General features: G+C 33.0%; 3 protein-coding genes across 4 annotated transcripts; 1 reads left to right on the top strand and 2 right to left on the bottom strand.

Annotated features, from left to right (window-relative positions):
* Positions 1-17,043: 17,043 nt before the first annotated feature.
* LOC112514967 (probable beta-1,4-xylosyltransferase IRX9H) lies at positions 17,044-22,527 on the top strand. Of its 2 annotated transcripts, none has more exons than XM_025121621.1 (5): positions 17,044-17,516; positions 17,598-18,120; positions 19,346-19,595; positions 19,709-19,919; positions 22,358-22,527. In XM_025121621.1, the coding sequence occupies exons 1-4, from the start codon at positions 17,348-17,350 to the stop codon at positions 19,877-19,879; spliced, it is 1,113 nt and encodes a 370-aa protein (XP_024977389.1). In that variant the 5' UTR covers positions 17,044-17,347; the 3' UTR covers positions 19,880-19,919; positions 22,358-22,527. The 2 variants fall into 2 exon arrangements, with proteins under 2 accessions (XP_024977389.1, XP_024977388.1); XM_025121620.1 differs by having other exon boundaries at positions 17,125-17,174; positions 17,292-18,120.
* A 1,244-nt stretch (positions 22,528-23,771) lies between these two features.
* On the bottom strand, positions 23,772-33,054 carry LOC112514399 (trafficking protein particle complex subunit 5). Its single transcript, XM_025120849.1, has 8 exons — positions 32,907-33,054; positions 32,472-32,560; positions 27,713-27,776; positions 26,207-26,284; positions 25,212-25,288; positions 24,837-24,903; positions 24,652-24,759; positions 23,772-24,088 (listed from the first exon to the last, which is right to left on the bottom strand). The coding sequence occupies exons 1-8, from the start codon at positions 32,976-32,978 to the stop codon at positions 24,059-24,061; spliced, it is 585 nt and encodes a 194-aa protein (XP_024976617.1). The 5' UTR covers positions 32,979-33,054; the 3' UTR covers positions 23,772-24,058.
* A 4,607-nt stretch (positions 33,055-37,661) lies between these two features.
* LOC112514407 (phosphoenolpyruvate carboxykinase (ATP)-like) lies at positions 37,662-48,124 on the bottom strand. The gene is made up of 13 exons (XM_025120869.1): positions 48,025-48,124; positions 47,643-47,932; positions 47,354-47,538; positions 47,054-47,207; positions 46,584-46,668; positions 41,565-41,665; positions 41,026-41,324; positions 39,921-40,094; positions 39,770-39,835; positions 39,095-39,273; positions 38,845-39,014; positions 38,343-38,511; positions 37,662-38,134 (listed from the first exon to the last, which is right to left on the bottom strand). The coding sequence occupies exons 2-13, from the start codon at positions 47,915-47,917 to the stop codon at positions 37,991-37,993; spliced, it is 2,001 nt and encodes a 666-aa protein (XP_024976637.1). The 5' UTR covers positions 47,918-47,932; positions 48,025-48,124; the 3' UTR covers positions 37,662-37,990.
* Positions 48,125-57,948: the final 9,824 nt, after the last annotated feature.

Here is a 57,948-nt window from a genome sequence, read left to right as displayed (position 1 = left end):
TTTACGTTAGAAATGGGTTGCCAATTGTTGGGCAAACGCTAGGACTTGTATTTTTAAACGAAATAGAGATATATTGTTGTATGTTTTCTAATGTGTGAAATATTTACTGTATACTTGAATTATTGTTGTATGTTTTCTAACGTTGCTTTGTAGAAAATCGATAATGCCGCATACTCGGATTACCGGTCAAACTAGTGGAGGTACACCTATCCACGGTACGGGTAGAGGCTCTAGTACCGCTTCGGCACATCCGGAGGAGATTGAGTCTGGTCGTGATAGTGCTGCTCCGGAGCCGCTTCCACAACAACGGACAGTTATTGGCATCCGCGCAAAGAGTAAATACATTTACATCTTTTAATTGATAAAAATATATTATTTGTATTGATGTTAATTCAATTCGTAATTATATAGTTTCAATCACCAAAGTGATCCGTCGGATCACCAAGATCAACCGAGAGCTACTTGACGGCCCATGGACCAGTTGGGAAAAAATCCCAAAGGACGTGAGACGCCGAATGTGGGAGCGGTTCCAGGTTTGTGTTATATATTCAACTTATTATATTTTATGTATTTTTTTGAACCTAATCATCGCCTAAACTTTTACGTACAGGGCTATTATACTTGGGATCCGGCTTTGGACGCCCAGATCCTGGAGATATGGGACAGAAAGTCGGCTAAGTTGTATAATGATAACATGAGTGCTACGAAGAATAAAGTTGGGGAAAAAGCAAGGATGAATGGGTATCCTCAGTACGATGAAACGAACCCCAACCGAGATATGAGTGTGTTGAAGAATCCCCCCCCCAAGCTGGATATCTTCAGATGTGTGGGTCCAGATGGTCGATCGTTGGAACAGTGATAATTGGAAGGCTGTTTCCGGTGTGGCGCGTGAGAACCGTGATAGCCAAGTTGCGCTACACACCGGTGGATCGATACCATTTTCGGAGCATGATGCTCGTCTGGTAGAACCTAAAACCAATTAATTTAGTAGTTTGATTTTTAATATGTTATTAACACATGTTTGTATTATTTGACCTTTGTAGACACGAGCAAGAGATGGTGTGCCCCCGACCGTTGTGGAATTATTCGATTACACACACAAGAAGAGGTCGAGTGGAGATGCCGCATCTACAGATTCGGGGGGGTTACATGACCACAAAGTGTAGCCAAGTCATGGTTAGTATATTTATCTATTATAATTGGGTTGCCATTTGTTGGGCAAATATTATAATTTGTTAAGTTAGAAATTACGTATATATATATACGTATATATATATATATATATATCATTATTTAGTTTGGGTTGCTATTTGTTGGGCAAACATTATGATTGTTTAAGTTAGATTTTAAGTATATATCATTATTTAGTTTGTGTTGCCATTTGTTGGGCAAACGTTAGGATTGTTTAAGTTAGAAATTACGTATATATCATTATTTAGTTTGGGTTGCCATTTATTGGGCAAACGTTAGGATTGTTTTGGAAACATCCCATTTACAGCCGTTATGCCGTCAAAATTGACTTGCAATCTTTTTTAAACTATATATAGGATGAGTATTCAACTGGTATCAGCCAAAGATACGGCGATGATCCCTCCACCTATCCCTTAGTTGATAAAGAGTTGTGGGAGCAAGCGGTTGGGGGAAGCAAGAAAGGCCGTTTATTTGGGTTTGGGTACAACCAAGATCTCAATTGTGTCTTGACCGGGAACTACACGGAAGGTGGTTCATCGTCTTCAGATAAGCACGTATGTGTCTCTTTTCTTTTGATAATGTTTATCGACTTAGTTTATAATTCATATTAAATATTATAACGTTTTATTTATTTTATAGGAAATTCAAAGCTTAAAGACCCAACTTAGAGACTTATAGGAACAAAGTCAGCGCCAACGGATGGCGAAGGAGGAGCGATGGCGGGAGGTGGAGGAGCGATGTTTGGCGAAGGAGGAGCGGCAGCGGATGGAGGCAGACTGACGTTTGGCGGAGGAGGAGTGACAGCGGATGGAGGCGGACCGACGACAACAGAGGGAGGAGCAACAGGATAGACAACTTCAAGATATGGCTGCTTTGGTTAGACAGCTCAGTCGACCTCAACATTTCCCCCCGCCACCACCATATTGAATATTGTCTTTTGCTTTGAAACAATTTAGTTTTGTTTATAACAATTTAGTTTTTGTTTGGTTTGAATAATTGTAGTTTCACTTTAATGTATGATATTTAATTCTATTTCGCCTTTTTATTTTCATTTTTAATATTGTACAGATTCACAGGTTTTAAATATTAATTTTAAAATAAATTTAAAATATTAATATTTATATAGGTAATGTTTGTAATATAAAAAAAATTAAAAATATTAATATTTATATATTTTTTCTGGCGGATTTCCGGCGGAAATATCTGCCGGTATTTTTTAAAATTAAAGATATATTCTTTTAGAAAAGATTAATATTTTTTCCAGCGAGAAAGATTTCCGGCGGATTTCCGGCGGAATATTCCGCCGGTAATTTTTTTTTAAAATACTTAACCATTTGTTAATTTAATCAAGATTTTATAAATAAACCGGTGAGGAATTTCCAACGGCCGTGATCCGCCGGAAATGGGGAAAATCCGTCGGTTTTTCCGCCGGAAAAACAATCACCGGCGCCACTTTTTCCGTTGGCCATATCCGCCGGAAATCCGCCGGAAATACCGACGGATTTCCGGCGGATATGGCCGCCGGAAAAAGTGGGCTTTTTGGTAGTGAAAACCCGGAGGGTCTTTGGTTATTATTGAATTCAATTCTCTTTTAAGTTCGAAACCGTTCTTATTTTAAAAGCTTTAGTTAATAACCAAGAGCTCTGGTTAATGGTATTTTTTTATGATTTTGAAATTTGAGATTATAAGCTCTGATCGTTAGGTGTTTTAAGAGCTTTGGGAATTATGTAACAAATGATTATGAGAACCTCAGTGATTGTATTCCCTACGTGGTAAAAAATATTTATAACTCTTATTTCTTGTAATATTTGAGTTATATTTTACAAAAGTTGATTGGATGTTCGTGGAATTTCAATTATGACTTTATAACAGGTTTTGGTAATTTCCACCATGTAATTGCAAAGAAAGGGGATTTCTCACTAGACCTCAAGTTCTATCCCTCATTTTGTGTTCAAAAAATATGCATTATGGCTTAGGATTTATCCAAGGATAAGAGGAAGAGGAAAATATGAGATTTTTCTTGTGTGCTTACTTGATCTATTGAAGAGCTATGTGGTTTCTGTTGAATTTTTGGGAATATTGGTTTCTATACTAGTTCCGTACTTTTGGAAATTTTTTGTTGTAAATTCTGTAATATAGCTTCTTGTACCGTTGGGACCGAAGATATACTATTTGTATTTCCTGATATATGAAATACATGATTATATACAAATGTAAAATGTGGGGTGTTACACAAACCGGTAATAAGGAATTTTTAAAGAAGTTAAATCATTCTAACTTATAATAAATTGATTATAACTTTTATAAAAAAATATAAGTTGTTTCAAATAAGCAATCTCAAACACCCCCTTAAAACATTGATACAAGACCGATTTTAAAAAACCCAAATAATAATATAAATATATAATTAATAAATATTTCATTCAAATAAAAACAAACAAAAAAAAGTAGTGTGTAACCAAAGTTGTGAACCAATGGCATCATTGCATGTGCCCAAAGAGAATGAATAAGAAATTATATAGTGTGCCGCCCCATTTGGAAGTGGAAGTGTTGCACCATACATTTTCAAATAACATTAAATTAGATTTTTTTTTTAAATATTTATTAATTAATTAGCAAAAATAGAAGTTGTTAGATGTTAAGTATGTTGAATTGCTATAAATGGTATAATGTGCATGAATAAAATATGCTTTAAAAAATTTAAAGAAAACTGTCGTATCATATTCTGATTAGTATTCCACAACTTAAAATGGAAGATTCTTTTTTTTTTGTAACTGGTTTTTTCGGTTATGTTTAACAGACAGAGTTTTCATTATTTAGTTATTAATATCGTTCTTTAGTGGACCCACAATTCCATAAGTATAGTTTAAGTTCGGATCCAACTCGAGTTGTTGTTACTTTAAGATTTTTGTTGAACGATTCTCTAATCATCAGTAATCTTAACGATACGAGCTTGTAATTTATTAAAAGTTACTATTTTAGGGGTCTTTTACTAAACACTTACTTGGTAAGTGTTTACCGGATAAATTTCCTTATCAAATGGACATGATAAGGGCCAATAATCTTACCGGGTAAGAGCAATGAGAAGTATGGAGAGTCTTACCCGGTAAGTGAATATGACGACTCTTATCCAGATAAATGCTTAACCGGTAAATTGTTGCATTCGATACGTTTTGATATACTAAAATCTTACGCATTAAAGTAAATTATAGTATTGACTCCTATAGGTAAGCACTTATTAAATAAGCATTTGGATAAACATCCCTTAGTTTATTTTTGTGTTTTTAAATTATGAATCACATGTGCTTAACTGAATAAGTTCAATAAAAATTTAAAAATCAACTACTTTTTTAGTAATATGATTTTTTTATAGAACATTGCCATTTTACTATTAATTTATTCTTTTTGAAGTAAAGTATTAATTTGCTATAATATATTATAATTATTATTATTTTATTATACAAATAAAGAGAATATGTTATTACATTAACTAGAATATTATATATAAAAAAGGGTTTAAATGAAAACCGAGTTTCAGTTGTGAACTAGGGGATAAAGGAGAGTGTGACATGTGTTCTCTACGTCTACGGGTTATCCATTATTAATAATAAATCAATTTAACATAGATCATGATTGTGTTTTATTCATCATGAATGTTGTATTATTTATCATGAATCTTGTATTACTTACCATGAATGTTGTATCATTCATCATGAATATTGTATTATTCATCATGAATCTTGTATTACTTATAATCTACAATCGAATTAAATTTCAAATCTGAACACGAACAATAATGTTTTTTATTGGTTCATATGTGAACATTGAATACTAACATAGGTTCACATGTGAATCTTAGTTATAGCTTGTATGTGAATCAGTTTAAAATTTATAACTAAGATTCTGAATCAGTTTAAGATTCATATGTAAATACGTGAATCATAACATAGATTCATATGTGATCTTAATTAGAATCAGTACATGCGTCACTTTAGAACTTATAAGCGAGATTTTAAATCAATTTAAACTTCATATGTGAATCTTAAAAAATATATACATCATCATAAATCTTAAATTAAAGATAATAAAATTATCGTTTTTTGTTATAATTTGCGTTAATAAATCCTCTATTATATTTTAGATAATTTAATTTAAAAGAAGATGGTAATCTAATTATTATTTAAAAGGAAAGTGGGTATACTTAAAAAAAAGAGTGAATTATTGATTTGATGGTATGTATATATGTATATGTATGTATATATATTATAGGGTTGAGTTCATGTGAGACAGACAAGTTTCAATGAGACCAATAAGACCACAAAATAACATTGAAACATCACAGCAAAACATTGTTAAGATAAGGAAAACATCAAACCTTCATAGTAAAAAGATTGAATAATTATGTTATTCTATTTTGGGTCTCCTAAATACAAAATATTAAAATATAATTTATTTAAAATAATATACAATTTTATTTTTCATATATTATGGTATATATTTGTAAGAAGATTTTATAATGGCAAAGGATGGATGGTATATAAAGCAATGTCTCAATGTCTCATATTTGCACAAGTGTTGGCACTTTCCCTTATGGACAAAACCACACCTTTCAATGGTAGCTTTTGATCAATCCAAAAAGCATAAAAGTGAGTATCCCTTGTTGCTTTTCTCGTTATCAAACCCTATGCATCGATATCACGCTTTAGGGATACGATTAAACCGAACAGATCTGATATCAGTTGATACCATTCAAAAGGACGTGACGAATGCAAGTAGTTTTCCCTCATTATTGGTCAAACGACGCTTCTATAAGGCGTGCAACCATAGTAGAGAGAAAACGAAAGACACCACTCGTATAACAGACAATATAACATTCAAACATCTGATTTTTGTTTTAAAGATTTGACAACGTTAACTTTTATATGAAGCGAACTGTTTTAAAGATGATTGCAAAGTGTGCAAAGTAGACCAAATAAATGCACCATTTGACTTTGTGGCAATGCTAATCTAGGTGTTGAATTGACAAATTAAAGTGATAACCGACCTTTCTTTTCGAATGCCTCTAAATGAAAAAGAACACAAAAGTCCTCAGGCCCCCACTTAGTGAGTTTCTCAATCACACAATATACTAGCAATTAGGGGTGCTCAAAAACCCGACCAACCCGATCAACCCAACCCAACCCAATGCGAAATAACTCAACTCGAAGCAACCCGATGTCTAATCGAGTTGTAAAATTGTCAAACCATAAGTATTGGGTTGATATTGGGTTACTATTATTTAAACCCAACCCGACCCGACGAACCCGATATCCTTTTATTTCTTGGATTCAATATGATTGTTGAATTTCTATTAATATATACATTAGACAATTACACTATCATGTATGTTKTTCATATACACATATTTTCAATCTATTCACATCTTTATATAACTCATTCGTATATATGTTCAGTAACTGTAAACATATATATGTAAATTGAGAAAATTAACTGAGTGTGATTTACGTAAGAAATATGGATAAGTTGTAAGAAATGGTTGATGATGAAAAAGAAATTATGAGTAGAGAAATAACATATTCAAGGTTAGAAGAATATTTTAATATACCAAAGTATCAACCCGACCAACCTGATCAACCCGTACGGGTTGGGTTGGGTTGCACTTTGGTTTGGGTTGGGTTAGGTTAAGATTTTTTCAAACCGCAAGCATTGGGTTGGGTTGTTCAAATGCCTTTAACCCAAATGAGCACCCTTACCAGCAATCATATTCAAAACGTTGAACAGTTTCATATATGGTAATTAAAACCTTGTATTCGGAACTGACTATAGATTTAAATTTTTCCAAACATTACTAGTTTACCAGTCAGCTATTAATTTATTTATCAGTAACCAGTTTATCAATCAAAAACTAAGTTATGAACCTAAAATTAAATATCTTTGAGTTGTAAACTTGTATACTCAACCACCCCATTGTTTAATTAAGTAGGTTATCCTAAAAAAGGGTTTGCATGCTTATACTAAAAGTGGCAAGTGCTTAATTCCATTGCCAAGTGTCAAGAAAGCATTTGGCAACTTAATTACCCTTTTTAGTGGTTTTGACCAAGTGGTTGGTTTTCAATGAAAGCAAAGTATGAACATATATCAATTTATCAAATAACCAACATTTGTAGTATTCATTCTTCTTATCTTTTGTTTTAGTGGGTGGGTATCCCACCATGGTCAACATTGTCAATGCTATTATTCTTTGAGGAATATTGTATTTATGATTGCAAATCATCTACTTGTTTATGTATGTTGATTGTTAACCTAAACACTTACCTGATAAGTATTTACTGGTAAAATTCAACACTATTATTTACTTATTGGATAAGATTTTGTTCACTAAAACGCATCGTATGCAACAATTTATCCCGGTAAGCGCTAACCATGGTAAGAGTCTTTGTCTTCACTTACTGGGTAAGACTCTCGATTCTTGCTTTTGCTCTTACCGGGTAAGATTTTTAGTCCTTGTCATATTCATCTGGTAAAGTAAAGTGACTTGGTAAGCGCTTACCCAGGTAAGCGTTTGGTAAACGGCACCTTAGAATAAAATAAAAACTTCTTGTTTTATATTTTGTGTGATATCATACTGAGACATGAAAGATTGAATGTTTTTGTTTCATTAAAATAAGTGGAACAAAAATCAGAGAGACGCGAAGAACGGTGGTGAATTACTAACCTACTCATGTGAAATTAAAACCCCTAAAACATTCCCCAAGCTAACCTCACTTTTGTCTGTCTAGTCGTGTTCGGTCCAATCATGTTGAGCCATGTCTACATACCAAACCTAAGAACCAAACACCAAGGATGATGAATATTATTACACTACAACAAGATCGGGTTTACAAGATGTCAGGAGTACTAAGTGCTTAATAGACTGATTTATAGGACTTAAGTTTATAGAACCAAACAACTGTGTGTTCTATTTAAAAGCCTTGTAATAAATTTATTGGATGCTTTTGGGTGTCTTAACAAGTTCCTTAATATGAAACGCACAATCGTTTGGTTTTGTAAATTTCAGTCATATATAAATTAGACTATCGGGACACTTATACATTTTTTACGTCCTATAAACATGATTTAATTGTAATGTTATCTATAAGAACACGCGATGTTGTACCATCTTTAACTGTCACGAAACTCCCATCGTTGATCCCTACTTGCACAACTCTGGTATCGAAATCCAATTTAACAAACTCGAAAACGATAACCGAAACAAGTCAATCGGTCAATCACGTAGACTACAACATTATGAACATCGATTTCAATCGGGTCTTAAAGCATTTCAAAAAAAATGACATCTTCTTAAAAGTAAGTTGGTCTTTAGTTTTATGCTTACAAGCTAAGGACATGATCAAGTGGTTAACGTGAAGTATATGATCAACTCACTTTGTGATATATTAACAACAATAAAAAGATCTAGAAACAAATATAAGGGACCATTTACCAAACACTTACCCGGTAAGCACTTATCGGTAAAATTCAATACTATTGTTTACTTACTGGGTAAGATTTTAGTCAACAAAAATGGCTTTTTATGCAACAATTTACCCAGTAAGAGCTGACCATGGTAAGAGTCATTGCCCTTACTTACTGGGTAAGACTCTCAGTCTTTGCCTCGTTCTTACCGGATAATGTTTTTGATTCTTACCATATTCATCCGGTAAGGTAATATAACTTGGTAAGCGCTTACCCAAGTAAACATTTGGTAAACGATCCCAAATAAGTTAATTAAAATAATTATATTCTATTTTAAAAACAACTAATTATAAGTCAATTCTTCTAAGTTACCCAATTGTAATTGGTGGACCAAGATTATTAGGCCCAAAAAGCCAAAGGCCCATAATGCCCCAAATCCAAACAAAAAATTGGCTTTTAAGTTACCCAATTGGTAAATGGTTTGAGCGGTTTAACTTTCAAAACACAAACCAAACTACAATGGCGTATTACGAAAAAAAATTAAATACGGGAAAAGGTAAAAAGGGAATAAATAGACTAATAAATGACTAAGTGTATATAACTGTAGTTTTTTAGCTTACTGATTAAGTCATGGGCGGATCGAATAAGTCACAACCGAATAGATATTTATCGTTGAGCGAATAAGTCATATGGAATATACAACTTATTAAGCCACAACACGAACAACCCCTAAGCTGGACCACAAAAAAATGTTCTCTTCTGACCGGTTTAAAAGGTTTGGACCTGTTGTGGGTTTTAAACTAAATAATATATGACAATTATCTCCGTATGAAATATTCTACCAATATAACATTATTAAAAGAAATACGATATAGATTACAAAACAACGTTTGTTTTCAAAATTAAAAAACATTGAGAAAGTTGGAAAAAAAATTAAACAAGTCGAATGATGAAAATGGAATTTTGGATCAGTACATTTGACGAACTTCAAAATTTTGTTGATTAAAAGAATGTGGGCACTTGATTAATGAAAACTGAAAACTTGATGTCTTAGACAAGCACTTTTTTGATTGCAGCATAAAGGTTAAACTAAATACAATTAATACATGTGTATTTTGGTGGTCGGTTCAGTTCAGACCACTAAAAATCGGTCAAACAGTAGACCAAACCAGACCAACCAAATGGTTTAGCTACTATTCAGACGGGACCAAACTGACAGACTGCTTAAACTGGTAAACAAGATCCAGTTTAATTTGGTTTGACCAGTTTGAATGGTCCAACGGTTTTTTTTAACACGCCTAGAAAAAGGAAATCTATTAAAAACAAAGAGAATGACATATCCTCCAATAGCTTTTTTTTATAATTTCTTTAAAATTGATACTTAACTCAAATTAATTTATATTCCAAAGATTTCAACATTAATTATTTATTAAATTTTCATATTTCAAATAAATTTTGTATGAAATACATTTAATTAAGGATGCTTAAAAACTTAACCAACCTGATCAAAATTATTTATTCATAATGTCCCATAATTATATAAATTTATTATAATAATTATTAGTTAATATAGTTTTAATTTTTTTCAAGTTATTAATTTATAATGTATAAATTTAATTTAAAACTTCTAAAATAATTAATATGTATAAGTCATATAATTTATTTAAGATAAAATTTATTTATTCATAACTTTATAAATTTATTATTTAATATAGTTTTAAACTTCTAACCTTAACAATTTATATTGTAAATATTTTATTTAAGATAATTAATATGTATAAAAATCATATTATTTTTTCAAAATCAAATCTTTTTACTTGTAATGTCCCATACTTATATAAATTTATTATTAAAATTAGAGTAAATTACATGTTTTGTTTTTAGGTTACATGTTTTTAACAGTCCTTGTGTCATTTTTGAATATTCAATGGATCTTATCCCTGTGGTTGCATTTTTACAACAAGTTGGGTCCTCAATGCAACCATGGGGATTCAGGTTGTTGATTTATTTAGAAATTGAACTCATTAAAGTGATTGTCACTCGTTCCACCAAACTTTGCAGTACATTGCAAGACTTTCACATTGAAATGATTGTCCCCTCACATAGAGTCCTCTCTTCTTCCTCGAACAAAACCATTCCCTAAGGTACAAAACATTCTATTTCTCATGGTTTATCATATGATCGCCTTTATTTTAACCATAGAGCTTTCATGATCAAAATTACCATCGAAAGAGAACCATTTGTTTTTCCACAGCTATTCAATCATCACTTCAGGCTAATAAAACATGAATTTTTGTGCCACTTCTTGCTCACAAGAAACCCATCGCTGGTAAATGGTTTACAAGATCAAATACAATCTACAAGGCACCGTTGAGAGGTATATAGGCACGATAGGTGGCTAAAGGCTATAATAAGTTGAAGGAGTCAACTATGGTGAGACTTTTTCTTCAGTAGCTAAGCTAACAACCATCTGTATTCCACTAAGTCTTGCTGCCATCCAAGGTTGGCATCTTCACAATTAGATGTTAACAACGTTTTCCTTAATGGTGACCTTTTTTAAGATGAATATATGGAATTGCCTCTAGGTTTCAGATGAAAGTGTAACACCTTAAGGGGGTGTTTGGTCCGTAGAATGGAATTTGGTGCAATTGGAATCTATCAAAAGAATTTGACTTTGAAGGAACTAGAATGGAATTTGACCATGCCTTTAGTTGGTAGGAATTGGAATGAAATCTCTCAAAAGAATTGGAATCGCCATCTTTGTTTAGGGGTGGTAGCTATGAAGATGCCAGTAGTGGCATGGTGGTATGGGTGGATGGAGGTGGTGTGGGGGGAGGGGCTGACGGTTGGGGGGATGGGGTGGTAGCTATGACAACGACAATAGTTTCATAGTAGTAGGTGGATGGGTAGGGTGGTAACTGTAACGATGAAAATAATGGCATGGTGGTTGGTAGGTGGGTGGTAGCTGTGACGATGACAATAGTGGCATGATGGTTGGTGGGTGACAGGGTTGGGGTGGTAGTTGTAACGATGACAATAGTAGCATGATGGTTAATAGTGGGGGGTTGGGGTGGTGGCAATTGTGAAGGCGACATTAATGGTTTGGTGATGGGGCTGGGGGTGGGGCTGGGGGTGGGGGTGGCAGACCTGAAAGTAAATTAGTGAGGGTAAGGGTGGGTGAGGATGGCTATGACGACAAAAGTAATGGTGTGGTGCCAAGGTGGGGTAAGGTGGTGCAAGCGAGGGGGTAGGTGGTGTTGGTTAGATTGAATGCATGATATTTTGTTCTTTTTAAAATCAAATTATAAGATCTGTTACATTTGACAAAGTGTGAATTTAATTAATTCACTTTTGTCCAGGAATGATGAAATCTTTAATCTAAGAAATTAAATGGAATTCAAATGATTCATAGATTTTCAATATGTGAACCAAACAAAGTAGTTGGAAATTGGTCAAAGGAATTTTATCATTCCAAATCCCTTGAAATACTTTGAATTCTACGAACCAAACAACCCTTAAATCTCATCCCATGCTGTTACATCGTGCAATCATAAAACAACAATATTTCATTCAAACAATCATTATAACATAATCGATAAACTCCAAACCAGAGTAAATCTCACAACCTTTAATATCCAATAGATAATCCATCCTATACAAACTAACACATAAAAATAAAGTATCGACATCAAAGTTAAATAACTTGGAAGATCTTGCCTTTGAGATGCATGAAACTAGTCAATTATAAAGCTCAATGAATTCATGGTTTTTTCCACAAGTAATTGCATAAAAAGCATGCACATAATGATACCATACATAGTTGTGCCCCCAATTAAAACAATTTCTAAACATAGTAAATTGAGATCTTATCTGTATCGTATGATGCGGTCGCTAATCTATCAATGGTTTAGGCAGTAACTACCCGTTTGCTTAAATCCTGGTGTCCCAGTAACACGACCATGCATACCACCAAAACACTTAAAACATGTGCAATTGTCCATAATAAACATGGGTTAAGAAATAGTCATTAAATTATTTAGCAGGCTTATCTCCTTATTCCACATACCTGTATTATATAACGTACACATACCATACGTCATAACATTTCATCACATATACATTCATGCATAAAATACATTTTATACGTAGCATGCATCCTATGGTAAAAGCACATGAAAACTCACCTTGTAGCTATTGGGTAAATCTAAAAATCAGTCTTAGATTATTCACGTTACCTCCATAACCTTCTGCATATCATATCAAAATTACTAGGTCATGTATCAACCATTACATTCATTCATAAACTCCTAATCATGCGCCCTAACATGACCTGATTTTCTTAAGTTAGAACATCATATTCCAATACCAAACATGTTATAAAACCTAATTATTTCTCCTACTTCCCAGAGGTTTCAGGGTTCAGGAAAATAAAACTATAGAAAAACCTTATTGTGATTGTATATATTCAATAATCATCTGAGTCGGATTTATATTTGATTTTATACATTTTTTTGAAAATCAATGTGTTGTTTTCATCTAAAATCCAACTAGTTACAAAATATCCTCAATTTTGACCCATTTAAAACTAAAATAAGAGGATGAAGTCTTGACAATACTTGTAAAACACATCTCAAGCTTTCCATAAACGTATATTTTGATAAACCATAAATTTATGACGAAATTTATAGGGAGACATACTTTTTTGATTCTTTGTTGTTTTTGTTGATCCCAAACGAATCTACAAGAGTTTTAAAGGTAACAATTTGTAGAGGGGGGGTAAAAATAAACACACAATTTTCATTTTTCAAATTCGTTTATGGATAAAAGGAGATTAATATAGAGTTTACAGATTGTTGCGGAAGAAGATAAGGTTAATACCTAATCTAAACAATCTAAGAAACACACAGTTTGCACAAAATGAGATAAGAACAAGAGATAAAAGAGTTGGAAGAAGAAGAAGGTGCTTGCTAAGAAGAGAAGTCTTCTCAGTTATTTATACACATTGCATTTAATGCAAGTCAGAGGGTACAAGTTACGTGGCAAACTTCTAATGGAGAGCTTGTTCTTTGTCTTTAGATATGCAGGCTTTTGACTGCATATGAACAGTTGTCCTTCACAAAGTTGGTAAACACGTTTGTAGACAATAAAGTAACTCTATACATGCATTTTTCTGTGTGAGGTAGAGGGTTGTCCTTTTTGTGCATGAGGACAAAAGCTAATCTTCTAGAGCAAGATTAATTTGATTGCTGACACCAATTCATCTCCAAAGATTCTTCAGTATTCGCTGAGTCTTGGTTAGATTTCACACTTTGATTTAGACATTTTTGTTATCACTGAATCCACTTCAGGTCATGAATTGTTATATCTTTATCTTCAACTACTTCTTCAACATCGCTAAAGGTTCCTTTGATGTGAGTTTTGTCTTTGATGAATACTTGTTCTTTGATAAGTTTACAAATACATGTTCAACAATCACTGAACAAACTTAGAGATGATCATTGAAATTGAATAGAAGTAAGTATAGAGGGTCATCATCAAATCACTACGAGAGTTTGGATCAACAATTTTTCCAAACAACACCCCTATTCGATTTTCTTTTACATACAAATGAAGATTTAATATAAAACCTCCTAAAATACTAGGCTACTGATCCTATATGAAAATAGCAATAACAGAGAGATGATTATACCTCAAGTGGGTAGTATGTATTTTTCTTCACCTTCAAGAACCCCATTGTTTCTCTTTAATCTCTCTTCTCCTTTCTCTCTTTTGTAGTTCTGATTTTACCCAAGAAAGGTGGAGAACCTTTTCTTTTATACTCAACAATTTATGATAAGCGATACCCACCATATTTTCTCATGTCACTTTACTTCACAATCATATCTTTTCCTTGATCATACCTCCCATACTTCTCACTTGACCTTGGTCTTGTTACATGAATGAAGTGATAGAAAAAAGATGGTGTACTTGCCATCTAATTAATATATTATGTTTCTCTTTCCTTGTTAGTTTTCTAATTGAAACATTTACCATCTTAATATTTTGAAATGTTTGGGTATTTAAAAATACCATAATTACAAAAATGCCCCTAAAATATAGTGTTACAGAAAAGGGGGGGGGACTCAATGTGTCAAGCTACATAAATCATTATACAACTTAAAACAAGCATCAAAAGACATGGTTCTTAAAGTTTTTGATGACCCTTAAGGCTACTGGATTCAAGCAATCATATCTGATTATTCTTTATTCGTTCGAAATTCTCAAGGAAAGTTCACTACTTTGCTAGTTTGTGTTGGCAGTGTTATATTGACAGTGTATAGCTTGAATGACACTAAGGACACTAAACAATTCTTATCAAGTAATTAGTTTAAGTTGAAAGACATGACTTCTCGAAATAAAAGTGGCAAGATATAAGCAAGTTATTACTTTATGCCAAAGAAAGTATGTGCTCGAAGTACTAGAAGATGCATGTTTTCTTTGTGCTAAGCAATCTCGATTTCTTGTTGAACACAACTTTTACATTGACGGAAGAATTTGAATCTTTATTACAAGATGGTTCTCCATGTCGAAGATTGGTTGGCAGGCTCATATACCTGACAATCGCATGGCTATACCTAACAATTGTTGTATACATTCTAAGTCAATTTATAGATAAACTTCAAAAAAAACTCATCTAGATGCAACATACAAGGTCTTGAGATACATAATTTGGACACTAGGACAAGGAATCCTCCTACTTGCTATTGGATCAGATGTAAGGATACAAGGAGGTCTACAACTATAACTGGTTGTTACATTTTCCTTAGTAATGCGCCCATATCTGGGAAGACAAAGAAACAAGGAACTTTGTCACAATCACACACGAAAGTAGAGTACATTCCCATGACTAGAATATGTTATGAGATAACATGGCCCTATGAAACATACTGAAGGATTTAAACTTTGAACATATACATGCAGTTAAGTTGTTATGCGATAATTAAGTTGCAATACACATAACATCCGATCTCTGTGTTTGATGAACATTCAAAACATATAAATAAACTGTCATGTGATGCGTGAGAAATTTGAAAAAGCTAGTCAAGACTGTAAATGTTTGTACAAAGGAACAACCAGGAACCGACAGACTTGTTCATAAAGCCTTTGAGTTATAGCAACTTGTTACACTATTAAACAACTTGGGTGCAATCGGCATACACTCCAACAATATACATTCCAACTTAAGGGGGAGTATTAAGGAACGAGGTTTCATGTGATTTAAATTCTACAATATTAGGATTCTGAGGTAATTAGCTAATTGATATATATATATATATATATGTGTGTGTGTGTGTGTGTGTGTGTGTGTGTGTGTGTGTGTTGGGAGGGAAGGTTCAAACGAGAACACTCCTGTTTTACAAAAATGCAAAAACACTTTTGGGCCTCAAAATTAATTAACATATAACAAAAATTAGAATAAATGAAAATTAATTAGTATTTATCGATAATTTTATGTATTCTAAATTTATCTTTATCTCTTAAATTTTGTTATTATCATCAGAGACTTTTTATGTCGATGCGTCCATTGTCGATAATGATGTGATAATTATCTGATTTTACTATAATAATAATAATAATGTGAKAATGATTTGATAAATTGAAGACTTTTTATGATGTGATTTGATAAGTTGAAGACTTTTTATAATGTGATTTAATGTCATAATTATCTAATAATTATGTGATTTTTGTTTTCATAGCAATGTGATAATGTTGTGATGATAATCACGTCTATATTAATCGCTCTGTCTTTTATTATGTGATTTTGTTGTGATAATAATGTGATAATTATTTGATACCGATTAACATGTTATCTTTATGTGATTTTAGAGATAAGGATGACACAAAAGTTACAGATAAATATAAAATGACATAATTATCCTCAAGTAATTAGTTTATTTTCTTTTAATTTCAATCATGAGTTAAATAATTTTTAGACCCATATATAAGGTTAGGTTCCGGTAAGAAGGAAAGTTATACTGAGAAATGTAAGAAAAAATCTTCATCCTTAATCAATCCTAACCGAATGTCAACACCAATGAAACACCAAAATGGTTTAAGGGGGTGTTTGGGATTACTTAATTGAAATAACTTATATTTTTTTACAAAAGCATTGTCACAAGAATTTAACTTCTTCAAAAATTGCTTATTACCGGTTTGACAAGGATATAAATTATTTATCCAAACACTAAAAAATGTTTATTATCAATACCACACCAAAATAGAAACAAATTATTTTTATAAACAATCTTAACATAAATAACATTGTTGAAAATCTCAGCAAAGTAGTAATAATTTTTTTATATGGATACGACGATTCATCCCCAAATGCAATAATACACGCGTTTACAACCTGGTACTGGTTGTTGTTGTTGTTGTTTTCTATCAAATTCAGCATGTTAGTTCTAGTTCCAGTTCCAGATCCATACAAACCCTAGATTCGATTCTACCATCGTCGCCTCAATTTGGCTGTTCAAATCACTCCAAATCAAGTAAGAATTTCATTGCTCTCTGCTTTGTATTCATCATTTAGTTGCTTGAAAGTTGAAGCTGTAAAACGATCGTTTCTTTCATTTTGCTCCATTCCAATCTGATTATTGGAACGAAAGGGATGGGAAGGTGTTGAATATGGTGATTACTGATTAGATTGGATTCCCTATGATCGATGGCTTCGATTCGGAGAACACTTTCGCCTTATCACGATCGCTCACATCAAAACGGAGGGAATACTAGTCCTTTTTCATTGAATTCTCCTTCGCATAAGCTTAATTCCACCACTAGATTCGCCTCGCCTCTGTCTACATTCGGCGTTGGAGTGCGTAGATTTATAGGAGGTGAAAAACACAGCCCTCCGCGGAAAGGTTACCGAACGTGGAGGAGATCGATTTACAGTTGTTTGTTGTTTTTCTTGGTAGGATTTTTGTTAGGCTTGGCACCGTTTGGTGAATTCGAAGATGTTAAGAGTCGCGACTTTTCATTTGAGGTCAATCACCCACCGATCCTAGACGTGAAAGAGGATATCGTGGTCAAGAAGGTGGAATTAGCTGTTGAGAAAAGAGAAAATGTAAAAGAGAGGTTTGATTATGTTGCTAGGAAACAGTTAATAGTTGTGACACCCACTTATAATCGAGCTCTTCAGGCGTTTTATTTAAATAGACTAGGGCAGGTCCTTCGGCTTGTACCTCCGCCAGTTCTTTGGATTGTTGTGGAGATGAATGCGGCTTCTACAGAAACTGCGGATATTCTTAGAGGAATGGGAATTATGTATCAGCATTTGGTATGCACCAAGAATCTTACGAATATGAAGGACAGGGGGGTTCATCAGCGGAATAGAGCACTCGAACACATTGAGCACCATAAGCTTAATGGCATTGTCTATTTTGCAGATGATGATAATATCTATTCGCTCGAATTGTTTGAGACCTTGAGAGAAATCAGGTACTTTGTTTCTTATTGTTACTTGTTAGTACCTCTAATTGTTCTGTTTACTATGTTTAAACCATCATCATGTGTGTGACTGTGACTATGAATCTTGATGTGTTATGAAAAAGATGGTGTATGTTTGCCACAAATTAGTTATGGATTACCTTTGTCTATGACTTGTGTGACTAATAAATCCTTAGTTAGATCTTTAGATTGGCAGCGTAAGAGCTATAACATATTCAACACATCCTTTCAAATATATGTGCTGTTGGTTGTAGCTGAGAAATAAAAAGAAAAACACAATGGAGCATATGTAAATGAATGAGCAGTGTTTACACTAGGGTATTATTTACACACATTAGATTTACAACATGTTTTTCTTAGGTCAACTCAATCCTTTCCTATGTTCCCACCATAAGTTTTAGAGTACATAATGGATAATGTTGCAACATTGATAATAGAAAACTATAAATACAAATTTGAAAATGCCTTAGCTTACAAACTTGTTTGCGGAAACGGGTGTGCAAGGCAGACCTATCTTCTGTACTTATATATCTAATTGGAGCAAGGGTGATTTTTTTGTTTGGTAGGGAGGTGGTGCATGGGTGGGTGGGGAGAGTATAACTTCTACATACTACACCCATACAAGAACGATTGAGATTGCTTAACAAAGCTATTCAAGTTCACAACGTATCTTCTAACACTCTGATTGATGTAGTGGTAGATCTGTCCTCCTCAATGACCTCGAATTGCCAACTCCTGTTTTCTGTTCCTAGAAATGGGTTTCTGTTAAATTGAGATTGTACAAATTACATGCTTATATAGCATTCTTGCTGTATCTATACAATAAATAAATCAATCATGATCCACAGAATCTGCCTGTAGCTAGTGTTCTATTTAAGGTAAAATACAGTCAACATTATTCTCTCAATATCTTGCTATAATGAAGATGCAGTATTGGAAGATCCTGCACATGATTGAGGGGAAGAGGAAATCACTTTTAACACTGTTTTTTCCTGGAAATTTTCCTTCTGAGAAATCCTTTTCACTAGATGATGGCATGTTTTTGAGGAGTTAGATGTTGGGTTTATTACTTTGCCCAATTGTGAACGAATGTTCCTAAATTGCTCAGATAAAGTCTTGTCTGAAATTTATGAAGGATTTTCCGGTGCTTATTTTCATCACTGCATCCTTGTCTAAACTCTAAAGTGTTGCTTTTTGTTTACTTTGCTGACTGCAGTCGTTTTGGCACTTGGCCAGTTGCAATGCTTGCACAAAGCAAAAACAAGGCAGTTTTGGAAGGTCCTGTGTGCAATGGAAGTCATGTAATTGGATGGCACACAAATGAGAAGAGTAAAAGGCTTCGAAGATTTCACGTCGATATGTCAGGATTTGCATTCAACAGCACGATCTTGTGGGATCCAAAGAGATGGAAAAAACCCACCTCAGCTTTGATTCGTCAATTGGACACTGTCAAGGAGGGTTTCCAAGTATGCATTATCTATATTTGCCTTTAACTTTTGGATATTCTTTTCATCCATGGATTTGACATTCACTTTAAAGCTGTATCAAACTTCAATGTTTGTTTTATTTGGCATTTCAGGAGACCACCTTTATAGAACAATTGGTGGAAGATGAGAGCCAAATGGAAGGTACTCCCTTTGGATGTTCTAAAATCATGAACTGGCATCTCCATTTGGAAGCTCATGAACTTGGTTATCCTAGAGGCTGGTCGCTTCAGAAGAACCTTGGTGCTATTCTCCCTATTGAGTAAAAGCAATGCATGTGACCTTGAAAACAAGAGCCAGAAAGAGGTAAAGCTTAAGTTGCTTATTATGATTGGCAAAATAGATAAAAATATTACTGATTGTTCATTACTTCTTGTTGTTCACATACTTGAACAAAAAATATTGTTAATAACATTATTTATACTCATACTCAAGCATATAAATGTCGCCCCGTTTGTCCATTCAATCAAATTACAGCGGGTTAAACATACAAATGCTTGTGTAATCAAACAAAGTTCAAAATTAAATTTTAATTTAATATTTGTAACTCTGATGAAAAGTATGTTATGAACCAGAAAACAAACAGTGAACAGAGAAATGGTAATCAAGGGTTGCTGAATGCTTCCATTAACTGGAAAGAAAAGTAACTAGCAATTAGAGAAGCTAGGGGTCTCCCATGACAGTAATCACTTTCTGCATAAAACCTTCTACACTCCCCCCTTTTAATACTACATAGCAACCAACTTATTCTAGATATTACCCAAAATACCCCCTGCTAGTTAACAGACTAATTTCTAAGTTTTCTATTCCCTTCTAGAATGCCTAAGACATATTTGATGGGCTTGGGCCTAAGTGGGTGCCATACAAAGTAAAGCTAAATATAAATTGTAATGAATATTCTGTTTTAGTTCCCCTTTTATTCCAAAATAGTAGATAGAAAACAATGAAAGCCAAACAAACCAACCTTTTTCAGTTCGAAACTTAAAATTGCTAGAACATCTTTCTAATGGAATGTTTTGACTTTTTATTAAACATGAACTTTCCAAAATATTTTGGTTGTTCATAACAAGTTAGCAACAGTTGCAAGGGTGATGATGGTGTGTATCCATGTGGAGACTTGTAATGTTGTATGTTAAACGTATGCTCCCTCTGTCCCAAAATACCCAAAATAAGTGCCCACTTTTAAAAGTTAGTGGCTACTTTTCAATTCTACCCTTAGTTGTGGGATGGAGAAATTTAGTAATCCCCTCTATTAGTAAGGGTAAAATTGTCATTTAGTTAATTAAAAAAGTGTAATAGTTGCATATTTCTAAAATGACTGTGTGCCTTTTTCATTGTGGACATTTATTTTGGGACAGAGAGAGTTGGTATATGAAAGCAATAAACCATTAATGAGAAGCATTTAAGATTATACATTAATTTCAAATGCTTAGATTTATTTGATTGCTTAACCAACATGTTTTTTGTTTTGACACTGACTTGAATTCTGTTGTGATTACCATCCACCATCTTTCACTAGATAAAATCCTCTTAAGCACCTTAGTTTCACTGCAGCTCTATATTTTGATATAGCCACTTTTTAGCCTTTATGCCCTTCCTTTAGACTAGGCCTGTAAACGAATCGAACGAACACGAATGGAGGCTTGTTCGTGTTCTTCATTTAACTTAACCTAACAAACGAATAAACACGAACAGTAAACGAACAAAATTCTTTGTGTTTGTGTTCGTTCGTTTAAGAAATGGTTGTGTTCGTGTTCGTTTAAGAAATGGTTGTATTCGTGTTCGTTTATGTTCGTTTGTTAAGATGCTAAATGGACATTAACGAACATGCACGAACAGATTTAAACGAACTAGAGCTCAAGCCACATCAGCTCAAGCCACTTGTGAGTGGAAATCACCTGAGTTTGTAAGTGGTGAGGATCAAATATATATATATATATATATCTATATATATATATATATCTATAGCTATTATATAAATTTTAATTTGTTATCATCAGTAGACGAAACGAGACCTTTGTTCATATTCGTTCGTTTAACTAAACGAACAAAAAAACTTGTTCATGTTCGCTCTTTTATTAAATAAACGAACTTTCCGCCGAACGGTTCACTGGACATTCGGTTTGTTTACAGGCCTACTTTAGACCAACCTCTTTCTTGTCTTACTTTTCACACATTCACACCTCATTGGTGTGTTCTCTTTTCCACTCGAACCTTTTGCAGAAAACATCCCTTCCGTCCTGATTTATCGGATATCCAAGTTTGATAAATGTCATTTTTATTGATGTTGAATGCAAAAAATGCACTTCATCTGAATGTTTTGAAATCTAATATATGTTAGTGATAAGATTTTTGCTATTCATTTTTGTACATAAAAATCTTATATGGCTGACTCTTCCTGCCACATCAACCTGCTGTTAATCAATTGGAAGGGAAAATTCATAATGCATGTTGTAAGTATGACAGTACAGAATAGAAACCTGCTGTCCCATGTTTGGTGCATATTAGACTAGGACAAATGGTCCCTATCAAAATAGGTGTTAGGGAGATGAAACAAGATTTATAAATTACTAAAATACCCATGTCAAATTAAAAACCCTGAAACCTTATACATCTGCCTACCTCACGCTCACCGTCTGGTCTTGTCTACATACCAAACGTAATGCTTAACAAACAAGTCTTTAGCATTTCATGATTAAGGAGGTAAGACGCTCACACATTTTCTTGTCCTTGTTTTGTGACAGTGATAATGCCATGTCATTATTTCCGATTGGCTGATCGGGCATTGAGTTTCGACCAAAAGCATCGCTTCCTTTTTTAGAAGCGGAGCAAGGTGATGAAAGAAATGAGTGATTTCTTTCTTTAAATTTTTGTGTTATGTGTATGCTTCTTATTCTTTTACTTGCTATATATATATATATATATATATATATATATATATATATATGAGGTGCCATTGCCTTCTGTGAAATGTTTTTTGAAGGCTATGAAAAATTGTGGTAGAGTTTTAACTTTTTTTTATTGTACTTGAAAAAGAGTAAGAATAGACATGGAGATCTTGTTAATTGATCACAACATTCATGTTTGGAATATAGATTGTTTTATGGTATTTTGGCAAATCCATTGAAAACTAGTTGATGAATTAATCATTATGTTTATCAAACTAGATGAAAAGCCAGGCGTTAGTTGATGGATGAATCATCAAGTAATACTGTGTTTGTTATCAGTTCAATGATTTTGTGCAGAATAATTAAGAGGCTTTTTATGATTTAGCACATAATGGAAAATGATTGTTTAGTAAGTGTTTTGAATGGATAGTTTGATTAATATTTTAAACGTCTATATGATTTAATAATGAATACAGTATGATTGTTTGGCAAGTGTTCTGGATTAATAGAAGAGAGAAGCAGGGTAATTGTGGTAAAACGTCTTTGAATGATATTGATATGGTGTCCAAACATACAAGGGTGGTGCTTGATTGGTTTGAACTTGGCTTCAAAGGTCAAAAGTACCAGGAGGTTTCAGGTTCAAATCCAAGGAAGAATAAAAATTCTTTTGTGGCCATGGAAGTTTAAATGCGGTGACTCCGGGCTATCTGCAAAGCATGTGATCGTCCTAAGATTAATTGGCTCACATATAGAATTTAATATCCAGGTTAATAAAAAAAATTCTCTTAATGCTCTTTACAAAATATACCAAAAATATGCTCAATGTATGAAACGTCATTTGGGTCATTTTGGTATTTTTTTTCCAGATCAAACATCTAATTACTTTTTAAACCTTACAAACAAATCATTGTTGTACACCACATTTATATTCGATCGTTGACATTTCTATAACACCTCTTAAACCGTAGGTATAAATATTCAACTTTAAAAGAACTTATTGTCAACCTCTTTCATATATTCATGTATCTAATTCAGAAAGGAATAACATGTATCAATATCTCAATTTCAATTCAAACATGGTTTTGATTCCCAATCCTTTCTTTTCATTTTAGTACCACCTGAGACTTCTCTTGATCCGGACATTGAAAGTATGCATAAAGTTTCGTTCCCCCTCTTTTTTAACTCTATTTTACACCAACAAACTTCGTTACGAACCTTGAAGACTAGTTCAACAGGTAAATAAAGGCTAGAACTTAAAGACTCAGAGGCATTGAAAATTTTCATGACCTTTATCTTCAGGGTCCCATAAGATTAGTTGAGATAGACACAGACTGGCTTTGACAACAACGGTTAACAAAAAGAAGAAAAAGAAAATCTGCTTATCTTTCTCAAGAACCCATACAATTTAAAATTTACACAAATGGCCTTGCAATATGACACATTAAAATCACCTCAACAATCAAAGTTATTGTGCCAAATTCTATGTCTCAAGTCTTCATGTTTGATTCTTGTATTTCAATCATATATCATATGCAAATATCAAGCCAAAACACCGTATCATCCTAATCTTGCTTCTCTTCGTAGTACCTGTAACGCCAAAATGCCAAATAAGGTTATCTAAAACTTCTTTCGAAGTTAATAATACATCAGTAAAACAAACATTATGCAACTTGAAGAATAAACCAAATTACATACGAGTGAGATTGGACCAGACAGGTCAGAATGTGGAAGAGTTTAAATTTGACATGGGTAGTTTAGTGTAATAATGTAAAATCACATGTGATTTGACCGTTCTTCTGTTCTTTTATTTGGTCACTGTTCTCGTTTAAACCCGACTCTACATATTTATGTGTGCGTGTATAATAATATTTTTTTTAAGAAAGAGATTCACAATGGTTCCACATATCCTCTCAAATATATACTCCCTCCGTCCCAAAGTTGTGTCAAACTACTTTCCAATTATTACCATTAACAATGAGGTGGAGAAATTCGGTACTCCCTCTATTATTAAGAGTAAAATCATCATTTGTTGATTAAAAAGTGAAATAATTACACATTTCTAAAACTATGCCTTTTTCAATATGGACATTTATCTTGGGACGGAGGGATAAATAACTAGGTAATCACACACACAAAAAGGAGTCTTTTACCTCCTCAGCAAACTTTATCAAGATGGTAGTCCGAGGTCGCTGTTGACCTTCCACAGGAACAAAATGCGCCGTAACCACAGCTGGGAAGCCTGCGTTATCTAAGACTCCCTTAAAAAAAACGAAGATATTTCAGTTTCAGCGCTCAGCAAGCAGCTGGTGAAAAACATTCGTGTCTTAATACCTACCCTTACTATTCCAGCTGCAAAAGCACCACAATTGAAGGTTCCCATATCCTTTGGTACAGAAATGAATCTATAATCATCCAAAAAACACAAAATTACAAAAAGAATGTCAGTATAAAATGAAACCAAACAAACCCGGTATATCCCCACCAAAAGTTAGGGTTGGGGGGGGGGGGGGGGGGGGGGTTGGAATATACGCAAACTTCACCTGTCTCAAAAGACAGTGCTGTTTTTGATGAGAACCCAGTTTGCGAAAAAGGCAAGTAAAACAAATAGAAAGCACAATTGAAAACCATGGATTAGGGAAAAATAGGTTGATTTGCATGAATATAATATAAAGAATGTCATGATATGAATCATACAAAATGAGACACTTACCTATTAACTAGGAGCTCCTTTTCACTGATCATATATTCATCTTCATGTTCAGTGCCTTTCTCAAGTGAGTCAGCGACCTAAATGTAAGACGGTTCATTAATCCCAGTGAATACCAAAGCAGGAGTATGCAAAATTCACGATAATAAATGCCCTGAAAGTGAAAAACATTATACAGATGGTGACTAGAGCAAAAATAACCAGTAAGAGAAAGATTCACTTTTTGAACAAGCCATTTTTTGCTTTTCACGGCAAATGAACCATAACGAAACCAAACAACCTCAGTATCTCTCACCAGCAGGTGGGTTGGGGGTGTAAGTAGACCCCAGAGAGTAGAATGACAAACTAACCATCATTCTTGTGAAAATACCAAAACAAGGCACAACATTTTGCTAGAATGAGTGATTTTGAACATATTGTAAAATTTTTAATGCAAAACAAAAAACCATCTTTGATCTATTTATGTCAAACATCATTCATTCTTGCATAAGTATATAATATATATTTGCATTTTTGCAATAATGATGTTTTCTTTGTTAAAAAAGCCTGTATGATGGTTCAAAAACTCGATCACTCATTTAATAAGACACAGAATTCTGGTTTCACTGTAACCATAAGCCAGTGTTTCGATGTATAGAAGGACTAAAAGCAAGTTGGTTTTCCATCATATAATATGATTAGGACCAATCCTTGCTGAGATTTATCATTAGTAACAATTTCCCTATTATTACGTTTCTTAATTCTTGTAAAATTTCTTTATCTAAATAGTAGTTTCTAGGACTATGAAAAACGATTAAACAAAAAAAAATAAGCACTCAAATCCCGAATTTAAAGGTCAAACTATATTAATAGCAATGTTGTTTTGTCCTACATAGTTAATAACATTTGTATATGTTCTTATTTATATATCTTTCTTTGGTTTCATATAACTATTTGCAATGAGTTCCAATAAAACCGTGGAAAGGAGAAGTTGTATAACAATAGAAACTACCACAAACCTTTCCAAATAAAACCTTCCATACTGTACTATGTATGAAAGATAAAATGCCCAACAACCTTGTCTCCCTTCTATTGCCCTGCAGAATCAGAAAACACAAAATAATGATTCTCCATGGGATAGAAAAAGATGTCACCACTTTACTGTAGTTTGATCAACAATCCAAGTCAGATAGAAACCATTACGTAATGCAGCAACATATTTGCAATTGGTCCATAATTGGTAGAAGACAAAAAGATATCAGGAATATATTCAAATATGTAAACAAAAAGGTAAAATGCATCAAAATACAATGAAGTTTGCCTTGATTCCTACTTAGTGTAACAAAAAAAGATCTCAAATCAATGTAAGAGTTCCAAAATTTCCTATTTATTGTAACAAAGTTCAAATTTTCCTTTTTTACTTATTTTGACCGGTAACCTATTGATCTTGTAACATTTCAGCACATGAATGTCAAGTTTATCTTCCACTTTGCTGTAACCCTTTCATAAACGGCTATTCACATCATCAAATGTTACAATATAAGGTTGCCGGTTAAAATGGGTACACAGAAAATTTTAAAACTTTGTTACATTTATTGATAGGAAAACCAAACTTTGTTGCAATTTGCCCTAAACATAACATGCAACTTTTGAATATGAACAATGCACCTTAGCCTCACAATACAATGGCGATGTGATACAAACTTGAGTTGCAAAACTCAAATATTGAAAAAGGGAATGCCAAATGAAACATGGTACACCAGTTTAACAATGCCAATGAGCCTCTTCTTTTCACTTATCCAAATACAGTTATCAAAGTATCATTAAAGGACTGTGTCAAAAAGATGCAAATTAGAGTCAAAAGCCTCAATGCGAGCAACATCTTAGGCTTAGGCATAAAATCTGAATATGATAAATTACTTTGTTTATGAAATCTGGTGACCGTATTCAAAAGTTAACCTTTTACTCCTCCGTTTAAAAAACAATATTGAAATCAGAATGAGCAAACTTGCAGATATAGTACTAGCATACCAGAATGGTACTAAGAAAATAAGAAAATCATGATAAGATAGTTATTTTATTTCCTATAACGTAATGCTTAGACCAAAATCCCAGAGCAATACCAAAAGCAAAATGAGTGTAAAAGACCAGAGTAGATCACCAATGTGTAGAAACTAGAAAGTAAAGCTTTATTCATGTACCACTTTCCCATGGATAACAAAGAGATCATTCACCATCCAAATCAGAGACTGGTACCCAGTTAATTGCATAAAGACATAAAAAAGGGACACCAATGCACCAAGGCTCCTCGGCTTTGCAAGGACTGGGGAGGGAAGTCTTTTGATCAGTCTTCCCCTTGCAGATTAGCAGAAAGGCCATTTCTAGGACTCGAACCCTTGACCTTCCAACAGAGTACCCTTACCAGCTCTCCATGGCTCAGCCCTAGTTGCATATAGACAAAAAAAATATCCAACATGCCACTCAATTCTTCACAAAATCCCAAAAAAGATTTAACACCATTTTACCTTTTCCCTATGGCAAAGTAACTCCAGTACTCGTGCCCCAACAGCATAGCCAGCATCCTCCAATCTGATCACATAACACCATATAGTATCATATGAATGAAAGTTGATATTCAATATCAAACACTCATTAACAAGTGAAAGGCAATATAGAACAACAAAGAGCCAGTTCGGGATTCCTAAAATCATATCCTGATTATTGCGAGATTAAGAACTTTGTATTTGGCAACAAAATATGTCTCTACACTCTTAAGTATTTTTAGTTTTTTACCAGAAAAATTGCTCAAAGCATTTAGATACTTTGATAATGATCAAATTAATATTCTCAAAACATATCACTACAAAGTTATTCTTGCTCAATCATGCTCATAGCCTCGTTCTTATGAGAGTATTGGATATAGTGTTTTCATTGAAAGCACAAAGCATGTAGAGCCTGAGCACATTTGTCATTTCAAACACTCAAGTGATCTTTTTATTATTATGAACAGGTTTCACTCATAAGAAAGGGGACACATCCCCGTAACTTAAAAATAATAGCATCACAATGCCATCACAAACAAACAAGTGTTTGGTTCGTCATTTAATACTTAGTGATTTTAGTTAAAAGGATTAACAACTTGATCTGCTTTCATGACAAAAACTCTTCTATCTTCATCACCCAAATACACAAGCATAGAGGAAAATACATGCTTACAATGATATCACTTCATAGAATAGAATTGTCTGCCACACTATATTTAATCATTTGCATATGGCAAGGGCTGATTGGAGTATGATATAGGCCAGTTCACCATATTAGTCGGCACATAAAGACGCAGTTTTAGTTAGGTTTTACATCATATCCCATTTGCCATCTATGTACTTATATCTTATCATTCTCTCAATGACGGTTTTTTGTTTTAGGTCTCTAGAAATTGTCTCTCAAAGAAACATGAATCAGGAGGATGTTTCTCTTTCTAAGCTACAACCTGATTATCAAATCATATCATGTACAAACATGTAAGTTGACTTGGTTTTGAACCTGCTTTGATTAAAGCGCATCATGATTATGACTTACGCACCTTTTCAAAAATCAAATTTTACATGCATATCAAAAAGATCATAATTTTCTTAGTGAGAATATGGTTGGTACTTCTCAACAGATCCCTATTGAGCCAGCTTGAGAGATCTCATAAAAGTTGGGAACAACAACACATATTTATATTTATATGCATAAACATTGTACTTATGCTGCAGATGTCACCAATGCTGTGGGCTTTGGCTTATGTAGATCAAAAATGATGAATGGGACCATGACACTCCACTCGCCAGACGTGTACTGTGATCCTTTCTTTATGCTTGATGTAGGGCATTCTACTTCATAGTTGAAATGCATCACATGATGATTATATGCTCGACTATAAGTGATCCAAGTGAAATTTGTGGTTCTAGAGAAAAAGAAATTCTGAAGGCGCACTTTCCATTCCAAATGCACAAATACACTTTGTTGAATGTAACTAGTGAAAATCCTAAATTCCACGTTACAATCATCATCCATTCCCAAATTATAATCAATCATATCTGTTGTAAACTAACAAACAAGGGTTCCCTCTTTCTCGGAAAAAAAAAAACAATAGCTTGCAAACTGGGATAGATTTTATAAATACTTACCACCAATATATTTCTAGTAATGGTGCATGCTATACTGATATAGAACAGATCTGAGAGCTAAAGGGCCTTTTGCCGGATCAATTGGAGAAAAGGAAACAAGCTCGAAAGAAGCCCGATTTGTCTTCAAAATCCTGCATCGAAGGCAGAAAACAGAGTCCTTGCAACCCTCCATGTGACATGGGTCGTGTAGAGTCACCTAATTCTCTGGACTCAGTAAAAAGGTCTCACGTGCCCAGGATCGCACAGCCAGTCCCCAGTGCATGGATCTGATGAAGCTCATGCATGATCTTTTCCCTTTTATTAATTATTTAGTTGCTTTATTTTCCTAGTTAATTTAGGATTATTATTTGTTTCTCTTTAATTATTATTTTTATTGCTTTCCTAGTTGGTTTAGGTTTTCTTTTCTATTTAGCCTGTAAATAGGAGCATTGTTTTCCTTTCAAATCAATTTATGAATTAATGGATGATTGAGTTTGAGTTTCTCTCTAATTAGGGTTTATCTCTTTTCTTTTCTTTTAGTTTTACGCTTGTAAATTATTTATCCTTTAGGGTTTCGACGCTTGTCTACCCTCTGCGTTTCCCGCTGCGTCATATACAGTTTAACGTGTGTATCACAATTTTCTAAATAAAACTTTAAGATCAAAAGTGCTAGCCCCACATCAAGTAAGATCAATTAGTATGTAACATATAAGATCCAACGGTGACCCTTCCTATTGGCAATTGGTTTTAAGATGGAAGCTGATAACTCTCAAATTTAGAGTTTTCAGATCCTTTTCTATTTGTGTTTCTCTCTCTTATGTGTTTTATTCGCTTCTTTATATTTCATCTCTCTTTTTATTTTATTATTTTCATTAGATCTTGTAAGTAGCATTTCCTCATGAAAAGTCAAAGAAGTGGAGTCATCCCAGAAAAGTGGCCACAATTGTTCAGTAAGTAGGCATAATTCATCTGAGTTATGATCATCAATTATGAGTTGGGACCGTCAAAGCTGGAATAATTTCGTTGAATTCCAAGATAGGCGGTTGTTGGCTAACAAAGCAAATCATGATTAAAAAAGGTAAACCCTTTTGTAAAGTCAACTTTTCCGTGTTAGCAAAAACCTGCTCAAAGGAAACCTTTATACTGAAGCATGCTTCTGCTTTCATTTAGAAGCTGTCAAAACCGCACAAGTTGGCTGAGCAATAATCAATTGACTTGTTCCTTACTTTTTGGTGACTATAAAAAACGGGTTAATGTGCTGAATTGGAGTCGATGAATCTAGAGAAAAGACTGCATTTAATTTATATTTCTGCATGTAGTCTTTCCTTTACACGTGTACTTCGCTTTAGACATTTAAGAATTTCATTAGCTTGTTTTTATTTACTTTCCTCGTATTGTTATACTCTAGCATTGAATTAAAGGAAGTCTTTGTGCAGTTAATGCATCATTTTCTTAATAGTTTCGTGTTTGCAAATTATGTTCAGTGTTCCTTTCCGGTTATGGTTGTTATTACTATTTCAGTAATGGAGTAAGTTTTCTCTGGATCTAAGTGTAAACAGAGTTCGAAGACATTAGGTAACAGGGTACTGTTACCACATTGTTGCTTTTATTGGACGCATTCATTAATCGTTGAAAAATCCTAAGACGCAAAGTTGATCACTTGTGAAAATGTTAAAAGTGAATAAGAATTAGGAATGGTCCTTGCACTAAGCAACATCAATACTGAATGATGCATGGAAGTCTGTAGGATTTTCTGAATTGCATGTGAATATGAATTCTGGCATAACTAAAGCAAACTAACATTCTTTATCGACAAAACAGTAGCATCACATAGGAATATGGGTGTGTTCACAATACTAAGGTCCAGTTAGGTTTGATGAAATGTTTTTGAGGGATTTGAATTTCATGGAAGGATTGGAATTGGAGGAATTTGGAATCATTGGGGTGTTTGGTTTGTAGGATTTGGAATAGAATTGAATTCCATTCTTTATAAATACTTTATAGAAACAAATTATAAAAAATAATAGAAATAATTAAATTATATTTTTATTAATTGATTATTACAAAATAAGTGTTTTTTAACATATTTTAAAATATTACCACAAACAAATCCTGTAAAATCCAGCGAAATAACAATTACCCACATAGGATTTCTAAATCCATGTTTGTGAGATTTCATTGAAATCCCAGGATTTCAAATCAAAGTATTCCTTCAAACTAAACACAGGATTGAAATGGAATTTAATTCCAAATCCCTCCATATCCTATCAAATCCCACAAACCAAACGACACCTAATTGTTCTCAAGAACTTGAAAGAGTTCCAACTAGGTTCCACTGACAAATCTGAGTTGCAGTGGTGTGGTAATTCTTTGAGAGAAAGTAGACACATTTCTATTCTAGTAACTCTTTGCAGAAGAGTGGACACTTTTATAAGAAAAGTGGCCACTTCTTATGATCACTCTCTGAACTATCATATCTTGTAGTTTATGCTTACACCCATTTTTTAAGAACTTCAAATATGCTACGTATAATCAAATCAACTCAAAATATTTTCTTCTATCTCTCCCTAAATTTGCAAGGATTAGTTCTCATTAATCTCTGTTCTTGGTAGTCAAATCCCTGGGGATTTGATATCAGTTCTTCGCATTATATCACTTGCTAAGCAATAGCTGATATATGTGTATACTTAGACCGGTCTTTGTCCGAACTTTATGCTAAATAATTAAGAATCTGAACTCGTTGTCACAAGCCCTAATAATTACATGGTAGAAGAAACCAATGAGCACACTCGCACCATAACCAATTAGCGCCTGATGCCTCAACAGCTTAAATTATGGACTATGTAAGCACGTGTATGCCTCAACAGATCAGAAGTGGGGCAACACATATGGGGTATCAACAGAAAAGCTAGCCCACCATCGAGTAACCCTCAACTAATTCATGAACAATAAAGGTGATTCCTTTCATGCCGATTAGTTTTGAGATGAAAGGTCAAAGGGTTCTTCACACATCTACTTTAAAAATTAGAAATGGCATTTTGCTGGAATAACTATCAAGAAAGAAGATATAGATTTCAGATTGTAGGCTATTAATACATTATGGTACCATGAAGTTGAAGTTTATTAGCTTTACCTCCTTTCTAGGTCTCCAATGTTGTCAACTTGGGTTTGATTGTACTGAACAAGCTCTGAAAATAAGTAAGCAAATGCACTCAAACTGACCTGCAAAATTGAACACAAAATCTCTTCAGCTTCACATAAATTCAAACCCTCGTACCTCCGTCTTTCTCTCCCCTTCCGAATATAAACCCTAAAACCTTTCTCTCCCCTTCCGAGTATAAACCCTAAAACCTTTCGTCCCAAAACACAATCTTATAATTCACTCCCCAATTACATAAAACGCAACTGCGATCAACATTTTCAAGTACAACACATAATCAAGAACTACTCTGAAGCATACATTTTTGCCTCTGATTATAAACCCAAACAACGATTGATTTGAGATCTGAGAAGATGAGAAATGGGCATTTGGTTTGAAAGAAAAAAAGAAATGAAAGAATATTATAACCTCTTGTCTACCCTTGCTAAGGGGCTTATCGAGCACATTTGCGTACTGCTTCATCTTCCCAGCTCCGATCATCTTCCCAATACTCTCTGTGATTGATTCCAAGTAGTTTTGTGGTTAAATTACGTGTTTTGATCTGATCGCCGGCTGCAGTTTTGTACAAAGTTACATATAGTTTTGAGAGTAAATTACGATATTCGTCCCTGTGGTTTGTTTATAATTGCGACTTTCGTCCTTATACTTTTGATAATACGGTTTTCGTCTCTGCGGTTTGTAACTCATTGCGATTTTTGTCCCTGAATCAATTTATGGGTCCATATGGTTTGCTCAAAATTTGGATATGGTCCATCTCTCAAAATAAGTATAGCGTCCTTGTGGTTTGCAATCATTGCGTTATGGGTCCTTATCCCTGACGGAGTTAACTCCAATTCATTAACTCAAAGGCAATTTCGTCCTTTTATGTTGTCTTATTTTTTTATTGCTAATTTGAATCATAATATATATATATATATATATATATATGGGGGTTGGTTCAAATGTTAACCAAGATTATTGTGTTAACTTTGTTAACCAATTTTAGTCATTGATTCTTACAATAAACGGTTGTGATTAATCATGATAAAAAATTGATTTTTTAAATTTACAATTTCAAAAAACATATGTGAACAAAGGGGAAAAGGGTATTTATGTCATTTTCTTTTTAAAACATGCATGCACACACACATGACACAACATATATACATTTAACCTCCCAAGCTGTAGAAGCATACTTAAAGCATACTCTCGGTGAATCCTTTCTTTGGCGCCTCCCCTTATCTGTCAACCATCATTTCCATCTAAAAACCTTCTCCTATCTATCTCAATTCATCGAGCCATCTGAGCAAATGAGCACCAGGGTGAGCACCGCTCTCTCAGTCATTTACTCCTCCCTCCCCCTTTCTACACCCCCTCCACCCTTTCACTTGTTTTTGAACAAACCTGATGATGGTGTAAATGGGCTACATATTCTAGTAACAAACCCTTGAAGTAATTATTTAATGATTTGAGTCAACGACTTGCAGGTTCCAAACGATAACTATTGTTAGGTTTTCGAATCAGGGAACACATGTTGTAGATTTTACTTCTTAATTCACCAGATACCTACATATAAAAAGGTTTTTTTGTAATTAATAGATAAAATAACCAAGTTACTCTTTAGTTAACGGATTTCTTTTAACGTTGTTAAGGCAAGGGCCCCATAATGCAACGAAACGCAAACCATAAGGACGTTACGTGTACTTATTTTTAAAGAGAGACCATATTGAGCAAACCACAGGGACCTATGGTGCAATTTACTGTTACTACGATTAAGTATTGGAGTACAATTAAGTATTAGAGTAAAGTGCAATTTTGGTCCTTATAGTTTGTTGTTTTTTTTGGTTTGGGTCTCTATAAAATTTTTATTTCAAAAAAACCCTCGTTGTATGCAAAAGTGTTTGGGTTGGGTTCCTATCCACTAACACCATTAAAAAATCTAGTTAGATCAAGGGTGATGTGAATTTTACTTTTTAATTTAATTTTCTAGTAAAAAAATAAAAGAAAACATAATATATATATATATATATATATATATATATATATATATATATATATATATAGACACACATTTACTTACCAGCTTCCAACGCTTCAACTTCTTCATTTATGCCATCAACATCAATTGATGTTTGTCGGATCCAATTTTGGGTACAAATTAATGCTTGTACCGCTTTACAAGTCAAACAACTTCTATATGAATCGATAAAACAGCCACCAGTAGAAAAGCCGACTCTGATACAACGGTCGATATAGTCATAACAAATACATCACATGCAATCATGGAAAGAATCTTAAACCTACTCGCGTTCTTTTTCCACCACTTCAACACATCAAAATCATGCTGTAAAGAGTAATATAAATAAAGTTAAAACAAAAATGCAACACTATTACAAACATATTAGAAACTCAGAATGAAAACAAAAATGCAAACCTGATCCAACTTACAATACTATTTGTACATGGAACCTAAAGCCATTCTAACAGATCTACAATGCTTTGTAGCATCATCTTTGTTACCACATATCAACTCAAAACACACATTATGTGATAATCGGGTTCTGTTATATAATTTGGGGTGGTTTTGAAAGTTTTGGTGAGTAAGTTAATTTAAAATAATTGTGTCTATGTGATTATGTTTATATAATATTTTAATTATTAAACTCAACCATCGTCTTTGATATGGTGATGTAAAAAGCAAGAAGATAAACTTCTTATTTTATCCATGCTATTTTGGGAAAGAAAAGGGAAAGAGGAAACACTGTGTGTGTGTGTCTTGTGTGAAAAAGTTGTGTGAATTTGCTAAGGACATAAATTGATTATGTGTTATTATTTGAAGTTGTTGTTGTGTGATTCATCTTCAAATACGTGCATTTAAGATGAGTTTTACAATGTTTTGATGAATATGTTTATAACACTGCTGGTAGTATACTGGGTTATATGATGTTAGTTGATTGTATTTCAAAGTTAGATCAGATTTGTTATATATATATATAGCAGATCACATTGTATCTTTATAATATATTGTTATTAGGCTTAGTTTATTAGCCCATATAGCATTTGGCCCGTGGCCCATCTGTTGTATATTTAAATGATTGTATTTTGTTTAATCAATCAAGAAAATCGTTCTCACTAATCTCTAATAGATACGACATTTTTATATTGCCTCGTTTTTCAAAATCTACATGTTGAAATATTTTGGCTTTCTATCAAGTAATCATCGACCAGCTATCAAGCATACATCGTGTAACAATAATGAAGCCATAAAATTTTCTTGATAACTCAAATCAAGATAAAATTTTTAAGATGTTTATTCTTTTTCAATCTACATGCCGGAAAATTTGGATTTCTATCAAGTAACCATTGAGCAACTATTGTGTTTAGGCATGGGAACATGACGGGGATGGGGAGAAACCTCAATCTCTATCCCCGTTCTAACCACGGAATACGATCACATCCCCATCCCCGTCCCAACGGAGAACGGGGATCTGCAACGACGGGGAATCACAAAATTTTTCCTTGTTTACGTGAAGTATTTTAAATCAAATGTGTTAAACACCACAATCGATCAATAATGGTCCATGTTTAAATGTCACGTATTTCCAGAATTTTGCTTTTATGGAGTATCAAATATGCAGACATGAACAAAATCACAACATCATACGTAATAGTTTGATCAAACGTTTTCGGCTCTCAACGTTTTTTTATCTAAAAAAAGTAAGACAACTTAGACAAATTGTATATAAGAAGAAAGGTCTAAGTAATATTTCTAAATTTAAAAGATATTAAATCTAGTTCCTTATAACTAATATATTTAATAACATACATGTAACATATTTAAGATACGGGGAGGGGGACCACATTACTCAGCCCCATCCTCATCCCTGGTTTTTAACTTTCAGGGATCCCCTTCCCCATCCCCCGAGTTTGTGGGGAAACCCTGGTCCTGTCGGGGCGGTACACCGGATTCTTCAATGGGACGAGTCTCATTCCCATGTCTAATCAAGTTCTATTGAGCATACATCATGTAATTTTCATGAAGCCATTGTTCGTAACTCGGATCAAGATTTTTTTTTATTTGCTTATTTTTATAAATTTACATGCTCGTAAAATTTGGGTTTTTATCAAGCAGTTATCTAGATTTATCAAGTAATAACTTGTGCAACATTTCATGAAGTCATAATTGTTCACTCTTAACTCAGATCAAAAATGGTTTTTTGTTTGAAGTTGCTCATATACATGCTAGCAAAATTTGGTTTCTATCAAGTTGTTATCGAGTCTATTGAGTATTGATGTGATGATATTTCAAACTTCTACCGCAAGCGTACGGGAAATGGAGCATACGGCTCAATCACAAGGAGATGATGGACTAAAAACACGAATTTGTTCTAAACTATGACCTAGCTATGAGAAATCATCAATTTAGAATGATTTTATTCAAAAGACTAAAAAAATAATGGAAAGACAATAAAAATAAAAGCTAACGAAAATCGGGTAATGAATCAAACTTATGTTCATACTCAAACTAAAGGGAATCAACTGAACAATAGCTTAAACCGGTTAATAAAGAAAATTAGTAGAACAAAGAACGAGTTCTGAGTTTTCTTACGAATTTTTTTAGTCAAAATTTTTTCCCCCAAGTATTTTGAGAAGAAAATTAACTTTGCTCATCTGATATATTAAAACAATAATAAATTATAAACCACTGGAACAAAAACAATAGTAAATTGTAAAGCATATAGACAAAAGAACAATGAAACGTATACCTCGAGGACAAAAACCATAATTTTAAAAGCAAATAACGATTTCCGACAAGCCACTAAGACGAAAAACGTAGTTTACTCTACTTTTTTTATATAAAAATAGGAACTCATATTTCCCTTTAATAACTGGAAAAAGCAAGTTGTAGGAAGGATTTGAAACTATATATAGAAGATTACATCAAAATTCATATAAATACAGTGTTGGATAGAAGTCCACTCATGAAAATACAACTCACTCCTTCCTCTTGGAAGTTATATGAAATCAACTCAACATATTTCTCAAATCCAAAGTAACCTAGAGTTTCTAGTCACCATTACTAGGAATTTGTGGATTACAATATATATATATATATATATATATATATATATATATATATACTCACACACATACATACACATATATAGAGAGAGGGGGAGGTTGAAGGGAAAACCTCAAAAAAAAAAAAATGAAAAACTGAGGAATACCATGGTAACCGTTCATCTGGACGATATGCATACGTGCATACAGGTAATCTGTAAGCCATTTGTGTAGTATGCACGTGTGCATGTTTATGTTAACCAACAAACAATTTCAATTACTTGTATCCACATTTGCATATCATCCAGATGGAAACTTATCAAAGTGTTCCTCAGTTTTTCAATTTTTGGAGTTTTTTCAAGGTGTTCCCCCTCTCTCTCTCTCTCTCTCTCTCTATATATATATATATATATATATGATCTTATTTATATGATGATGATGAAATTGGGATATCAAAAGTTTGGACCAGCAGCCAAGATTTCATCAGCGAGATTGTTGTCTGATCCAATCTTGTAGTTCAAGAACACCTCAAAGTTCTTCTTGAACAATCCTCCCAACTTGGTTAGTGTTTCCAAGTGTGCCTTCTTGTCCGGCCACTACAACAAACATATCCCATAATTATATAAATCTCCATTTCTAACTGTGAAAAGCAGTAATCATGTCATTTGTCAAACAATACATGTAAAAGTACATGTTGTATTTTCACATTCATTGTTTCACAAACACATGATTATTGCTTGTCACACTTCTTACGTTCTCATTTGATTATGCCTCCTATATAGGTATATATAATGTAACGCTTACCGTGTTTGCAGGATCAAGAATCTCCGAAGGAACACCTTCAATCGCAGTTGGGATTTCAAGCCCAAAAATCTCGGTCTTGGTGTACTCTGCTTCCAAAAGGCTCCCAGAATGAATTGCATCAATGATTTTCCGAGTGTATGCCAACTTTATACGCTTACCCGATCCATAACTGTATATATATATGGGAACAGATAGTATTGCATATAAGAATTCAGAAAATACGACCTTATTGTTCCATATGGGTGCGTTTGGTATGCGAACAAGACAAGACTTAACACTTGAGAGTGAGGTAGGCCGATGAAAGAATTTCAGAAGGTTTCTAAGGTTTTTAATTTGAGATGGGTGTTTAATAATTTAATAATCTTGTTCCTATTTCTCTGATTTTTGTTCCATTTGTTTTGGTTCAAATTAAAAAAAAATGCATTTTCGTTCCACTTAGGTCATGTCCTGTGCTGCGTACCAGTCCAACTGTTTATGTGATAACTAAGGAGTACCGATATACCTTCCACCTGACCAACCGGTGTTAACAAGCCATCCGGTTGCACCATGCTTTTTCATCTTTTCAGCCAACATGGCTGCATACTTGGTTGGATGAAGCATTATAAATGCTGCACCAAAACAGGCTGAAAATGTTGCCTGTGGCTCCTTGATTCCGTCTTCTGTTCCAGCCACCTAAAAAAGTCGAGAAACTCGTGAGAATTTATAGAAAAAAATATTGATGAAAACCAGATAACGCACGAAATAGAACATACCAGAGCAGTGTAACCACTTATAAAATGATACATGGTTTGAGCTAAGTTTAGCTTGCTCACAGGCGGGAGCACGCCAAACGCGTCACAAGCTAGCAGGATGACGTTCTTCGGATGAGGCCCGACACACGGTATCTTAGCATTTGGTATGTATTCTATAGGATATGCCGCCCGGGTGTTCTCTACAAATTGACTTCAATAATCAGTATAAAATTTTGAATTTCTAAGAGTTCCTATTGATATGTGATGGGGTTCCAACATCTATTGAAGTGGAAATGCCCAAGTCTAGCTGACGTGTGATTCCAACATCTCCCCTTACTAGATGAATATAGATGCCCTAGAATGTCGAGCCTCAGAGATGTACTGGGCTCTAATACCATCTTAGATATGTGGAACCGTGTCAGATTACTAACTAAAAGAGGGCTTGAGGAAGAAAGGTTCCGACATATGTTAGAAGTAGAAAGGTCCAAGTCTAGCCAATATGGGATTCCAGATGAGCACAAATGTCAAGTGCATTGAGTCCCAGACACAAATGTCCTAGAGGTGGACCTTGGCTCCGATACCATATTATATATTTGTGTGTCAGATTACTCTTTAAAAGAGCTCCTGCGGAGAAAGGGGGTTTTAACATGTATTGAAGTAGAAAGGTCCAAGTCTAGTTGATGTAATTTTGTTTACCTGTTACAGATTTGTCTGAATAATCGACCTCTCGGGTATGCTCATCAAACACTACATTTTCCATCACTGCCATAAACAAGAAGAAGAAGATGTTATTGACATGTAATCAGATTTGGAAAAAGGGACGGGTCATTCGAAATAATCTTTTCACCTGTCCCGAACTTGATGGCATTGAAGATATCAGGTTCCTTCTCCCTTGATAGATCAATACACTTGGCATAGCAACCGCCTTCGATATTTGACACACCGTTTTCACTCCAACAGTGCTCATCGTCTCCAATTAGATATCTGTTGTGATCCGTGGACAGTGTGGTCTTGCCCGTACCTACGTGCAAATGTATTCAAAAGGAAACTATAAGTTCAGAAACCACTAGCAGGTGGAACACCATTAGATTCAGGGACGGATCCACAACCAAACTAGGGGATAAAACGCCCACAGTCGACAACTATAAAAAAAATACCCTAATTTTTTTAACCCAAACTTTAATGTTCCCAAGTCTTGCCAATAACGAGATTACTCTACAAAAAAGCCTTTAGGTGGAGAACGAAGGCACCAACATATATTGAGGATAAATGATCAAAGTCTAGTTGATTTGGGACTCTAACACGCCCCGTCAAATGTAGGCTAGACATGACAGATTGCCCCAGAGTTGAGCCCTTATAGTGATAGACCTTGACTCATACCATATGAGAATATACAGAATGCCATTTTATTACTCACTCCTAGTGTGGGACTTTAACTCACCCTTTCTAATGTACACTAGACATGCACATATTCCCCTAGAGTGTCAAGAGGGAGCTAAACAACTACAAATTTCCCAGAGTGTCAAGTCCCTAAAATGGTAAACATTGGCCCAAATATCATGTGAGAATATGTGAAACGCTATTAGATAACTCTTCAAAAGAGCCCTTCAGAGAGATGTAGAGGTTCCAACATATACCGATGAGAAGTGGTCCAAGTCTAGTTGATATGGGACTCCACGAATACTCAAGAAAAGAAGGGGTTCAAACCCATAACGTCTATGGTACTACCAACAACATATACAATACGATTTAATCTAAGCAAGCCATTAAATATACGTTAGACGTTTGAAGCAAACACTTGACCTATATACAAAATAACCCCAGAATATCCCACACAAAGGTAGGCTCTGCAGATTAGGATGTTTGCAGACCTTAATCTCTATCCAAAGGGTAGAGATATTGTCTCTGTTAAGGCCCCCGACTTGAAAAACAAAAGCAGTTGATGTGTATACCTGATAATCCAAAGAAGAGTGCTACATCACCATCTTTCCCCATATTGCAACCGGAGTGTAGGGAGAGGATTTGGCGTTTAGGCATGAGATAATGCATCACACCGAAAAGACCTTTCTTCATCTCACCCGCATATTGGGTTCCAAGGATGACCATCTCCCTCCTACCAAGATTGAGATCGATACTTGTGGAGGACGTCATATAATGAGTGTAACGGTTACAAGGGAACATCCCAGCATTGTATATTGTAAAATCCGGAGTACCAAATTCTTCCAGCTCTTCAGGAGTCGGTCGGATGCACCTGCCATTTACCATGTTACTCTTATGCTCAAAGCTAGCATTAAAACAGGTCCAACGATCGAATGAACTTCTCACAATTTTCTTTTTAATCTATAACCTTCTGACAATGTTGAGATGTCACTTCCATATGTAAAAAATGCCACTAAAGTTTTCAGAAGGTTATGTTGTTTATAAAATTCTCATTTAAGATTATTGACCAAAATAGTCCCATTAAGAACCTCATTTTTGTGTATATACTTACATGTTATGCATGAACAATGAGTGATAAGCTCTGGCAGATACAATACGGACTTTGATACGATGTACTGGATCCCAGTTGAGAAACTGATCGTTCACGTAAACCTGCGAATCGCGAGACAAACACATAATATCAGTAACTTCTATAGACTCCTTGATAGAATTGTTACTGCAATCTAGGAACAAAGAAACATAGTTGGTAACAACCAAAAGCCAAAGAATCCAATTCCAGTTGCTATAGTTAATCTTGAACTTGAACTGATCGGCTGCAAGAATTAGTACAAAACTGCCATGCTTATGTGGTCAAGTCTGTTAATGATTCTATGTAGGTGCTCAACGAGGTCATTTCGGGATATGACCTTAAATGAGCTTTTAATTAAATTCATGACCTCTAGACCTATCAAAGAAAAAATGGCTTTATACTCATGAGAAGATCATGGATTTAATTAAAATCTCATTTAAGATTATATACCTAAAACTCTCTCATTGATCCATCATCAGGGTCCTTTGGATAAATGATTTCAAATGAGTTTTCAATTAAGAGCATGGCCTTCTAAATTTATTTTTAGCTCAATGACCTTCATCTGACCCAGGACAGTATGCCCCTAGTTCAAAATACCCTGCTCCTCCCATAAAAACTTAGAAATACACTAAAGGGTTAGATTCTTCAATTCAGTTTTTGAGGTCATTCAGTTACATTGTTGTGCTGACCATGATAAAGGAAGCCAGTGACATACCGACATTGCTGATCTTTTGGCTTGTTCATGAGCGTGGAAACGGGTCCATGAAAGCATGCCACTTTTAGGTCTGGGGTTTATATGCTTGATAAACAAACTTAAGGCGCATCACCTAAGTCGATAAATATTAGGAGTTGAACTCTTATGGTTATCCCGAGCTATTTTGAAAGATAGAATAACAGTTTGTCCTCTTTTCGGAACTAAAGCAATGCCTACCAATGTTACCTTTCTAGATTTTAGTCCTAGCTTTGGAAAAGGATCTACCAAAACAATATTTCTTAGGCTAGATTTTAGAAACAAACTACAAGTATGCCCTCAGGAGACATAGAGCAAGTCACAAAGAAGACCATGTCATCTAAACCTACATGGCTCTATATTGTTCTATGCTGTCAAAGGCTTATGACGTGTTTGTTAGTAGCTTAATGAGCTTAATGGGACTCGGCTTATGGTTGGTGGTGGCTTAATGATAAAAAAGTGGCTTATTCAATAAGCTTCAAGGGGAAGCTTTATGCAAACAACCAAGTTTTTTCCAGACTTGTCCCTCCCAATTAAAAAACACGCTCCTTTTATCTATGAAAAACCCTCCTAAATAAATATTATATACATAAAAAAAACTTCCAAAACAAAAACCTTCCCGATCTATATTTACAGATTAATCCACACAAACTTTTATTCATACATGACTTAATGAAAAACTAACCATGAAACTAAAAAAAATGGTCTACAAGGGTATATCATCAAAATGAAGCAAATTTTGTGGAAAAAGTAAAGCTTTTGATAATCTATCACATGTCATAAGACGGCCCCATAAGAAAATAAGGTATTCTAAAGTCAACTAGAATTGAAGTAGCAAGTGGTAGGCAATCAGTCAATTAATTCATATAAAATAATTGAGACAACAAAAAATCAATACAATTGAAAATCACTCCTAGAAAATATTTCAAGGGTGTTGGATCAGATCAATTTAGAGTATATTGGAAATATAAAAAAGTGAATGTGATGATGTATGTGAAAGAAAGTTAATAGAGAGGTCCAGATAGCAAATAGAGCAAATAACCTAAAATTTACTGTTTGTTTTCTGTGACCCGTCTCATGAATCAAGTGAAGACACAACATTATTTTATTTAATTCATGTTTATCTTCTCTTTCTGCTAATATGTATTTACTTGATCAGTGGATATAAAAGGAACAAAACTTTTTGGGAGAACAAATATTATTTTATATAGTAACCGTCTAAATTTTTGATTATTAAATACACAAGCAACTTCACAATTTAGATAATTTTCAAAAAATTATACTAATTTTTTTAATAAACACAAGAGTCATTTAAATAACATATGAAAGAAAGATATAGAGTTAAAAGACAAATAACTAATTTGCAACAACTATTATTTAATTAAAAAACAAAATACTCAAATACAAATAAGATTTTGAAAATAAGGACAAATCATGTATACTTTGTGGAATTGTGGTTAAAGGCCTGGAATCATTGGATTGAATAACTAAACCATCAAGTCACTGGTTTTAGCAATTGGAACGGGGATCTTGAGGCCAACTAGAGGCTTCATTTTCAATTTATACACCAAAATGTCATTAAACTTGTTGGAACTTAAAATATTGTGTTATTAATAAAACCTAATATAATGTTAATGGCATAAATAGTCCCTATTTGTATCTTATAATAATGGGAGGTTCAAATAATAAGTTTAATAATATTATGAGAAAATAAGAAATAAAAATTAATCAAAGGTTTCTATTTGAAAATATATACGTAAACTCGTATGAATAATTTATAACATTTATTTACATATACATCTTCGAATAAAAAATTTGGATTTTATCAATAATTTGCATATGAATTTTAGCTTTCTCTTATAACCTTTTCACGACATTTAGTCGTCTTATTTGAATCAGCCCCTTCTAATATATGTTCAGGGGGAACCTATGAAGGCCTAAGTAGGATTCCTGCACTTGCTCGATTTATTTTTTGTAAGTAGAATTTTTTTAGGTATGAAAGGTGCATATATTAAGCTTTAAGGGGTGCTACAATATATTAGGAACAAGGGATATCGACCAAATAACCGAATATGTCCCTCGAAGACAACAAAAAACCAAAAAAGTCTCTCGAAATAAACAAAAAAACTTCAAAAAAATCCCTCGAGACGATATAACGTATAACATATATCCATATACTAACATATAATGTATCACTACAATTTTAAGGTTGGTTTCTTGTTGTTTTCAATGCATTAATATCTTATCGTTTTCAAAAAAAAACCCCACTTTATACCCATGAAATGTGTTTATACACGTGTGTGACAAGGCGTTATAAGTATATCCCTAAAAAAGTAGTGCAGCACATGAAGATTGCCCAAGATTGGTGAAACTGATGTATTTGTTTATAAATGTCCGATTTTTAAGGAGAAGACACTTTTTTAAGGGAAATTTGACATTAACAACTCATCCATTCAAAACTGGTGTTGAACAGGTTTTCTTGTGGGTCCCTCCTATTTTTATTCAATTTGACCATCTCTTTGCAAGTTACAAATCGTGTGGTCTAATTATCCACATGACTAGACGAATTTGATCTGCTATAATTACAGATGAAATTTTTTAATTGTGACATAAAATAATTACTATAACATAAAATAAGATAAAAACTATTAAAATTAAGATTATAAATATATTATATAAACCTCTGATTTCAATAATTTACATTTAGGTTTTAGTGTTCAATCATTGTTAACCATCAAAACGTAAGTTTAAGCTTTGATATATTATAATAACCTCTCAGTTTTTCACACCATATCCTACGGTGGCACACATCAAATCATCGTAATAACATATTTAAGAGTCAGAATTATTGAAAACTACTTCGGGTAGGGACACTCATAATATGGCACCCCTAATGTTATACCAAAAACCATCCCTGGGCCTAATACATTTTATAGGTATTAAAATGGAGTTGAAAACCATTTTATGATCTCCAAGATCCCAAGCTTCCTGGAAAACTACTTGCAACATTTAGCTGCTAGAAATATTTTGGGGATTTCAAGGAAACAAATTTTTTATTTTTTAATAGAGGTAAAGTCTACATACATGTCATTTTTACTTAAACCTTCACGTAGAATTTACTAAGTTCGACTGATAATTCCCCAAAATAGCGAAGCCACTTTCCCTTATTCACTTTCTAACCACTTGTCTCGATTATCTTAAAATAGCCAAAACGTTGCAAATGTTTATTTCCTAACTTTTTATATTAAAATATAATTATGGTGGTGCGTCATCACGCAAGCCAACCTACCCAAAATCATATTTAATTAAAAAAAATACATTTTGCAAATTACAAAACGTATATAAAATTTTAGCAGTTGGCAAAAAATGGTTTAAAAAGTGAATAGCGAGTCATTTGGTTATGAGTAAACTACAATTTTGGTCCATATGGTTTACACCAATCTTCGAAAATAGCCCATAAACTTTAATAACTACAACTATCGTCCCTACTTTCTACATTTTACTTTAAAAATGGTTTCTGGTCACTAATTCCGTCAGATTAGTCTATTCAATGAGGGTTATATAACAAAGTCCTCATAGCATCCGTAGATATGGTGTTGAACTTTTATTTTGTCTTTTCACGATTACTTTAGTGATTATAACATATCTAAGAAGAAGCTTGAATAAAATGAAACATAAAAGAATTTCTCCCACCTTTTATATTGTCGGTGAGATCTATAAAAGTGTCAATTCTGCAATATATATATATATATATATATATATAGAAGAACGTTAAAATAAAAACCACTCAATTTATAAAAATCGTGAAAACCTCGTTCAACCAATCATAATTTTTCATTTTGTTTATTTCTTTTGTAAATATAAAAGGTTGATTAACCATTTTTATTGTGGAGGGTGTTAATCATGGATATTATCATCTTTATTATTTTAATTATAGAAACTACATGAAACAATTTCATTAAAATTTTATTAAATATTATATGAAACAATTTTATAATCATATATGAAACAAATTCATTAAAAAAAATTATTATATGAAATAATTTTACAAAATTAAATAATTTTATGAAAAATTTTCATAAGATTAAACAATGAAATCGATGTATGAAGGTGATTTGTAAGGTTTTACAAATGTTGGTGGTTTTCATTTTATCGCTCTTTTTATATATATATATATATATATATATATATATATATATATAGAGAGAGAGAGAGAGAGAGAGAGAAAAGGTAGGTTCATGCTTTTGGAATAAAGAAAAGGATGAAATGACCTTATCAAGCGAGCACAAGTAATCCACAGCTCTTTCTCTGTTCACCAAGAAAGTGTGTTCATCCATCTCAATATTTGGAGACCCCCTGTTTTTAGGCAAACATTCAAAATTTCACCATCATCAACCAAGTGAAATTTTAATAAATTACAGAAAAATATAACATATCACTTCAACAAATTCAGATTTACAACGTAAAAGATGTTTAAATATTATAAACTTGTATAACATTTTTAGAGACATTTTTTTAAATAACGTTATAAAAAGTTTAAGTGGACAAATTTATTTAAAAAAGTATTCTACAAGCTTCTTAAAATGTTGGATAAACCATTTTTTTTGGTAGTGTAAAGTAGTCTCCCTCCTACGAGTACAAAACACATCATTATTTTATGTGATTTATCCCTTGTTTTCACCTAATTTTGAAAGGTAAATTTTCTTTAGAAAAGGGGTTTGGTTAGGCCTGGTGAACTTACTTTCCCCACCAAAGTTCATCTTCGGTTGTCTCGTCTCTGACAACGCGTTTATCCCTCGGTGATCGCCCAGTTTTCGCACCAGAGAGCGTGGCTAAAGCACCACTAGATGTTATGAACGATCCTTTCTCATACTTTATGGCTTGCTCGTAAAGTTCTGTATAATTTACAAAAATGCAGAACATAGATGATCAAAATAAGCATTTCACCTGATCGAGTAGTTGTTTTCACCGATTAATTATTGTGTTCTTTTTATTGGTTCATTTATATGGCACAAAAAAACGAAGATCATGGAATATGTACCAGCAGGGGATAGGTTGTAGAGGATATGGGTGAACTTGAGAGAACTATCACTGGTACTCAGAGTAGGAGCGTGCACGTGATGGTGTTGGTGAGTCACGTGAGCTCTCGGAGTTTCAGGTTTCCGATCCGGATCTCCCCTCACCACCTTCGGCCCCGTTTCCCTCGTTAACGAAGCCAACGATGCACTAATTACCAAAATTAGCAATTTAATTTTTCTTTCCAGTACCAAAACTAGCAGTAAAATTTTAAGACTAAAGTATAATTGACGGAAAGTGAAGCACAATAAAACCTAATCGATTGAAGCTGCTGTTTCTGGCGTTCTTCTTCGGAAACAGCATTAAAAGCTGGCTGAGTTCCGCCTTTGATCGGCGTAGTCGGAACAGATCTCTTCTTCTGAAGTGAATGCAGTTCGTCGATCGTCTGAGCTTTTACCGGCGGTCCACTATCGTCATGACAGATCTGGTCTTCCTTTTTGCCATGCGTCTGAATCTTCGGAAGTCCGTTCCGTCCTTTCGGCGTTCTAGGAAAGCTAAATTCCCCGTTCTCCGTCCCTTGTGACGCCATTTTCACGATCTATGTCTGCACCAACAATCAATGATCATATTGAAACCACAGACACACACACTCACACAATATACACATGAATTACCATAAAAAGCAATAAAACTTACCGGTGATCGGAAAATCGGAGAGAAGATGAGATGAAGTGACGTAGATCAACGTCAAATTTGGATATGTAACGTAGGAATTTGATTGATGAAAATGGAGGTGATGGAAGATATGTCTGACACCAAGGCAGGAATGGGCTTTTTATAGGAGATTTCAGTTGACAAGTGTTATCCTAAACTACAGTTAACTTAACCATAGTTAGTTAATTGCTTTTCTTATTACTATTTATGTAAGCATCGGATAAAGGGAAAATAAAATAAAATTAAATTAAATTAAAATTAAAATTAAAATTAAAATTAAAAAATATCCTAGATATGCTCAAATTTAAGGAAAGTAATATATATTTCAACCCCATGGTTTCGCATCTTAAGGGTCGTTTACTAAACATTTAATTAGTAAGTATTTATCGGATAAATATGAGAAGGACCAAGAATCTTACCAAGTAAGAACAATGAAAATGATAGAGAGTCTTACCCGGTAAGTAAAGATTAAGACTTTTATCCAGGTAAACACTTACCCAGTAACTTGTTGCATTTGATATGTTTTTATGTATTAAAATCTTACGTATCAAAATAAATTATAATGTTGAATCATATCGGTAATCACTTACCGGGTAAACGGCCCCTTAGTAATTTCTTTCTTAAAAATATAAAAATAGCCAGAGGTTTGTAATTGACAGATTCATAATTTATGGAGAGATCAAAGTGTACAAAAAAATAAAGTTCTCGAAGGTCCGCAATTAAAGAGAAAAAACTCATCCTCCACATCTATCAACTTATTTACATATTTGGTCCCTTTAATTGCGGACCTAGTTAAGAAACTTCATTTTCTTTACACTTTGACATCTATATAAATTGCAGACCTATGACTATTTTCGTAATTTGGGAGAGAAATGGTTAAAAAATAAAATCCATCGATGACTATTTTAATAAATTTTCCTCAAATTTACTAGTTATCTCTCACACGTTAAGACCATCTTTAACTCAACAATTAAAAATAAAATATTAAAAATAGTGAATTTTTATAAAAAATCAACTCAATCACACATTAAAAAATATTAAAGAACATCTTTAATATTACTTAATATATTAAACTATTAATTAATATATTGTGATAATCGGTTATAAAGTTCGAGGTTGATATATCTCATTGGGATGTTAAGAATTAAAAAGAAAGTGAGAAAAAGCTTTTGTGTGTGTTGAACTCCTGAAAACATAACCGAAGAGCAAGAAAGAAGAACTGAATTTTGTGATTCTCAACCTGAAATTTGTTGCTGTTATACATCTTCATATCTTCGTCCTATTGTGACAGGGACGTTCCTTAGCATGTAAAATGTGAGATTTTGAATAGGGCCCCCGAAATTTTGGGGTCTAAATTTACATGTGTTTAGGGTCTTTTTATCGACCTGTGTAAAACTATAACCGAAATTATTTAGGCTCAAACCATAATTTTTGGTTTTATGTTCAAATCATTAATGGTTTAGGGGTAGTTTCAGATTGTTAATCGTTTTAGATTTAGCCCATTTTTGTTCTTAACATATATTCTCTGTTATTTCATTTATACAATGTAATCAAAAGTTTTGGATGTAATAGGACCTCCAAAAAAATTAGAACGTCCCTGCATTGTGATTATACGGTGAGTTATATTTATAAAACATCAATTTCTTGCTTTTTAGTGAAGAAACCGTAAGGTTTCAAACTTGAGTAATTGATGATTATATGCATAAATTTTTGGGTTTTGATATGATATTATTATATGTTTGTAATAATGGTGACATAATCAGGAGCTGGGTATTAATTGGTAATAAAAGTGGCATAGTCAGTAGATGGGTAATTTTTGGTATAAGGGTGACATAATTGGGAGTTGGGTATATTTTTATAATAAGGGTGACACAATCAAGAGCTAGGTATACTGGGATAAGGGTAGCATAATCAAATTATGGAAAAATGATCATGTGATTCTGTTATCACATCTATATGATGCGATAAGATTGATTCTATCGCATGAGTGTGATGCGATGAAATTGGGATAAAAATTAAAGTATTGGTTATCGCATCCTTGTGATGCGACATGTTATAGTTATCGCATATATATGGTGCGATAAATTACTGTTATCGCATCTGTTGAATGAGACAAAAGGTGGTTATCACATCCTTGAGGTGCAACAAATGTAGGTTATTGCATGTGTATGATGCGAGGAGTTATTGTTATCGTATCTGTTGGATGCAACAACTTTATGACTTGTTTACTTTAATGCATCAAATTGTTATGTGATGCGATAAATGAGTTATTATATTGGTTGATGTGATAAATGAGTATTGTCTCATCATCTTGATGCAACAAAAGAGCTTTGTTCAATAAACCAATGTTTATTTGTTATTTATACAATTAAGGGTTTTATAAAAAAAATATTTTGTTGATTTTCACCCTGTAATAGCAATAAGATGGATTTATCACTAGACCTCAAGGTCTAACTCTCATTTTGGTGTTTTGAAAATGTGCATTACAGGTCGGGCACGATCAGTCGATAAGGGGAAAAGAAAATTGTGAAAAATTTACATTTGTTTGCATGAGATGTTGGAAAGATATGTTATCTTTTGTATTTGAATACTTGTTATGTATTCAAGTTTTGTATTGAATTAGATGGAAAAATTTGGTAGCTACTTTCGTATTGTAGCTTTTGTATACATTTGGGATCGAATTTGTGAAGTTGTATTTCTTGATATATGAATATATATGTTTATATGCGAATGTGATTCTAGGGTGTCATATATATAAATATATATATATATATATATATATGTGTGTGTGTGTGTGTGTGATTATAGAAACTGATATTATACTTGACCTCCAAATATAGTTGGTAAGTTTTAAGAACCTTTATTTTTTTTTATTAACCTGGATATCCAACCTGCTATGCGAGCCTATTAATCCCAGAACGACCACATGCTTTGCAGGTAGCTCGGAGTTACTGCATTTGAACCTCTGTGGCCACAAGAGGATTTTTATTCCTCCTTGGATTTGAACCTAGGTACTCCAGACACTTTTGACCTTTGGAGCCCAAACTCAAACAATCAGATACCACCCTTGTGGTTAGATCTCTATGTTTTTAGTGTTGAATTAGAGATGAAAACACTACCATATTTTTTGTTTTTAATATTTTTAGTATTGGATTGGAAATACCTTGAAACATTAATCTATTCACTTGTCCAAAAAATAAATGTTTAAAGAAAAAATTATATTGTTGTAATGTATTTTTATTTATTTTAGTATATTAATCGTATTATTAAAAAAAATTGTTGATTACAATATCTTTTAAAAAGCTTTTATAAAAGGCTAATTTTTTATACACGGGCTTTGATATTTCATCGTTTGTGTTGAAAGAGAAGCTATAGTTGTTAGATATTTCAGTGTGAAAATAGATTATTTTATAACGACTTTGTGACAGCGTTGTTAAGGACGCCCTGGGGCTTTGATGCTGTTTGGGTGATTGTTAATTAGCGTTCTAAGTTGTCTCGTTTCTTACGAGTTAGGAAGGCGTATTCTATGGAGAGATTGACTAAACATTTTCTTTGTGTCTAGGCAGAGAGTGCTGTTGTCAGTTGTGTTGGATCATGATGGTGGATTTACTTCTTTATTATCAAAGAGTTTCCAGCTAGAGTGCCATTGCAAGATATGCAATTGGACAAAAGATTGTAAGAGCAAAGATATTGGACTTGTGAAGGTTCAGTGGAAATATCATAAGAGACAAGAGGCAATGTGGGTGCCTGAATTTGTGATGAAATCCAAGTACTTCAATGATTCGGCTGAACGAATTATGGGAAGAAATTCTGTTAAGGAAGAGAGGCTGTAATGATCTGTTTTTTCTTACATTTAAAATAAAGTGAAAGTATGAGGGTTGAATTGTTGAATCAATGTATTTTAGGGGATCAATAGTGTAAAATGGAGAATATTTGGGGTTTTACCCTCATTAAATGATCAAATATTGTTGAGATGTGGAATTGATGGTGAAAACCTTCCTTGGTTCTTAATCTAGTAGTATTTTTGAGTTTTGGATCGGTTTTCTTTTGTGGATTCTTTGAGTTTATATAAATCATCAAGGGTTTTGGTGTTTTCAATTTTTTTTTATTAACCTGGATATCCAACTTGCTATGCGAGTCGACTAATTTCAGGGCGACCACCTGCTTTGCAGATAACCCGGAGTCACCGCATTTGAACCTCCGTGGGCACAAGAAAATTTTTATTCCTCCTTGGATTTGAACTTGAGACCTCCTAGTACTTTTAACCTTTGGAGCCAAGCTCAAACCAATCAGTCAAACCAATCAGGCACCACTCTTGTGGTTTGTTTTCAATTTTCAAAGAGTAATAAAAGGATTTGGGGTTATTTGGGTGTTGATTACTGTATTCGTGTGTTGCAATGAGTTTTGTGTAGCGTTCCATCACTAGATTACTGTAATTAGGTGTTGGAATGCCTTTAGCTTCGACATTTTGAATTGGGAAATTGGAATTATGGGTTTAAACTTGAAAATGGTGAAGTGCAAGTCGATTGAGACTTGGATAACCTAAGTTGTGACACAGCCTCCTCTGGGCTCTCTCCGCCCACTGCAAGCTTGGAACCAGTGCCGATGACTTTATCTCCTCTCATTCCTTAGTCCTCCCGAGTTTCAGCTAGGTATGTTTTGCGTTTTTGAATTTTCATCTGTCAATAAAGGTATTTGTTTGTTTATTAATTATTGTTAATGTTTATTAATAATAAGGTTCATGAAAACGCCATGATCTGCTTCGGGAACTACAGACTGTGAAAGTTATTAAAGCATTTAATTCAGATGAAATCCCAAGTGGTCGAGGTCTCAATCAAGAACTTCTCTCGCTAGAGCACGTGACACACGTTGGGGATCACACTATGGGACTTTGGTCGTATAATGCCTTCTTTCCGTTTGTGTTAGATTTGCTTGAGATGATAAACAAAGATGGAGTAACTTATGAACAAAAGTATGCAGCTCGTCAGCTGATGCGTGCTCCTCATTTAATTTGTGTTTTGCCTACACCTTATGAGAATTATGTTGGGGATTACCAATAAATTATCTAAAACATTGTAAAAGAAAGAACACTATATTGTGAATGAAATGAACTTTGCAAAAATCAACTACAAAAATTGAAAGTTGACAATGACAAGTGGGATTCTCTACTTAATTAGGTTAGTGTCTATTTGTTAGCAACTTAATGAGCTTAATGAGACTCACAACTTATTCGGTCAGCTATACAAGACTGTTTGGTAGTAGCTTCATGATATAGAAAGTGTAGCTTTATACAGAAAGCCAAAGTTTTTTCAAAAGTAATCCTCCCAATTAAAAAACACATTGATTCCATTTATGAAAAAAAAAAACCCTTCCAAACCAAAAACCTTCTCAATTCATACAAACAAATTAATTCATACAGACAACTTTATTTATACATGACTTAATGGAAAACCAACCAGACAACCCATTGTTTTGTTTTGTGAGAAGTATGGTATTGATGTTTGTTACATGGATGAGATGTTCTTACTTTGTAGACGGTCACGTCGAAATGCTATCTGAATCACAAACTTACACTATTATCGTCTTGAGTTATTTAATCGTTATCACTAATTTGCAATATTTTGGTGTTTCAAGAATATATAATCATTGTTTTTTACTATTTTAATAGGGTTAATATTTACTTCTATATTAAACGTTCATTTTGTTTGTAATTGTTCCTCTCTTGGACCGAGATCCTGGCTTCGCACTGCGTATTTCCGTATTAATAGTTATTTGTGGGGTTTTCTCGTTTTAAGTTTTGAAATGTATCTGTTTACTGTCATGAAGTTTCCTATTAATTTTAATTGTTTTGTACGTTTATATATAATCGAAACGCGCATTTGTTTGTTATCGGCTGTTATTTTATATTCAAAACTATTCGATGGGTTTAGAGTATCTTCAACAAATATACTATATTTTTTATTTTCTTTTTTTAAATTGAGAGATGTTTTCCATTCTCTCTATTTTAATTAAACGAGCTATTAACATAGTTGTTGAAGCAAACTGTCCTCAAATCAGCTAAAATTTCAAAATAATATAACTGTTGAAGATGATATTACGTTTATACATTTACAGTTTTCTATTAAAGTAATTTTATGTAAACATATTTGATTCAACTAACATAGGAAATGAGGGGGTGTCTGAGATTGCTTATCTGAAACAACTTATGATTTTCTACAAAAGTGTTTATTAACTTATTATAAGTTAGAATGATTTAACTTCTTCAAAAACTTCTTATTACCGGTTTGGCACCGGTATAAGTTGTTTATCCAAACACTCAAAAGTGCTTATTATCAGTGTCACATTGAAATAAGTCAATAAGTTATTTTTATAAGCAATCCCAAATATCCCCTAAGTTTTCTAATATATTAATAACATTTATAAAATTTGAATTAAGGAGTTGTAACATATAGATATTTTATGTAGTAAATAACATATTAAATATTTTGATTATTTGTAGATCATATGTACTGCATCAAAATACAATCAATTAGTTTATTAGATTAATTTCATGTTTGTTTTTAAAAGGTGCTGAAATCTGAAGTCTTATTTCACTTCTGATTTATAAGAAGTAGTGCTGAAGCTTGAATTTGAATCAATAAAATTGTTTGTTTTTCAAAAATGATAAACATCTGAATTTGTTTAAGTTGTCTATTTTACCCATTAAAAATTATATTGTTGAATTTATAAATAAAATTTATACAATTTCACATACTTATTCATCATCATTATGAAATTTACATTTAAATTAGCGTATTTAACACATTTAAATCCTATTAAAATACATCAATTGAGATACAGAAGGATTGATTTGGTAATGATTGATCGAGAGAAATGGTCAATTAAGGTTAATCAATAGAGAAACGCTGTTGTTAAGGGTTTGAAGAACAATAAAAGGCAAATAAGTGGTTGGTTTACCTCTTACTAGATAAATGGACAATAAGACTTAAATGCCTCTAAAAATTAGAAAAAATAAACAGTTTGAATAACCTCAGCTTTTAATTAATCAGATATAAAAGACTAATAAGAGCTCTTTTATAAAAAACAAACAACACTTAAATGAGAACAAAATTGGAAAAATTGAATATTTATTACATTAATTAAAATAAAAATACTATTATACGGAAAATTCCAAAAACACTCGAACTTCCTTATTTTAAATAATTAATTCTTTGAATTTTTTTTAAATAAATAAACCTTTGAATTTTCTTATTTTAAAAGATTAAGTTTTTGAAATCTTTTTAATAGATAAATTAATGAACTGTTATAAATTATAGTCTACTACATTTTTTTAACCCAAAAAAGTTATATTTAACCGGCTATGGAGTTTTTAAAGTTAAAAAAAAACATAAATCAGTTTTACCGTTTTCAAACTCTACGTCATTCAAACCCCTTGCACCCAGCACCGTCGTTCCTCCTAGCATTGTCGTCCGCTCTCTATCGTCGCCAATCACCACCGTTGGCCCTTTAATCATTCTCCCTCTTTGATCGTTTTTCTATTCTCCCTCTTTTTTGATTTATCTGTACATACTTCATTCAATTGTTGTAAAATATGGAGAATTGAGAGACAAGAAAACAAACATCTCAAAAAGAGGGAGATTGATACCAGGGACTAACATCGGCGACAAGTGATATGGAGAACGGACTATAATGGGGCGGCGAGAGTGGTGAGGGGGAGGGATGTCGTTGGATGCGAGGGGTTGAATGAAATAGGGTTTAGAAACAATAAAACTAATATATATATATATATATATATTAATTTAAAATGTTCTGTTGTTTGACAGTTGCTGAATGGTTTGGTGCAAAATGATTAAATTATCGGAATGATTAAAAAACTCTCATGATATAGTGCAAAATAAAATATAATTGTTTGATAATTGTCTACGATGAAATTAGGGTGCTGAATGATTAAGGGAGACTCATGATACAAAATCATTCAGAGGATTTTAGAACCATTAAGAGCCAAACTTTTTTTTTTTTGCCAAAAAAGATTCTGTTGCATCTTAATGGAACTATTAAGAGGTAAACAAACAACCCCTTAGCTGATTACATGTATTTATTTTAACTTAAAACGTTTCTGTAACTAATTTTTAAAAATTCGACATTTTATATATTGAAAATAATGTTTAAAGACTTAATCATTCAAAATGAGAAAGTTAAATGATTTATCTATACTATATTATAAAACATTTGATAAAAACTCGTAAAATCATTTGTTATGCATGAATTACTATTTATTGATGCATATTACTTAAAATTTAAGACTACAAGTAAATTATGCGTAAGTACAACTTGTTAAAGCTCTATTTTTGAATTCGTGTAAYTAACTGCAGATAAACATAATCAAATACATGATAAATATCTCATTTTAAATATAAATAAGATAATCATTAAATTATAATAAAATACTTATTTATTATTTTTATAAAAAAAATATTATTAAATCAAATATAAATTATTTTATTATTAAATCTAGATTAAATTATAAAAAACATGTATTAAAGAAAATTATACAAAAAACGGAAATTTTTAAATGGTTAGATTGATACTAATATTAATTTTCTTTTTCAAAACTTTATGATATTTTCAAATTTATATTTTATTTAAAATTAAAAACATTATCATTGTCTCAAAACCACATAAATTGTATTATATCGACAGAGACAAAGAATAAAAATGAAACATTAAAATCGATATATATTTTGTTGTATTGCGCGATTACCTTTTTAGTTCATTAAAAGAAATTTCATGAACCTAATTATTCAAAATTGGAAAATTCATTGGATTTTTAAAAACTATTCCCTTGCATGAAACTAAAACCAAGAGTCGTTTACCCAACACGTACTCGATAAGTGCTTACCAAATTACTTTATCTTATCGAATAACTGAACATGACAAGAACCGTAAATTTTACCATGTAAGAGCAATGTCAAATATCGAGAGTCTTACCCAATTAACATATACCAGATAAATTGTTACACTCAGTTCTGTTTTGATAGCAAAAAATTTATCTGATAAAGTAAATGATAGTATTGAATCTTATATGTTCGGATTTTGTTATATTTCAATTTCTTTTGTGTTAATTTGTAATTATGTTGATTAAAAAAAATGTAAACATAACGCGTCTGGGCAACAGCTGTTTTACTTGATCAATTCGGGTCAAATATCCTCATGGTCCACGTCATTAACCTTCATCAAACTTATCCATCAAATTAATTAATTAATTAATATTTAATTTTTTATAACCATATCTTAATATTCCAACTATTTATGAAATCAAACAAAATAAATTGATATGTTTTTAAGGATCAACTTAACACGTTTTAATTTGCCAAATATTCTAAATCTGATTTATGACATAAAATTTATACTGAATTATCGGCAGTATGTTATATTACATGGTTTGGGATTGTTTATTTGAAACAACTTATGTTTTTCTATAAAAGCACTTATCAACTTATTATAAGTCAGAATGATTTAACTTATTCAAAAACTCTTTATTACCTGTTTGGCACCGGTAAAAGTTGTTTATCCAAACACTCAAAAACGCTTATTACCAGTGTCACACCGGAATAAGTTAATAAGTTGTTTTTATAAGCAATCCCAAACACCCCCTTGTAAAGGATAAGACAATTTTACCTAAACACAAAACAAGTTTTGGGTCCAATTTCAGACCCCCACTAACCTCATAATTACTTAAATCTTATATCTATAATCTATATCATCTTATTAAGCAAATTTAACAAAAGTCTTAAGGTCTTAAAATTTTAACAAATTACATCATTATAATCGTTTCGTTAATACATTCGAAATGAGTCTAATATTGAATAGTTTATGACTTAATTATATTATTATATATTATATATA

This window comes from Cynara cardunculus, assembly GCF_001531365.2.
Source record: "Cynara cardunculus var. scolymus isolate 2C chromosome LG 6, CcrdV1, whole genome shotgun sequence".
Lineage (NCBI taxonomy): Eukaryota > Viridiplantae > Streptophyta > Magnoliopsida > Asterales > Asteraceae > Cynara > Cynara cardunculus.
The sequence above is the reverse complement of the archived record's forward strand: the minus strand, read 5'-3'. Positions and strand labels throughout refer to the sequence as shown.

Excerpts from the sequence above, each read along its gene's own strand:
- LOC112514399 (XM_025120849.1), bottom strand. The coding sequence starts at position 32,978 with ATGATCGGAGCTGGGAAGATGAAGCAGTACGCAAATGTGCTCGATAAG. Across the intron at positions 25,289-26,206 it reads GGAAGGTTTTATTTGGAAAG|GTCGCTGACTCACTTGAGAA; the intron begins GTTTGTGGTAGT and ends TCTTACATTTAG. Across the intron at positions 24,089-24,651 it reads TGATAAAGTTTGCTGAGGAG|GTACTACGAAGAGAAGCAAG; the intron begins GTAAAAGACTCC and ends TTGGCGTTACAG.
- LOC112514407 (XM_025120869.1), bottom strand. The coding sequence starts at position 47,917 with ATGGCGTCACAAGGGACGGAGAACGGGGAATTTAGCTTTCCTAGAACG. Across the intron at positions 39,274-39,769 it reads TTCAGACAAATCTGTAACAG|AGAACACCCGGGCGGCATAT; the intron begins GTAAACAAAATT and ends GTCAATTTGTAG. Across the intron at positions 38,135-38,342 it reads TTCTTGATCCTGCAAACACG|TGGCCGGACAAGAAGGCACA; the intron begins GTAAGCGTTACA and ends TGTTTGTTGTAG.
- LOC112514967 (XM_025121620.1), top strand. The coding sequence starts at position 17,348 with ATGGCTTCGATTCGGAGAACACTTTCGCCTTATCACGATCGCTCACAT. Across the intron at positions 18,121-19,345 it reads GAGACCTTGAGAGAAATCAG|TCGTTTTGGCACTTGGCCAG; the intron begins GTACTTTGTTTC and ends TGCTGACTGCAG. Across the intron at positions 19,596-19,708 it reads CTGTCAAGGAGGGTTTCCAA|GAGACCACCTTTATAGAACA; the intron begins GTATGCATTATC and ends TTGGCATTTCAG.